General features: G+C 44.3%; 1 protein-coding gene across 2 annotated transcripts; it reads left to right on the plus strand.

The window, feature by feature from the left end:
* The first annotated feature begins 21,369 nt into the window (after positions 1 to 21,369).
* Positions 21,370 to 40,431, plus strand: LOC146801899 (uncharacterized). 2 transcript variants are annotated; one of them, XM_085624061.1, is made up of 4 exons: positions 21,391 to 21,448; positions 22,302 to 22,398; positions 37,389 to 37,658; positions 38,423 to 40,431. In XM_085624061.1, exons 3-4 carry the CDS (start codon positions 37,463 to 37,465, stop codon positions 39,526 to 39,528), a joined length of 1,302 nt encoding a protein of 433 aa, XP_085480187.1. In that variant the 5' UTR covers positions 21,391 to 21,448; positions 22,302 to 22,398; positions 37,389 to 37,462; the 3' UTR covers positions 39,529 to 40,431. The 2 variants fall into 2 exon arrangements, with proteins under 2 accessions (XP_085480188.1, XP_085480187.1); XM_085624062.1 differs by lacking the exon at positions 22,302 to 22,398 and having other exon boundaries at positions 21,370 to 21,448.
* The last annotated feature ends 31,658 nt before the right edge of the window (positions 40,432 to 72,089 follow it).

Here is a 72,089-nt window from a genome sequence, read left to right on the forward strand (position 1 = left end):
CTTACAGGATGTCCGAACAGAAGCTCAAAAGGGCTGTAGCCAACCCCCTTCTGCGGGACCTCTCTGTAGGCGAACAAGAGGCAGGGTATCAGGACATCCCATCTCCGCTGAAGCTTTTCCGGTAGTCCATGAATCATCCCTTTCAGGGTCCTGTTGAATCTCTCAACGAGCCCATTGCATTGTGGGTGATAGGGGGTGGTGAACTTATAGTTGACACCACACTCTTTCCACATGGCAGTCAGATATCCCGACATGAAGTTTGCACCTCTGTCAGAGACAACCTCCTTAGGGAAGCCCACTCTGGAGAACACTCCAACTAGGGCTCGTGCCACAACAGGTGCTGCAGTGGTCCTAAGGGGAATAGCTTCAGGATACCTGGTGGCGTGGTCCACCACCACCAGTATAAACTTGTGCCCTGATGCTGTCTGGGGTTCCATTGGTCCGACAATGTCGATACCCACTCGTTCAAAGGGTACCCCCACCACCGGCAGTGGTATGAGGGGGGCCTTTGTCGTGCCACCTGACTTGCCACTGGCTTGGCAAGTGACACAGGAGCGACAAAACTTCTTCATATCTTCGGACATGTGGGGCCAGTGAAAGTGTGGAACAATTCTGTCCCAAGTCTTAATCTGGCCTAAGTGACCTGCAAGGGGAATCTCGTGGGCCAAGGTAAGAAGGAAACCTCTCAGAGACAAGGGGATGACCAGCCTCCTGGTCGCGCCAGGCTTGGGGTCTCTTGCCTCGGAGTACAGGAGTCCATCGTCCCAGTACACTTTGTGGGTACCTGTGGCGTTCCCTGCAGCCTCAGCAGCAGCCTGCTGTCTGAGGGGTTCAATTGAGGGGCAGTCTAACTGTGCCTTCCCCAGGTCTTCTCTAGAGGGTCCCCCTGAGCCCAGAAACTCAACCTGACCAGGTTCAAGCTCTTTTGGCTCAGTTTCCCTCAGTTCGTTAAGGTCAGCCTCCTCAGAGACTTGATCCACGACCTGGGGCAAGGGGGAAGGCGAGGCCTTACCCTTACTGCTCCTTTTCTTGGATGGTGTCTGGTCCGTGCTTCCAGGATCCAGCACCTGTTCAGTGGGGCATCTTTTGGCCTGTGACCTGGTCACAGCAAGGACATGTGCTGGCAAGCCTAACATTTCCATGTGAGTCCTCTGCTCCACTTCTGACCATTGTGACGTTTCCAAATCATTGCCCAACAGACATTCTACGGGGAGGTCTGAACTAACCACAACTTTCTTTGGGCCACTTACCTCTCCCCAGGAGAAATCAACAACTGCCATACTGTGATTGGTAGTGACATTGCTGGCATTGGTCACTAGGTAATCGGTACCTAGCATGATCTGTCCAGGGTCCACAAAGTTAGGTGTCACCATGGTGACACTGGCACAAGTGTCCCTGTAGGCCTGAGCCACTTTTCCATTGATCAAAGGCGTCTGCCTGTATTTGCCCAAAGTATTGGGACTGGCATCAGGGGACATATCCATATCCCCTGTACAGACAAGGACGGCCTGAGTGAGCGTGCCAACTAAGTCGTCACACCCCTCAGTTCCCAAGGTTAACCCAACTAATGCCTTGGGAGGCGCACTACCACTGCTGACTGTACTAGGGGGTGCAGGTGCCTTAGGGGCTGCAGTGGCAGGAGTTTGCCCTCCTTTCTTGGTGCACTCACTAAACCAGTGAGTCTTACTTTTACAGTATTGGCACCACCTTTTTGACTGGCCTTCTTGAGTCTTCTTCTTCTGTGAAGCCTGACCCCCACCCTCTTTGGTTTGTTGGGGACCTGTCGAAGACTTCTGGTCATTTTGTTCGTTCTTGTTACTACCCTTTTGGTCTGCTTTCTTCTGACCACCCTGGTTCTGAGTCTGGTTCTGCTTGACCCTTGTTCTGACCCATCTGTCTGCCTTCTTTCCCAATTCTTGGGGAGAGGTCAGCTCCGAGTCGACAAGGTGCTGATGCAACAATTGGTTCTGACAGTTGTTTAAAATCTGTTCTCTCATGATAAGATTGTACAATCCTGTGTAATCAGTAACCTTGCTACCCAGCAACCAGCCTTCCAAAGCCTTAGTGGCACAATCGACAAAGTCAGTCCAATCCTGAGACTGAATTTTCTGGGTGTCTCTGAACAACAACCTGTACTGCTCAGTGGTTAAGCCGAACCCATCAATCAGTGTATTTTTCAGGACTTGGTAGTTGTTAGCATCCTCAGCTCTCGTAGTGAGAAGCTTGTCCCGTCCTTTACCTTCAAAGGAGAGCCACAGTATAGCTGCCCACTGACTTGGGGGGACGCACTGGACAGTGCAGGCCCTCTCCAAAGCAGTTATCCACTTGTGGATGTCGTCCCCTTGTTTAAAGGGGGGCACTATTTTACTCAGGTGTCTAGTGTCTATACCCCTGTCTTTCTCTCTAATGAGAATGCTGCCACCAGTGGGGTCTAACCCACTCAATTTCTGCTCTCGGGCCAAGGCAAGTCTTTCTTTGGCGAGGGCAAGTTCTTCCCGCTCGATCCTCAGATTGACTTCCCTCATCTTCGCTTCGTGCTCCCTTCTCTGAGGGGACGTCATTCCTCTCTGAGAAGATGCCTGAGAGACATGTGTTCGAACAGATCTGTTAGAGCCTCTCGAGAGAGACCTGGCTCGTCCGTTCCCAAGGTTAAGCCTGATTGAGCGTGGGCCCGGGGCTCCCCCAGTTCCATTCTCGTGCCTGCTTAAGTTGGTCCTCGTGAGCCTGCCGACTACTACTGGACCTTTGTCTGCCTCGTCTCCTGATAATTCCTCCTCTTCTTCCTCCTCTGTATGGAGGCCGAGGTCTGGGTCACCAAGGGTTCCCTCTAAGGGGGGCATGCTCCCATCTGGGTTAGAGGGGCCTACGTTAAGAGCCCTTCTAGCATCATAAGTCTCTAAGAGACCTATCAGGAATGGGACGGTAGGGCTAGAACCCTGTTTTAACTTCCTGGAGGCACACAGTTGTCTCATCTCCGTGAAGCTAAGAGCTGCATATCGTGACATGACCTGTGGAGGGTCAATGACCACTAAGGGAGTCTCTGCAGACTCTCCGCGGACCGACATGCTTTCTAGTGAGGTGTAAGTGATGCACCTACCTACACTATGTGTTTCCCTACTGATCCCTTGCTAAGAGTTATAGTCAGGGTGTGCTAGTCCCTGTTTCACTATAACAGCTGGTTCAGTAGAACTCTGAGTATTCTAAGTTAAGTTATATGTACCTGGGTACTTATGTGATCTTTCAACTTGATATTCTTAGGATACGTGTGTGGTAAAACAACAGCAAGCTCAAATCCCAACCGCTGCTCACCAATGTGAGAAGTTGGCCTGATATGTAGTGCTCACTATTCTAGTGATCACTGTGTATCATTCCAAACGACCCTTATTGATGATTGGTTGTAAGTCAACCTTGTAGACCAGCTATCCTAGTAGCGTGGACAAGAGCAGTCTTCAGGCTAAACTCTAGAGGGCGTGTTAAGCCAGCTGTCTACCATCACATATACCCCTTGAACACCAAGTGAAAGGACACCACACCAGTTGTTATGAAAATAAAGGATATTTATTTATAACAAGACTACCCTGGCTCTTTATGAGTCAGGGAGCTAAGCACAATACAAAACTCTTGGGAAAATACTCCTAGTTGCACAATTTACACAAATACCCGAAGGGCACGAAACCATTTACACTGCAAGTGGAATGGGAGAGGTTAGAGAGTCTAAAGTTACTGATTCCGGAGGAATCCGATCAGTTGGTCTAAACGGAAAAGGAGCTGGACACTTGTAGAGTGAACCTACGATGGAGCACCGAAATGCTCGAGTTACCTAGCCCAGAGGCTGCGGCTGCGTGGGGTTCAGCAAGATGTCGGGAGTCCTCGTTGTAGTCTCGGGAGCCTGAAAGAAGAAGTTGCTGGCAGGCGACCAGTGTCGATATTCAGCGAGATCCAAGCCTGGATCGGTGATGAAGGAAACCTGAAAGCAGAGGGGACTCAGTTCTCATCCGCTAGCCAGCGATCGTGTGGGCACCAGGAAGGTACCGGATGAAGTCACCTCGACCAGGTGAGTGGGCGACGTCGGACTCGGCTGTTCCTCGGACCAGGAGGCGCGGCGGCGACCAGGATGGAGGGCGAGCTGTCCCACGAAGGTGTCTGCTGTCGATGATGCTGGGCCCAGGAGTGGGGCAGCAGGTCTTAGCAGAGGCAAGCCCACGCGGGGGAGTCAAGATGGCGTCTGGAGTGGACCAGGAGGGTCCGAGGTACTCCTCTGTTGAAGGGGAGCAAGGACCAGTCTGGAGCAACCAGACCAGCGATGAAAAACTGTTGTGGTGCGTCGTGAAGAGGGCCACTAGCCGACGGCGAGTGGCCGGACAACGCGGTGAGCAGCAAGGAGCAGAAGGGCCCCCACGCAGATCTCGTGGATGCTGGGGAGGCAGGCTTCGGTGCTGGAGCTACTCAGGGTTAGGGCTTCTCAAACCCTAGGTGCACTCACTCGAGGGTCCCTCGGTGGTTGTGCTAAATAAGCGTCGTGCAGGTTCTGAAGATGGCCGGTCCCGCAGGTCTCGTCACACCTACGAATCTCAGCTGGGCTGACGATGTAGGTAGAGGTCAGAGATGGCGGAGAATCCGGGTCTCGTCGAGCTGGGCAGTCTTGATCCGTAGGAGAGACGTACAGCAAACCGCAAGCGCTTAGGTGGTGCCTGCTGGTGCAGGGTGGCTACTCCTTAGCCACAAGGGAGAGTCTTCAGAAAAAGTCAAGAGTTCCTTTCGTGGAAAGTAGTTCAAGATTCAGAATTATCCAATTTGGGAAGGGGACTCGCTCCTACCTTTATACTAGGAAAAGGGGCTGGCCCGTGACTAGGTCCTACCTATGGGTGGGACCAGGAGGGGGGTGGTACACCCCTATCCTTTGTCCGGCTTCGCCCCAGCTCAGGGGCTGGGGTGCCCCCGAAACTGGTTTGAGCCGGGCTATGCACAGTGAGCACCGGGGTGCCACTGGCAATCACCTTCCTTTCAGCCCTGCCTACCTGGGATACACAAACCCTGTCTGGGATGGTGCTAACACTGCCCTCGACAGGAAACCCTTTGTCCAAGCTCCCCTCGCTGGAAGGTCTCCCAGCAGCAGGAGGTCAGACTTGTGTCTGGTGGCAGCATCCATTTTGTGATGCTGAGACTTGAGTCAACTTTAACCGGGGTTCAAGGTTACTTCCATGTCGTGTCCCTCTAGAAGGGTGGAATGCTAACCCCGTCGCCAGAATTGGCGAGGGGTTCGTATTCCAATTCGTATGACACCTTACTCGACATGTGTGGGTGATGCGATGCCATAGTTAGCCAATAACCGCGAGGATTATAATGCATTTTAAGGTAGATGGCACGCGTCACCATGGAACAGCTATTAGGACTTGGTTCCGCAAGCCGTCGACGGGCTCAGCTCGCGCCAGAGCACCATCTCACATGATTCCCAGCACTCTGCCTTCAGGATTGAGAAGGCCTGCCATAGGAGTGACTGATAGGAATCCATGCGTCCATTTTAGGGTTAGGTATAGGAATACTACACCTACAGCAACGGGTGATTACACCACCTTGCCCCAGCTGTCGTGCAGCCAGTTGTGTCAGATTTGGGTGGCCATCCAGGGGTGGCATAATACATGCTGCGGCCCCTGGTAGGCCCCGGGTACGCCGATGCCCTGGATACCTGTGGTATGCTGATACAGGGACTGATAAGGCGGCCCAGTTCCAATTAGTGGATGCACCTAATGTACATGTGTGTTAATCTGGAGAGAGAACAGCTAGGCTGTGGGTCTGATTGGCAGGCCCACAGCCAGGGAAAGTCGTAAACCAATGAAGCAAAAGCAAAAAATCTGGGTGATCATAGGATTGCAGACCCTACTCTCCTACAAGCTCTACAAGTCTGGGTGGAAGCATGTCCTAATCCCTTTAGACTTTCTTAAGAAAAAATAGATAGCGGAGTCAAAAGGGTAATTAATTGTAAAGAGGGGGATAACATAATACAATACCATCACAAAGTTTCTTGACATGCAAGATTTCATTACATACAATTCAGTATTTTGTGCCAGGTGTACCTTACCGGCATAAACTTGGCAACATTTACTTAGGGGCCTTCTCCCAATACCAAAGGTGTAGGAAGTTTCTGGCTGATGTTGTACTTACTATGTGGAGCTGTCCTAAACTTGAGGTGTACTGGTCTGGCATTACACACATACTTACAAGAGTTACTGGTTGCATTACCTTGATTAAAATTACAGTAGCTCAACTGAGGGTTTTCAAGAGTACTAACATTATTAAAGCAGCAAAAAAAGTCTGGATTAATCCTGTTGCTGGGAAAAAGAACCATTACCCAAGCCTCAAAGAATATTATGCCTCCTTCTGTTGTTAGATGGCTAAAGGCTCTAATATCACTGGACTGAAGCAGAAAGTACAGCCCTGCATAGAGAGGAATGAATAGGACTAGGGAAAGTTCCTATTGCAGAGCAATGGGATGAATAGGTGTGATCTTCAATAGAATGTGCAAAAACTCTAAACAAACCACCCTGAGGTACAACTAGAACCAGGAAAAAAGTTTGCACAGCTCATAATTTTATTGCTGATAGATTCTGCAAGAGAAAAAAATGGTTATATTACCCAAAATGCATATATACATAAAATTCACTTTGTAAAGCATTGGTCTCTACAGATCCCCGAAAAAACTGCAAAATATATACTTATATATAATGAGAATATTCGCCTTCCTTCCCATCTACTTAATTTCTTTTGCTACTACTAGTTAATAGGTATAAATTCTTAAAACGGAAAAATGCATAAACATAGACAACTACTTTACTTAAATGACATGTAGATTATCTAAATACATATATTGTACTGTATAAGTGTATTTTTATTATTATTGTAATGAATGCATTTGATGTACAGCATACCAATAATAAGATGCTTAAAAAACAAATAACGCTCGAGTATCGCCGCCCCAAGCTAGAGAAGTCGGTCTTAAGACTTTCACAGGTGGGAAAAGAAAACAGTCAGAATTCTTGTATCCAAAAATTTGTAAGGCAGAAAAGACTGCCTTCAGCCACAGATCAGTCTTTCATGGCCTAGCTCACCTTCCTGCACAAAAAGAATTACAAGAGGTGTTTTCCTCTTTCTATGTGTGCTGCAGAATGCAGTACACATAGAAAAAGGAAAACCGAGGAGAAATAAAGGTACTTCTCCTTGTTGCGCCTCACCTTCCCTGGGGAATCTGACACATTCCCAGGTTTACAAACCTTATAAATCTGGCAATGTGTCAGGTTGAATGGATACTGGGTGGGAAAACCCACAGCAGCCCCTTTCATGCAGAGTAATGTGTGAAAGGGGGCCATATTTACAAGGTCACGAATAACCACGCAGGGTGGCTTTACACGGCTTTTTAAATGTGGGCAGGCACATTGCACCACCAGTGCATCAAACAAAGTGAAGCACCGGCGGCACAATAGGCTTGTAAATAAAACCCTCAGCTTTACTTTTACCAATATATTGCTATTTCTAAGGGTTTGACAAACATCTGCTAACAAGGTCCTGCCAGTTATATGATGTTACATCGCATTCTGTTGTAAGGCATGCCTTTTCAATGCATGTGGTACAACACGAATGCCATTGCAACGCAAACCTTTGCCACGCATAATTACTTTATGAAATATGCCTTTACCACACATGCCTTTAACACGAAATGTGTTGTAAAAACATGTTTGATATAAGCATATGCATGGTAAAGGTTGCCCTGACCCCTATCTTAAACCCTAATCCCGATCCCTGGTGCAACCCACTCCTGGCCTTCATCTCTTCTAAAAAAAAATACCCTTCCCCTGTCCTAAACCCTACTCAAACGCAACTCCCACTTGTCCCCAGCTCTTCCCCTAAACCCTAAAACCCTACACCTGCGCGAACTCCCCCTCTCGACCCCCAGTCCTTTCCCCACCCTAAACCCTGAAACACTACCCCTGCGTGCACCCTGGTCCCTACACCTTTCCCTACCATAAATTTCTAAAACACTACCCTTCTGAAACCCCTGTCCCCGAAACGTTTCCCTAACCTAAACCCTAAAACACTACCCCTGCGTGACTCCCCCAGGTCCCAAACCTTTCCCTACCCTAAACTCTAAAACATAACCCCTTCACAACCCCCTCGGCCTACAGCCCTTTCCTTACCCTAAACCCTAAAACACTACCTCTAGGAGACCTCCCTTGCCCCCCAGCCCCTAAAATAGAAGCCTGCCTAATCCAGGCCCTCTTTCCTTGTGGTTCGTGCGGTGCAGTCTGAAGACGGGGCGGTGCAAGTCATTGTGAGGAAGCAGACGAGTCTCTCTGTTTCCTCTAACGACATGGATTGCCTAACAACACTGCTGTTTACACTATTATGCCTATATTTTAAACCTGGGCGTAGTCCTCCGCTCCGCCCAAGTAGTGTACGCAGCGCTGCCTGCTTCGCGGTTTACGAAGTAGGCATAGCAGGCAGTGCTACGCACACACCAGGGCGAAGCAGAGCTGCCCGCCGCCCGCCTCCCGCCCCTCCTCACTTTAAAATAAGTTACACTATGTTAAAATAAGATAAAATACCTTACCTGCGGTGCGGCGTCCCGGGGCTCCCTCTTCCTTGTTGACGGCAACTTCTTTTCACAAATGCGCATGCGCGGACGCCCGCGCATGTGCATTTCTCGCAAGAAGAAGTTGCCGTCAATGAGGAAGAGGGAGCCCCGGGACGCCGCACCACAGGTAAGGCATTTTATCTTATTTTTAACATAGTTTAACTTATTTTAAAATGAGGGCGGGCGGGCGGGAGGCGGGCGGCGCGTAGTGGGGCTACGCGGAGTGCGCAAGTGTGCGTAGATTTGGCCACACTACGCGATGCTCCACGTAGCCCCAATACGCCCAGGGTTACTATATTTATTTACTACGCTTATACTTTTAACATACATACCTTTACCTTTATCTTAGCAACAAAAAAGTAGCAAAACCATGCGTAGTAAAAAAATGCATAGTAAAGTTTGCATGTTGTAACAATGCATGAGTTGTAATGCTTGCTTTGTAATAGCATGTGTGGAAACAACCGCGTTGTAGTGCCTGTTTCCCAGTCCTGCCTGCAGCAACAAATTATCTTAATTGCCGGTCAAAGACGCATTTCACCACACAGAAACTTATAAATGATTTCTTCAAGATGGCAAATGACATTTTCACATATCAAGATTTCATTAGCCTCACAGGAAATGTAGCTCCTGAGTTTAGGCGTCTAAGCATACTCACTCAACAGAGGTGCAAAGACATTACCAAGTGGAGCTAACATTCTGAGTGGATCATCCTCCTTTCCTTCCCCAAAATTAATTCAGCAATTGCGAGTTTAGGGTATTGCACTGACTAGACAAGAGAGCTCAGATAGATAAGTCCTCAAAAAGTATCAGGATGGCGGCACGTCTGGGGGCTGGTGTTTGCCACTTTTGTTACTGGACAGCTGGACTGAGTTCGTGTCCTTCTAACTCACCTTCCCTGCCGCTGTCCCTTGGGGCTGATTCCACAGGCATTATAATGTGTGTAGGTCCACCTGCGCTAAGGTCTACATGCTGAACCTTCCTTCTCAAGTGTGGCTACCAAATCACTTCTCGAGATGGGTGTGAGGATATGTCAGTAAATAAATTTACTGAGTGTGTATCTTTGCCGTGAGAGAGATGCGATTGCACCTATTTTGTAACGCTATTCCCCAAAACGTACCTGACCTGTGATCAAAATCGTAATCAGGATGATGTAAAATAAATGCTTGAAATTTCGTCACTTCCTTTGGACTGATAGCTCTCCGTCCATTTCTGGTAGGAATTTGTTGAGCACATACATATTAGCTAGCTTCAACATGACATGGAAGAAAATGCACAATATGTCCCATTGATGTTAAAGACTGGATATGGCGGTGGGAAGCTGATACTCAACTTTTATAATTAATTATGATGGCAACGCTTAAGATGGGGGTACAAATTGTACAACAAAGAGTCCACGAACTGCTTTAGAGATTTACCTCGGAAGAAGTGTTAACTGTCCACAATTAGACAATAATTTGAGTTTGATTGGCAATTTTCTCCATACTGTGTTGAAGGGAAACGATGGGGAAGGAGCAGGAGATCTGCCCTTGTTTTGGATATGTTTGCGTTTGAAGGGTGTATAACTGCTGGGCGAGGGCATTCTGCTAGAATACTGTTACTGTAATACTCCTTAAAATTACATTACCTGCTTGTTTTTCTTGTTGGATTTTTTTTTTAAGTCTGTATTCCCTGTACGTGCATAAATAAAGTTGTATTACCATATCACCTTTTATTTGTTAACAAACCAATTTTATTCTTTCAAAGTACCAAAGCATTATTGCCATGCATCATGCATCGTATCTCAGAACAATGATGATACGACAGATATACCCACACCAATCACATAACTGGTTTTTACTGTGTGCCCTAAGGGTATGTAAATGTGTATCACTTATAGGTTGTCAAGTGATTGACAATGCATGCAAAGATACACGAGCAGTGCCCAAAAGGCTCCGTAGTATGTATGTGTATTTGTATTTGTCCACTGCAGGAGAGTGCCCGTTATTGACATGTTCACCCCCACTTTTTGCCTGAAAGTGGATGCAATTTTGACTGAAGTGCACTAGGTTCCTTCTAGCCAGGTCCCCAGTGCCTGTGCTCTTTCCCTAAAGCGAGCTAACTGTGCAATTGTTCCCCAATTGTTAGGACCTTTAGCACCCCTCTAAGTCCCTAGTAAATGGTACCCCTGGTATCTAGGGTATGGGTACTAAAGAGGGTCCCTAAGGGCTGCAAAATGTATTGTGCCACCCTAAGAGACTCACCACCAGTCTCATGCAAAATGTCATGTCAGGCTGCGTGAAGTGGTGCACACAAATGTGAAAACACAACATCACACATACCCTGGTGCTATGCCCACAGCCACTGAATACAATATATGAAAGTCACCCCTTGAGTAGGCCCTATAGCACTAAGGCAGGGTGCATCATATGACAGGTGAGGACATATCTGCATGAGCAGATGTGCCCCTGTGCTGCCTGGTTCTATTGCTAGATAGTACAAGTGAATAGAGAAGCAATCTTAAGTATATGTACTGGGCACTGGTCATTACGAGTTCCACAGCTACATGATGGCTTCACTGAAACCTATGGTGTTTAATATCAAACGCCTTGTTTTAATAAATCCATACTGATGCCAGTGGTGGATTTAGTAAGATATTCACACTGATGTCATCTTAGGGATGCCCCCTGAAAACCTACCAGCCTCTTAGTGTGCTGACTGGCTGATATCCCCAGCCTGCCACCACACACATGTCTCTGACCCCCTGGAGGTGAGAACCTGTGCTTGCTGAGGCCAGAAACAATGCTTGCTCCGGAGGAGATGTTCACACCTCCACCAGCAGGATGACTAGTGAATCTGCATACCAAGGACAGGGACTTCTAAACCCCTGCCACCTTCAATGTATGACCCCAGTTCCCCCATACCTGGGAGATGCCACCCCCTGCCCTGCAGGCCATTTGGCACCAGGATAGGTGGGAAATTAGCTATGCAAGGAGGCGTGGTGAACTACCTGGTCAGTGACACCTCCAAGGTGGGGTGCTTGATGTGCTACATTAAACAAGGATTCCGCCTCTTTGATTTTGGTGGAATTTGGAATTCTGGGACAGGGTTATGCCCACTCTCCACAGGAAGTGGTCATATAGGGGGTGTAGGGGCCCCAAGGGTAAGCAGCCCATTGCCTACTACCCTTCACTCCCCTTAATACCCCTGAATCGAGTATTTAGGTGATCCCTGACACCAGGAACTCAGTTTCCCTGGCACAAGAAGTAGAAGGACGAATAAGCGAGAACTGCAGACTCCTGGTGAACTTTGGTGCCATACCCTGCCTGCCAGCCTGCTTCTGTCCTGGCAATAGCTGTGTATCCTCCAAAAGAGAATAGTTCAATGTAGAATACCATGCACGCCTGAATTAGCTCCAATTGTATAAAAAGTTAATATGCTTGGGTGTGCTGAAGAGGAGTCGTCCTCTAAACCAAGACGTGAAATAACAAATATCAGTTGCACCAGTCAAACATGAGTGGTGTCCCTCTTGTAGCACAGCCTATGAAGGCAACTATGTTGCAATGATAAATTCAAGATGAAGGTGGTTTGAAACTGAACAATTTATTGATAATAATCAATCCAAGTTGTAATCTTCACTGTATTCATGAGATTAACAGTATTCAAAGTTCAATTGATTAAAGGCTCCCGAGAACATATATTGTCCTCAATGCATTTCAGGTACGAAATTACCCTTCATCAGGAGGAGTCCTGTGAAAAAATATGATGCATAGGAGTAATTTATAACGACCTATTTGGTAAGTTAAGGGTTAGAAAAAACGTGTCCAAGTGAACCTATGGTAACAGAAAAGTGAAACAGATGGTGTGTTAATAAAATTCCAAAAATAATTAAAACGAACGACGAGAAAAATTGTGTGTTAGCAATGTTGCAAGAAAGTGATTAAACGAACAACGAAACTGTAATAAGCTGTCCGTGTTAAGAAATGGAATAAGTGAAGTTAAAGAACATAATGCAAACAAGTCCAAAAGTGGCGCGGTGTATTCGCGTTAAAAGTATGTTCATTGGTAATAAGGCTTGACACCCTGGGCCCGATTCACAGAACTAACTTAAGACAAAATCCTAAACTTACTACCATTTTGGTATTCACAGAAGGCACTTACTCATTTTGGTATTCACAGAAGGCACTTACTCATTTCGGTATTCACAGAAGTTAGGAGTCCTAACTTTAGGACTCCTAAATGCCTTCTGTGAATACCGAAAGCCTTAATATTAGGATTTTTCTCAGTTTAGTAGTAGTATAGTTAGGACTCCTAACTTTAGGACTCCTAAATGCCTTCTCTGAATACCGAAAGTCTTAAAATTAGGATTTTTCTCAATTTAGTAGTAGTAAACTTAGGACTCCTAACTTTAGGACTCCTAAATGCCGTCTGTGTATACCGAAAGCCTTAAAATTAGGATTTTTCTCAGTTTAGTAGTAGTAAAGTTAGGAGTCCTAACTTTAGGACTCCTAAACCGGAAAAAATCCTAATTTTAAGTCTTTCGGTATTCACAGAAGGCATTTAGGAGTCCTAAAGTTAGGACTCCTAACTTCTGTGAATACCGAAATGAGTAAGTGCCTTCTGTGAATACCAAAATGAGTAAGTGCCTTCTGTGAATACGAAAATGGTAGTAAGTTTAGGATTTTGTCTTAAGTTAGTTCTGTGAATCGGGCCCCCTGTGATTGAATAGACGGTATACATAGACCGATAAGGTTTACTTGAAGACAAACACAAAAACGTACCTCGGTGAAGATTAACAAAACGTTCAGCGTGTGTCCGTGAAGCAGGCACATGAAAAGCGTGATGGGTTGTGATGGTAAAAAGTGAGAAAGGATCTATTTAATAAAAGTGGTCGGCGTGTCGGCCATATTGGATAGGGAAAACCAAGTCGATAAAGTTAACGGCTGAAGTGTTGTGAAAAAACCCCATGGCATGAGTGTTAGTAACAAAATAGTCAGTAATGACATTAAGTGGGCAATAACATTGCCAGTATATATAAGAAAACATTGCCAATGTGTGTGAAAAACATTAACCACGGGTGAGTAGGGTGTATAAAACATTCAATGTCAAATGATCTACTAAAGATAATACAAAAGGTGAAAGGCTGGTGGGCGAACAGCTCAAATTGAAAGATAAAAGATGAATGAAAGATGCAAAAAATGAATAATACAAAAAATGAGACAAGAAGTGGCAGTTTGAAAAACAGGTAATGAATGAAGATAAGGATGAAAGACATGGAAAAATATGAACAAGAAAGCAGAAAACGGTTTAAATGTGATCTAAAAGATAAGAAAAACGTAAATAGGTGTGAATTTGAAAAAAAAGAGATGCGAAGGAAAATGTAAGTAATGAAATGTGCTCAAGCAAATGTTGCTACCAATAAGATGAAAAAAGGTAGACTGTGAGAAAATGAAAACAAGAGGATGAAAACAAGGTGAAGAAAGGTAATAAATGGAGAACGAAAAGTATGCTGAAGTTCACAATGATGTAAGAAAAGTGAGATTGAAGAAAACAGGAACGTAGCACAAAGACCATAGGCTGTTTACAAGAAACAACTAAATTCAACGTGGTCATTAGGTCCGTGCGGCACCAATGAGTTCATTTTGTAAATCCAGGCAGACTCCCCTTGGAGTAAAAATTTTCAGTTGTCTCTGCCAGCTTTAATAGGTACAACTTCACACACCAGGAATCTCAATTGGCTGATGTTGTGATTTTGAGCTTGAAAATGTGCAGCCACTGTGGATTTCATGTTTTTATTTCGAATGTTGCTCTTGTGTTCATTTAGTCGAACTTTAATTTTCCGCTCTGTTTTGCCTATGTAGGCAAGGCCACAGGGACACTTGAGCATGTATATGAGATTCTTTGAATCACAGGTGGCTGTGACATGTAGTTTGACGTTAAACCCACGTGTGGGATGTTGAGTGTGATTCCCCTTGATGATATTGTTGCAATTACCACAGTTGTGGCAAGGTACTGTGCCTTTGTGTGACAAAACAGTATCGGAAACGGGTTTAGAATTCAATAGTTCCAATAAATTCTTGCTTCTTTCATAAGCAAAAAGAGGTCTGTCTACAAAAATGTTCTTAAAGTTAGGTTCCACCTGTAGCATAGGCCAATGTTTTAAAATGGCTTTCTTGATGGTAAAACTTTCGGTAGAAAATTTGGAAACCATTACTAATCTAGATGATGATTTGATGCTGCTTTTGGTGTCCAACAACTGTGATCTGGTTTTAATGGATGCTCGTTCGATGGACTTGGAGAGTATCTCTTTGGGATACCCGCGATCAACAAAGCGGTTTTCCATGATTGAGATGTTTTGTGTGAGTTGGACAGGTTCCAAAATAATTCTCTTGATTCTTAGGAGTTGTGAGTATGGAAATTGGTTCTTGAGAGCTGGTTGATGGAAGCTGGAGAAGTGTAGCAAATTGTTCCTGTCAGTATCCTTCCTATACAGATTTGTTTCGATCCGATCATTCTTGATGTATAATAATACATCCAGATAGTTGATTTCCGTTTTGTGGATGTTGAAAGTGAATTTTAATCGCTCATCAATCAGATTGAGTTGGTCAATTGCCTGAATTAACAGTTGTGGTGAACCGTTCCAAATCAAAAAAATGTCATCAATGTAACGAAGAAATAAAAGTGAATGCGTTTTCCATGGGTCAGTGTTAATAATGTGGTCAAGTTCAAACTTGTGCATAAACAGATTCGCGTAGCTGGGAGCTGCGCAATTTCCCATGGAAGTGCCATTGAGTTGCAAATAGAAGTGATTATTGTAACAAAAATAGCTGTGATATAAGGTGAAAGGAAGCAATTCCAGTAAAAAAAAATTGTGATCTTCGGGTGTTTGTGATTGCAATAGAAAAAATTCAATGGCTTCCATCCCCAGATTATGTGGAATGGAGGTGTACAAAGATGTAACGTCAATGGTGCAAAAATGCATGTCTGTACCCCAATTGATATTGAATGCGTTGATCAATTATGATTATTTTGGGAATTTCATTAACACACCATGTGTTTCACTTTTCTGTTACCATAGGTTCACTTGGACATGTTTTTTCTAACCCTTAACTTACCAAATAGGTCGTTACAAATTACTCCTATGCATCATATTTTTTCACAGGACTCCTCTTGATGAAGGGTAATTTCGTACCCGAAATGCATTGAGGACAATATATTTTTTCGGGAGCCTTTAATCAATTGAACTTTGAATACTGTTAATCTCATGAATACAATGAAGATTACAACTTGGATTGATTATTATCAATAAATTGTTCAGTTTCAAACCACCTTCATCTTGAATTTATCATTGCAACATAGTTGCCTTCATAGGCTGTGCTACAAGAGGGAAACCACTCATGTTTGACTGGTGCAAGTGATATTTATCCTCCAAAAGACTCAAAGGTCCACCAGCACTTCACCAAGCTGTCTGCATATCCCTTGAAGTGGAGGTACAACTTCCCTGCAACCTGCAGGCACCTATCGCAACATCTGGCTCACCGTTCTCCTGACCTCCGGGTCCATCAATGCAGCAGCCACCCAGGAGGATGTCAACAAGTGAGAAGATGCCAGGACCAACAAGAGCCTCCCTGCACCCAGGGAACTGGACCCTTTGCAGAAACCAAAGCTTCTTTGAGTCCAATCCAGACTCTAATATCGCAAAGACCAACCAGCCAACAAGGGACATCAACATTACAGAGGCCGGCAACGAGAGTGACCCAGCTGTCCTGTTTTGTCCCCCTTTGCAGGTCTGACTGAGAACCAAGGGGGCCCGTGCCACACAGCCACCAGCCGACAAAAACCCTCTGCACCCAACCTCCCTGACCAGGGTCCATGACAAATGACTGTGCTCCCCTGCTCCCAGAATCCTCATGAACTGAGCCCTCCCCCCCCGCCCCCCGCAGTTTGGAGCTCCTGAACTTGTCTCCAAGCCCTCTTCTGCAGCCGTGTTCTAGGTGCCCACCCCTCTTTGCCTCCGGTGTAGCATGCACGGCTACCAACTTGTCCAGCACCTCTGCACATGGACACGCCAGGGCAGGTAAATGCTAACTGCTGGTGGCACTTTAGACCTTGACTCCCTAACACCTTAAGCTGTAAAGGAAACCCCCAGAATACGCTGACAAGTATTTGTATGCAGTATATGTTTCTTTTTCCAAAGGATGGCATAGCTACGTAAAAATTAGGGGTGGGCGGAATTTGCGAAATTAACTTTCGCAAATTATCGCGAAAATGTTTAAAATTATCGCAAACAAGCGGAAATATCGCGAAGATGCGGAAGTTGTTTTCCGGCATGTTCGTGAGATTTTGTGCATGGTTGCGGGTCGCCAACTTACCCAAGTGGTTGCTTGCGGGCGCGGCCATCTTGTTTTGAGTTGTCTCACGGTGCATGATCGCGAGAAGAAAGACGTGATCGCGCGACGCATGACGTCACTGCGGGCGCGAACTGTCGCGAGACAGCGCTAATGGCTAAAGACAATACAACATCTCATGGAGAACGCGACAGGATCAAGAAAACTTGTCGGCGAACGCAGGGATTCAGGTAAGGCGATCGCGCGCGCGCGAGAATGTATTATAACAAATTATCGGCAAGCTGCGGAAACCGGAATTTTTGACATTTTCGCGCTCTCCGCGGAACGCGAAAATGTCAAATTATCGCAATTTGCACGAACGGAACGAAATTTTCGCCCAGGCCTAGTAAAAATGCATTTGTATTGTAATTTTAATTACCTGTAAAAGTTGATATCTCAAACAGTATTTCCCCAATTTCAAAATTCTTGGTATTAAAATATATATTAAAAATACCTGTTATTTTTCTAAAATTGCTCACAAGTTTCTTCTTGAGTGTGTGTCTCATTTGTTGACTCTGAATGTTCAACAAATGCTTAACACTACCCTCTGATAGACCTAATCTGCTCGCCCACACTACATCAAAAGCGAACATTTGGCATTATGAATTTAAACCCTGTAAACCAATAAGGGTAGTCTGGACTTTTTTTAAAGTGTAACTCTTTTTGGTACATTACATAAAAGCCAGCTTCCTATATCCACTGCAAATGTTAATAATTTTGAAATAAAATATGGATGAGACAAGTGTAATAAAAACCTATATTTGCACATTGATGTGTGATAGGAAATAATTGGAACACGTTATTTTGCTACCTTCTAGAAATCAGAATATGGATAGTGACACGTTTTTAAAAATAAATCATGCTAATTACTAATCCTATGTTTAAATGCACAGTGATTGACTTTTTAAAATGTCTTTGATAGCATCTTACTTTGCACATCAGCTGTTTTATTCAATTCACTGACTCTGATGGTGACCTCCGATGCAAAGAGCTTACTTCTACTCTGCTCCCATACCTTATGGTTTTTTTGATGCTACCAGGGCTTCCTTCCAGAAATTGAGCTGCGAGATGGATCATGAGGAATGTCTCCTTTACACCATGTGTTTTTTGTCCTGGTTGTTTCTCTCTTTTCATCAATAGTCTGTGATTTTATGGCATTACCATTAATTCCGTCCACGCGGGTAGCCCACAGAACATTTTTTACTGCAGTGCTACAGTGATGACCTTAAGAACATGTGCCCCTGTGTACTACATGGCCCATCAGAGTGTCAATTTCTGTGCCTTTGAAATCGTTTTTCCTTTGAGTTTTTGGGCAGTACAGCTCTCTTTTTGTTTTTTTTTTATTTTCCTGATATGTGGCTATAGGGGAAATTCTAGCTCATTTCCATTCTCCTTCCTACTGACTCAGATCAGAGCGTTGACTGTAATGTCTCTGCCAGAGTAGGACACTGATTTAGATGGATTCCTTCAGTGAGTATTAAAGATGATTTCTATCTTCTCCCCAATTTCTCTATGCTTCTCAATTTAGTGGTTAGCTCGTTGCAGTTTCTTTGATAGAGTGCTGACCATTTGGGTTTAGTATTTATGTTTTATCATCAATGTATGCGGTATGCTTTTTTAAGGAAGTTAATGCAATAGATCTTGTGATGTGAGGTGTTTCTGCAGTTAAAACGTTTGTTTGAATAATTAATTTCTCCTAATTCTCACACGTAATACAGTATTAATTATCTACTAATACACTCTGTAAAGTTATCTTACTATATGTCAATAATGTCAACAATTTTTGCTAGATTGTATTGATCCACTCCATGGGGATTTTTGGACCTACTGCTGTCTTTTAGATGTTGTTGTGCTTGTGCTCTGCATGAACTCATGTAGTCTAAGTGAGTATGACTACCAGAAGATTGGGAGATTCTGTGTATTGCATAAGACATATCTTCATATATCTCTGCTAACCAATTGTATTATGTCCAAATTCCAAGACTTTGAATGGTCAGAGGAGTAGCTCTTTGTGACACTGGATGTAACAAGTTTATACACGTGCATCTAGCACAAATTTGGATTAAAAGCTGCTGAATTCTATTTAGACAAGGATGGGGCAGACGATGTTGAGCAAAATCGGATGGTGCTTGAGATGATGAAACTGGCTCTCACCAGAAACTATTTTCTGCATGATGGCATGTGGTACCATCAGAAAAGGGGCCCGGCCATGGGATCCAGGTTTGCTCCTTCTTATGCTTGCCTCTTTATGGGGTGATATGAGAGGGGGCACACCCGGAACAGATGTGCCTCCCCCTGGACAGAACACATCGTGTTCTGGGGGAGGTACATCGATGATATCATCTGCCTATGGTCTAGTACCGAGTCGCAACTTCTTGACTACTTCCAGTATCTGAATAATAATCCCCACAATGTCAAACTCACAATTGAATATAACAAGGAGAACATTAACTTTTTGGACCTCCACTTTTATGTGAAGGATGGGCGGATACAAAGCACCTTGTATCGCAACGAAACCGCTTGCAATGCGGTACTACATGCTGATAGCGCACATGCCAGTTCAAACATCAGGAACATCCCATATGGAGAAATGGTCCGCATGAGGTGCAATTGTAGCGAAGAGAACAACTTCAACAGCAATATCCGACTTGTCAAAAACAGATTCTTGGCAAGAGAGTAGAATAAAAAGGTCCTCAACTCGGCTGAGATTAGGGCATGAGCATTAACTAGGGAAGCCACTCTGACTAAGAGCAGTAGGGCGGAAGTCAGGAGGGACGAGACTGGCATGAGATTCACCACACAATACACCATAAACAGTGATTCAATATTCAGATTATTAAAGAGAAAAACTAGGATTTGCTGGAGGAAATACCCAGTCTGCAGAAGGCGATTCGGAATAATCCCTCAGTTACATACAGAAGAGGAAAAACACTGAGAAATGATCTCTGTCCCAGCTATGTAGTGACTGACACAAAAAAAGAGTGCTACATGGTGGCCAGCAAAACCAAAGGGTTTTTACACATGCAGTACTTGTAATATCTGTGACTTGGGGTGGACAAAATCAAGAGTTTTGCGTACAATGGCTCAATGAACTATAACATCTTTAAGTTCATTAATTGCAACACCACTTTCGTCGTTTACATGATTGGTTGTCCATGTGGGTTGATCCATGTGGGCAGCACCAAATGGAGCCTAAAAATATGAATCCAGGAACATAGAATTGCAATCCTGAAAAGGGATTTCAGATACCCGCTCAAGGAACACTTTTGAAAAACCATAATGGCCAGGTTATCTTCTGGTTTCATGCTATTGAGCATGTTGATATGGCATCTAGAGGTGGTGATCGGGAGTTACATTTAAGACAATGTGAATCTAAATGGATTTGTAAACTCCGGAGTATCACCCATGGGTTTCACCACTGATCATGAAATGCACTGTTTTCTGGAAAATGGTTGATGTGCAAATTGGGATCAGGTACTGTTCTGTTGTTGGGGCGACTTGGTTTTTTCACATATGCACAGATGATATCGGCCTCATATGAACATGGGCCTAAATAATACCAGGCTGTGGAGATTTCATTATATGCACCTAAGTATTTTAGGTATTGTTCAACCACCTTTGTATACGGTTTTTTGGAGATCTGATAATTGTTTACGTTTATCGGGATGGTTGAGATAATGTGGGATGTACATTAGACCTTTTGGGAATGTTATCTATCTCATCTTTCCAGCACTACATATGATGACATGCACACAATTGTAAAACAGGAACTAGTGCCTGTGCTTCATTGGGACTTCGACCTTTTGAATTATTGTCCCTTTCTACCATTTTTAACTAATACTATCGACAATTGGATTACACACATTCTGTTGTCGGAGGGGTTTGCACCGCTTTGCCCCCATCACAACAAAAAACTACTTGGTTGGTTTATTCCTTTCAAAGTGTATACCGGTTTGAATAAGAGTAGTTTTCCTCCTTTCTTGATAACATCCTCTATCCGGTTTCTGATGTAATCAAATGGTAACTTTGAAATTTAACTCATGTCTCAGGTTTACATATTACGTACATCACCTAGCGGTTGCGGTTATCCTCCCCTTTTTTCAATAAAAATGTCAATTTGCTGAAATTTCCATCTTAGCAATAGTCCATTGCCCTTATGGAATAATTTGACACCTTATAAAATGCATGATATATCCTGATTTACTCAGTAGAGAAAGATCGGAAAGCCCCTGTATATTATGATTTAGGCTCAGGGCATTGGGTCACTTACAAATGGCGTCTTGTTTCGGATGAGATTAACCGATATTGCTTCTTCCGCCATTTTATGACTGTGTTATGTACGCATCTACGATTGGCTGCCTTGATGGGGTTGGGGGTGGAGCCCCGTGTATTTGTAGCGACGGCGGGAGGACCCTGTTTATACATGGAAGAGAGAGGAAGTTTTGGTTGCGGCAATGAGGTAAGGAGATTTTGGTTGGGCAGAAGTGCGGGGTTCTCCTTAAATGCGGCATGGGTAGTGTAGACCTCAGTTTGGTTTGAGGGACAGCTTGAGACATCGTAATGAATCCTATCATTTGGCTTGCCAGCTTATTTGTCTGTGGTCATTGTGCAAAGGTTGGGTATTTTTTAAATGGGATTTTAGTGGCGACTTCCAATAAACTGTCCTATATGCGATATGGAAGGCGAAGAACTCAGTACCAGACTGGGGGTAGTGGAAAAGCATATTGGAACCTATTTTCTTGATTACAATAGTTGAATCGGTTTTTCCATTTGAGGAGAGGGTGTTAGTGTAATTGAATGGATTATGATGTGTGGTATGCTGTTTTTTGGTGGTTGCTGGGAATTGGAGTTTATTTTGGTGACGAGGCGTAGAGTTAACACTCGGCTTCGGGGGGTTATGTGAAATGAAATTAAAGGTGAATCCTAGGTAAATTAACGTAGGATGGTGTGAAATTTTAGTGAAGACCCGTGCGTTACCGACGGAGAAATTTAAATGTACCCAATACCTAAAAGTATTTTTAACTTCTAATCTCCTTGATTTGACAGGAGTTTTCACATCTGCTTTGAGTGTATACGGGCTCCAGTGCAATACACTGGACCTTATGAATTATTGGAAATTTCTACGGATACTTAGTGGACATAGAGGTTTGATGCCCTATAACACTGCTTTGTTTTTGGAGATCAATTACTGTGGTCTGTGTGACTAGACCTCTATGTTCAGGATGGAATTGGAGGGTACCTTCTTTTATAGATGATCTGGAAGTGTCCATTCTTTTGTATTCAAACTTCTCTCTTATTCTTTTGCACTACAGATTACACTCGCCCCTTGGTTTTTCTTTGTGGAACTTCTATTGTGCTAGACGGAATCGTCTATGAGACAAACATTGGTATTTTGGATGGTTATAACAGGTGCGTTTGAGCCGAAATGTTATTTTCAACCGTGCGATTGATGAAGATAAACACATGCTACCCTGTTTTCTTTTTTTTTCTCTAAATTGTCTCTGGCTCTATTAACTTGTCCATGCACATTGCCAACACAGACACCGAATAGCTAGGAACTCTTGGATTGGGTGGTTAAATGCTCATAAAGGATATGGGTTAAATGACCACCCGAGTTTGTAAAGGACATGGGTAGATTCATATACTTTGTTGCCTTGCAGCCCCCTTATATGCAACTAGCTCTCACACATATCATGATTGGATATGTTGTATACCTGCCCTCTGTCATGACTTCGCAAATTTTATGATGTGACTCATTACACATTTGCACGCTTTCATGTGCATTAATGTTGTATCTCTCTCGCAGGCTTACATAGGAACACACCGTCTTTTTGGGAAGGTTCTGCTAACTGTTTAGAATCAAGTACTACTACTGAAGTTTTTGGTACTTTGGAGATTTCACTTTTTAAATGTTTTTTAGTAAGATATGTTAGGTGCTTTTCATTTTCTTTTTCTGCTTTTTCAAATTCAGAACTGTTTTTATGCTATACACTCTATATGCAATTCTCCCTTCTCTCTTTTGTTCTTCTCAATCCAACTTTGTCTGTTTGAACTATGGACTGGTTGTGTCTAATTTTCATGACTGTACATTTAAACTATGAGTATTTATTTTATCTTTTAACTTGGAAAACAAATAGGAAGGACACTGGTCTAATATTGTCATCATGGTGAAATAAGTTCTGTATTCATTGTTCATTGTTGTTATTTTTTATATATTTAGTTCTATGTCATTGTTTGGATTGTTTAGTGTTTGTAAATATGATGTTATTTTTGTTCTCATTGTTTACTTAGGTGTATGATCTGAATTGTGTTTTCTCTCTTTTACTTTCTGTATAGTATTTTTTGGTACATGTTGCTTGTTTTTAGTCCTGTGTCTCACGATTTGAATGTAATATGCATGTGGTTTTGTCACATTTTTTCAGCCCTGATGAAGTTCCCAATATGGGAATGAAACGCGTTGGCTGAAGTGTTTATATCTGATGGCCTTAAAACATTTTGGAATAAAGAAGTTACTTTTCTATTAATATCTGCCTATTGGACTTCTTGAGCTGCGCACCCTCATTTGGCAAAATAGTTTCTGATCTGGATCACTGTGACGCCACACAATGGCTGGCACTGGAGTGGTTTGCACGGCGAACTTATTTATTGGAACTGGCGTGAGGTGCGGCATAGGAGGTCCGCCGTTGTTTCATTTGGACAATTGTCTTTTAGATGTTGTGCTTGTGCTCTGCATGAACTCATTTAGTATAAGTGAGTATTAATAGGAGAAGATTGGGAGATTATGTGTATTGCATAAGACATATATTCATATATCTCTGCTAACCAATTGTATTTGTCTAACATCTGCATTGACATCTGTGTGCTGTATTTGATATTTTCTAATAACAGTACTGTGAGGTTTGTGCGATGTGCTTATGTAATGGTTGCAGCAATACTGATCGGAATAACTTATTGATGCCTTTTGTGTTAAACGATTTAGTGCCGCTATATTTTATGTGAATTAGAGACTTTTTGTTTTGTTTCAAATATCATATACTCATGTGTGCATTACACATCAAGTGTAATATGTGCCATAAATGTGTGATATTGTAGCTTACGTACCAGAGGATTTTTTGCATGGGTGAACATGCATGCCCAATTTTTAAATGTTTGCACATTTTATCCCATTAAAGTTATTGAGAAATAGAAGCTGAATGGAAATTAGGGCATAACAGTGGGTGTTACGTCAAATGGTTCAGCCGTACCTATGGACAGACCAACAGTTTATGTGTACTAATGAGTGGGATGATGACAAGGAGACATAAGAGGTTATTTGGTGGCATCAGATTTTTAGGTAATGCCCTTACTCTCGCAAAGTCAATAACACACAAGTTTGAATGCATTTTTCATCTATTGTAGCTGCCAGTTAAGTGTGGAATTTGATGGAATAACTCTAGGTGATTATGTGTGAACCAATTCCAAGCAAACCCCCATTTTTATTGGGTGTTTGAGGATCGATAAGCTATGGAATGAAAAAAATATTTAGAGGTGAGAAAAAATGTTCGCTTGGTGATACTGATCAAGTTTTCAAAATAAGAATTACACTGCTGTGTACATTATACAAGTCAAGAATAACTTTAGTTCGGTCCAGAGAACCATAAAAGTTTTGCAATAAAAATATTTACAATTCATAAAAAAAATCAACAATGAATGATTTAAATAAATAAAATTCATAAAAGTTCAGCAAAGATGATTAAAATAATGAAGTCAAGCCCTAGCAATCCTATCCCATTACCATTCATAATGATTTCTAATCACAATAGAACCCCTTATAAAATGTACTATGGCAATGCAGATCTCAGAGGTATCCAATGTATGCAAGTAAATGAAACAATCATTATATGAACAAGGATGAATGTTTCTTAATAATGAAAGCAGAGATCTGGTTCTCACCAACGTGTATAATGTGCAAAATATTCAAAAGTGCAACGTGTTTTTCCTATAGCAATTATCACACGGGCAAGGCATAAGCTTGCCTGCCCATCCTCCGTGAATGATTAAACATCAACAAATAGTGCACAGAACATAGTCGAAACCTAGTTAAGTAAAATCTGATCTGAGAATTACTAAAAAATGATATATAAAATTGTGAGTGGGCAGAAGGCAAACAAAACACCCATCTCTAGTTGACAACTACGCTGATTTCCCCGAGTAAAAAATACCTCTTTAATAATGGCCTTAGCTTTTGGAGGGATTCTTTCAGAGCTTTTAAAGAAGAGTCCTAGACCTATCTCTTGAAACTTTTCCCTCCCAAACCAGAGCCAGGGTATCTTTAGAGCATTGTGAGTCTTAAGGGAATCCTTAATAACATCCCTTGAAAACTCTAGGCCTTCTGAGCCTTGGCCCATACATACAAAGGGGCACAGCGAATACGATTTTCTATGAAATCTTGACCCAGTTCAGTATGGCAAAATAAAGTAGAGACGCTTTTTGGTACCATCAGTAGTTTTTATTAAATAAATGTGTTCTCTACTATTTGGATGAGTTGGCCTCTATTGTACCTCCATACCCCAGCCTCATAAGTGGCAATAGAGAGGCATTTAGGTCTGTAAATGGTTAGCAATTCCTTCACCGGTTTGTCAGCTGTGCTCTGGTAGTTAAGGGTGCTTCCCACTTCATTTGATTATTGAATAAATTACCCAGATACGCAAAGTTAACTACTTTTGCTATCTTCTTTCCCTGGACAGTAAACGTTTTGGTTTTTGTGGTCTTTGGGCCACACACCATTATGTACGATTTGTTGAAATTAACTTTTAGATCAAGCTATGTCATAAAATCAGTGAAAGCATCAAGAGACTTCTGCAAACTCATAGCTGTCCTTGCCATAAATACTGTATTGTCTGCGTATGAAAGCAGGGGAATGGGTTTATTACCAATTTTGGGCAAATCAAGCCTTCTTATTATTAAAAAACAGGAACAGGAATAGGATTTTTTGCGTAGGTGAACATGCATGCCCAATTATTAAATCTTTGCAACTTTTGCACCATTAAGTTATTGAGAACTAGAAGCTGAATGGAAATGAGGCATAACAGTGGGTGTTATCTAAAATGGTTCAGCTGTACATATGAACACACCAACAGTTTATGAGTACTAATGGGTGGGATGATGACAAGGAGACATAAGAGCATATTTTGTGACATCAGGGGCCGTATTACATAAGGTGCCCCGGGGGGCAAAATGGGCGTATTATAGAAGGGGGTGCAGATGCTTGTGCGTCCTTCTGTAATACTGATAGCACTGGTGCACTTAAATCGCTATCAACAGATGGTGTTTCCTCATTTGCATAGGGCACGCCCTATGCAAATGAGGGAATTATTTTGACTCTGCACCCACTCCATTTAACAGACGTGGGGGCAGAGTCATAGAAGCCCTCAGAAGGCGCACTGACAGTGCGCCATTTCAAAGGTGGTGCACAGTCAGCGTGCTCCCTGAGAGCTGCCCTCTGCAGGGGATACATGGGGTCACTGACTGCACCCCCTGCAGGGGCATCTCTAATCCCCTTTGAAAGTTCAGGCGGGTGCCGCCTGCACTGTGAAAACACGCAGCAGCTGCTCAGTGTTTTCACATGAATGCACTGTCCCCAGGGCAGCTCAAGTTCGCGGTTGCCCCCAGGGCAGTGCATTCACCATAATGGGGCGCATTAGCATTATTTGTGCCCGACGCACCTTTTCAAAGGTGCGCTGGGCGCAAACAAAGCCAGTATGTAATACGGCCCCGGATTTTTAGGTAATGCCCTCACTCTTGCAAAGTCAATAACACAAGATTTGAATGCATTTTTCATGGGTTGGAGCTGCCGGTTAAGTGTGGGTTCGCTGGAATAACTTTGGGTTATTATGTCTGAACCAGTTTCAAACAAACCTCCATTTTCGCTCGGTGTGTGAGGATAGAGAAGCTATGTTATGAAAAAAATATTTTGGGGCAAGGAAAAATGTTCACTTGGTGATACTGATCACGTTTTCAAAATAAGAATTACACTGCTATGTGCTTTATACATGGCGTAAGTCACGCCAATTGTCAACTCCTTTAATTAATGTAAGGGCTTCCTTCCTTGTAAATGCCACTTATCTGTGTTCTAAATTTAAGGCATTATTGTGTTATATCTCATTACTGCGCCTGGCACAATGACTGTCAATATGACGCACAATTTAGGAAAATTATTGCAAGTTCTGCAACTTTTATAAATAGTCACCAAAGTTTTTAAATTGGGAGAGGACATTTGCTAAATCATCTACGTGGAAGTAAATTCTATTTCCATAACAAAAGGAGGATACAAAAGGAAAACAATCTCAGCAGCTTACTCTGAATAAACCCTAAAGCCATCCCTTGTGACTGTTTCATGATGAGCAGCGTGAATACAGAAGCCAGACAAAATGCTTAAACACACACAACAGAGGTTATTTATTCAAAAGGCGCACAAAATATTAGGGTTATTACTTTGAAGAAATCAGAGTAAATGTGTTGGTTTTCAGGGCAGGGTTTTGAGTGATAGTATTCATTCACATTCTTCGTGGAAACGCAAACGCATCTATCACAAAGTAGCTGCTTGGCACCATCCATGCATATGGAGGACAGTAGCGGTAACTGGGCATAAGTATGATGCATCCATTAGAAGGAGCTGGCCTGGTGCATGATTACCAAAGGACGCATCCTGAAAGCATTAATCTTGTGTAGGTAGGTGATGCGATTCCAATGTAAATAATGAAAAATTGCCTGGGCGAAAAGATGAAAATGAAAAAATGATTGAAAATGAAGCTTCTTACATAAAAGTATGAATTGCAAAACTGTTTTATATTCCAAAAATATGAGAGGGAAATGATATGCTGCTATTGAAAGGCCTCTCAGTTAAAAAGGTTAGGCTATCTGGAAGGCAATATTTATGGTTATGTTGAGGACAGCTCATGTTTATGGGTTTATATGTCCTTGTTTTCGCTACTAGCACTTCAGCTACCTTGACTTAAATAGTATTTCCATGCATTATCATTTTAAATATAATGTCTCTGAAAGCATTGCCTTGATTTGAGCATTAAAACTATCTAAAGGGTAGAAGTTTTGGCTAACTGACAGGGAACTAATACATGTCCATGGATAATACAAGCCAGACAAAATTATATGTATGATGTTACAAATATTAGCATGATTAAAACAAATTCTTGCTACGAGTCTGCGAAACTGAATTTTACTCGTTTATTAAAATTCACTCTTACAGATTTGCCATTTAAACAAGCCAGCGCTTGGAGGCTCTGTTTGGACTTGAGTAAAATACAAATGTTTAGATGTTAATTGCAACATTTGTTGATGGCAGCTTGTAACGTGTTATCCCAGTATGGCTCAATATATATTTATTGCGTTATGATGTCAAAGCCCCAATAATTTCTAACATAATTGTTTCTAACCACTATTGAGATTAAACCTATATTCCGACCAAGACTGCTGCGACCAATCATGTATCATATCTGCTACATCTGTAACACCATGTATACTATCACTCATGATTTCAGATGGTATGCCATTTTACCAACTATCCTGTCATATGCGAATTTGTTTTTAATACATTGGTATCAAAGTCAATCCGTCTTGTATGACACAGGCAGGCATTGAAGTGTGTGGATTGTGGAGTTCCAACGGGACAGGATATCTCACATGAGACAGTGTATGCTCCTGGGAGGGAGGTCCTTAACATACAGAACAATACAATTGTTGTTTGTTGATAAATACCTTTCATCACCGTACAGCTGCTGTTTGCCCTTGATTCAAGTGCAATGAAAGTGAGCCAGTGGCCATTGATGCACACAGTTTGGACTCCTGCAGGTGAGTGCGGTGGGGCGGGTTCAGGGGTGGAGCGGGCATGGGGGGAAGTCGACAGATGACGGAATAGGCACATTAAAATAAATAAATAAATCCTATTCCGTCGTCTGGCAACTTCCCGCCCTGCCCACCACCCCACTGCTCATACCTTCTGAAGCCGTGACTGGATGCACATACTGGTAGCCTCACCAGTATGTGCATCCTGGTTGCTGGTAGCCTCACCATTGCTTCACATGTCTGCTCTCATTTGGATGGCATGCACAAACGTTTCCATTAGTGCACCAACAAATACTAGTATTGTCCTCTATAGCTCTGGCACAATGACAGTAAAGACATGTCCAGATCAGAGCCTTCAATGGTTGACAAAAGCAATTTAACCCCTTAACTCAAACAAGGAGGATGCACAGTGCCAGCATTCTATCAAGCTTCCCATTGTATAAAATGTTCATTGGATGGCTTTGGCTGTACTTTCTTTCATGGTTCAACTGAACCTTGATCAACTGGTATCCTTTTTGTCAGAATCATAATGTAAAAAATTAGGATATTAATTGATGGGAGTATGTGGACACATCAAAGTAATACCCACAGTCCTTGTGAGAGTGAATCCATCAATAAAGTCATTAAATTAACCTGAGCTCATTCTTCTGTTAGCAATGGCACAGAGCAGATAGGCTTAATTTAGAGGAAATGTGTAAAATATTTATGCAGTACCAAAACAGTAACACAGTCAAAACACAACACAAGAAAAATCCAAAATCCCAAACAGATTTAGAAAACTATATTATATGTTAATAAACAAAATGACACAAAAATGAATAAAATCCAATAGGGGTAACCGGAGTTATGAGTTTTTAAAGTGCAGATATAAAAATGTCACAAAGAGTATTAAGCACTGACCCCTGGCCATCTTGTTACACTTGACAGATACTTAGGTGCAAGTTAAAGCCCACCACGATGGGGCGCAGGTCTGACACAGAAACCAGGTTCGACCTGGTTGGAAATTTCACCTTTGGAAATAGGGTCTTATTACGAGTTTGGCAGTCTTACTGTCGATCTGCCACCACCGTGCTGATGGGAGGACCGCCAAGCCCGTCGAGCACCCACCTGCTGGATTACAACTGTAATCCATGGTGGGTGGGTGGTGCTGTGGCGGTCACTCGTTGGCGGTTGTAAAAGACTCATAGGTGAGCCTTAACTGCAGATGCTGCAGTGACGGCACCTGCAACACATTCCTGAACAATGTGGCCTGCATGCCACATCATGCAGGAACTGAGGTGCAATTATAGGGGGGCACAAAGAGTGCCCAAGCCGCATTCAGCCCCAGGCCCAGGAGCAGCAGGGGTCCCTGTTAGAGACCCCTTCATTTCTTCTCTGCCACCCTTTTCATGGCAGGCTCACCACTATGAAAGGGTAGGTGGGCAGGCAACTCGTAATATGCATGGTGGTGCTGTAGCAGCACCAGCAGCATACAGCTGCCCCCTTCTGCTGCGCAACAGGTGTGGAATCCTAGAACCATGATGGATGTAGCGGTCCTGTGGTGGTCTGACCAATACTGCAGGCAGACCAACAGTGGTGCCAGTGGTCAGACAGCCACTGCGAGTATGGTGGCCGTGTGGACCACTCTACTCATAATAAGGCCCTTAGTCTCTAAAATGGAAGTAAAAAATCCTCAGCAGGGCAGCAGGCTGTGGCCATAGAGGGCTCCATTACATCAGATAGTCCTGTCTTTTGGCAGGGAAGCTCCAAGCAGAAGAAATTTGAGATTTGTTCCCAAGGAAGTTCCCTCGCTGACCAAAAAACGTTGGCACCTTTGTCTGGTGAAGATTTCTACTTTCAGACTTGGGGTCTGATTTAGAAGTCAGCAGATGGCTCAGTTTTTCGCCTGAGGGATGGATAAGACCACTCTATCCCTTTTGTGGAGCGTCTGCCTGTTTAAATTTATAAATGACCACAAAGTTGGCAGTCATTTATAAAGCATTGGCAGGAACTGTCATGATCGCGGTTCCTGGCAATGTTTTCAACTGTTTGGTACAAGGCTCCATCACCAGGATGGAGCCCTGTACCTAACAGGTTTCTTTTTTTATTTTCAAAAAGAAAATCCTGTAACTGGATATCCTTTTTGAAAATAAAAAATGTAATGCTCCCCTCACCATGGGAGTTGACTCTTAGGTGTGGGGAGCATTGCTATCATTTTACTGTCTCTCAGTGCCAGGGTTTTCCTGACACTAATGGGCAGTACAAAAATGGTTGTATGTTAATTTATACTGGTGGGTGGACATATAGCCATTTGTTTGATGGCCCTTACTCCGTTGGAGAGGTTTGGCTATGGTGGTGATGGAGTAGTCACTGCGGCAGCCACACTTAAGGTCCACCAGCATCAAAATCAAGTGGGTAGATGTTTAGCTTAGCAGTATGTATACTCCATTACACTATTTGGAACTCAGATTCTTCCTTTGGGTTGGAGTATACATACCACCAAGATACAAATTAACCCCTTAGTCACTTTTTGGAACACAGTTCTTCCAGCAGGGCAAGGGCACAGACTGTAGCTTTACCTTCTCCGCCAGGTCCCTTTGATTCAGATTTGCTGATTTGGAAAAGATGAGAGTGGGAGCAACCTGAGTCTTTGGTCCATACGCAAATGCGCCTTCATCAGAGCAGCTTGGAAGGATAGTTCTGGTCCTCTAGAAGTTCTTGAAGCCAAAAAAAAGTTTCTATGTCCAAGGTTTCAAGAGGTTATAGCAGGAGTATATTTTGGCACCAGTCAAGGGTCCAGGAACTTGGGAGAGCACTTGAGTGAGGGGGGTCAAGACTCCCTCCAGCAAAGGCCAGAAGAAGAGTCCAGGGCACATCCACTTGGAACTGGTAAGCAGAGTAGTTTCAGAAAACGGTCTCTTGTAGCTTGCTGTGTCCCTGTAGCTTGAACACGAGGTCAGCTTTATTCATATTGGAGTCACATGTATGCCTGGCACAAGCCTGTAGGTGGGGTAACTCCTGGTTCCTCCCTAACCAATGGGGTGAGCCTTTTAAGGGGTAACTCTATCCACTGTTTCAGCATTTCCTGTGTGTCCTACTCCAAACAATCTCACAGTGCCCCTCTACCTAAAATCAAATGCGTATAACCCTTCTTCAGCTGTGCAACTTTGTGTGCCCACCCCTAAGGGTGTTTCCAGGTAAACGAGCAATCCCTCATCTCTGGTCACTTTTAAACAGCTCTGGGGCAGTACCTCTCCCATGTGGATTGATGCCTGTCTAACTGGGGGAACAAAGAATCGTCCTGTCCAGGTACTAGCTGACATTTTCCTGTGACAGGGTAGGCCTGTTTGAAGTTAATCAATTTCCTGGGCATAGCCAAGATGGTTATCCTGCTAGAGGAACAGACACACCGTTCCTGCACTAAAGACCGCTGTCCTGATCTAGGAACAGTTTTCATATCTCAGGGGGCTGTTCAGCTGCCAGGTGACAGTTGGAGCTCTGCAAATGGGCCTTCTGAGGCTTTAGACGGGGGAAATGTAACTTTCTAATACTACCTTTCCCAAAATAGTTATTTAAAATCTGACTTCACCAGTGAATTGGGCTTTTACTAAATATTCCCAAAAGCCCAAGAATTAAATTTGCAGGTGTTTCTTACCTAACACTTTTAAATTTAATATTGTATCCCAATGTTTTCCTTTGAAACAGGTAATTCTGCTTCTGCGAAAATGGCTATGGGGCCCTTTCACTGTAAGAACATGTTTAACATCTAAACTTGCACATTGCCTACTTTTAGATACAATTCACCTTTCCTTGTGAGCAGTAAGGCCTATTTGATGGTGCATTTTTATTATTTAAAAGAAAGGTTTAGGCTTGTCAAAAGAGGTTACATTGACAGGTTGCATTTTTAAATTAAAACTGTACCGTAAGGCTAGACATGGTATGTCTGTAGTCATGATTATACTGCCACTCTAGTGGATGGCACAATGTGTGCTTCAGTCCACCAGTGGCATTTAGCATACATGTCCTGGTCAACCTTTTTGCTATATTCTAGTGACTTATAGGTATAAATAACATGCACACTGCCTTATTGGGAAATAAGGCCAGCCTAACTTACACATGACTTATAGCTATCAAATAGCAAAGTTTAGGCCTGTCCAAAGGGTGATTTAAAATATTATGCTGCCTTTGATGCTGAAGATTTGTATTTAGACACTGCTAATTATGGGGAACTGTTTTGCTATCAACATTATGGCAATCATTTCCTACATAAAACCAATACATTTCAGAATTTTGAAAATTATACACAATGGGAACATTGTCCGACGCCAATGCAAGGCAGCGCCAACACATTGGTGAACAAATTTGCATATTTTACTGATTTTAGTGTCTCAAAACCTGCCGCCTTTTATTTTAAATTGCCAGCTGAGTCTGCCTCGAAGGTTAGGCTGACACACACTAAATTATTGTATTCCAAATCCTTTATGGCTGAATTGGCTATCGGGGGTTATGACCTGTGGAACGCTACTATTGATCTTAAATCTGTTTGGGGTTCTAAGATGTGGCAGGTACGGGGAACAGAAGCTCTGCATCGTGCCTGCCTCATCCCAAACCACATGTTTTTGAATTCTACTATTTTTCAAACCACCTGCTTTGGATTGGCTACTTCTAAAAAGCTGAATTCCTCCTCTATTCCTGATCTGGGTGCTTATTCTAATTGGGATAATCATACAGATCTGTCCCTTGAGGCGTTGCAGTCATACATTACTAATACATCCTTCAATATTTCCAAATTAAATCCGGAAGGATGGTTAAATTGGCAGATGAGCTCCGATTCCTGTCAACATCGTTTTCTGGTTCTGCAACCTGGGTATACGCAGGTTCGCGTAGACCCCCGCTTTGAATCTTCTCACTCTGTTACTACCTACTCTGTGGGGAAGTTATGCCAATCTTGGATGCAACATTCCACCATGGCGTCTGTTAAACTTCATTTATCTAAATTACATGACAAAATAGATTTGAATGAATTTGTTAAGGGTCCTGTAGGTGGCAGGTCCAAAAGATGGGTGTATGCTGTTTATAACGAAGTTTGGAAGTTATCGCAAATTGAAGCGGCTTCCAGGTTGAGAGCCATTGATCAAGCCAATTTGGAAAAAGTACTATCTGTTATCGATAATAGCATTAACACCCTTTCTTCTAGAATTTACACATTAGATAATATTGTTTCATCTGTTGTTGATATTGTGCAGGATGATATGTCTGTTTTATTTCATGGTTAAAATCAATTGCGTTCTAGGCGGAGTTTTAGATGCATACATTGCTATGTTAGCATAAGTGCCACTTTTGCTGCTTTTGCACAAAACACTGCAGATAGATGTTATTATTTGAAAGCTGCTTGCTTGCCTTTTCTTCACATGAGAACTGTCTGTTGTTCACATCCCTAGACGTGCACTGTGACCTTGGCCTGAACATTGTGTGCAGAAACAGTCTGAGCCACCAAACAATGTATGTTTTTGAGTTCAGGTTGATCGGCCCACGCTCTAGCCATAACACGCACACAGCTGCAAATATCTGAAAGTCGAGAGCTGTTAATATTGCAGTTTGCATGCATTAGACACACATTCTGGAGAAGAACTTTTGCAGGCGCAGGGCAAAGCTGATCCTGTGATGTGATTCACCTAAGCTGATCTTTACAGTATGGGGTTCCCCATTCAAACCTAGAGACCTTCTATTAGTCTAATAATACTAGCTTACTAGCGAAGGGAGGGTGGTTGTATTCCACTATCATTTGTAATATGATTTCTCCATTCATTTTCTATGGTATTGTAACAATGCTGATGGTTTTAATTTTAATCATTTGTCTGCTTATGTTAGCCAAAGTACTGCATCTTCGGACACGGAGTTTATAAAATAAACATTTTAAACTTTAGTGTGTCTCTGAATACTCTTGTTGTGGACTGATATGAGAATAATAACGAGCAGGTATTTCTGATTCCCACCATTCCTGAGAGTACTCTAAGTCGCATATTCTGGGTTGTCTGATCATTGGTAGCTTCTATATGGTATGAAGAGCGAATGAGACACTGATGCTGGTCGGATAGGGGTTCTGGGTACTGAGGTGAGTTTTTGGTACACCACAATTCACTGAGGTCCTGGTTTCCTGCGCATAGTTCTGTGCATGAGCAGAATCCCTGCAGCACCCATTCACACAAGTGCAGTAGTGATGGGCAAGAAGACATGGGGAAATGGCGGTTGGCATGTTTCGCCACCTGAATCACGGTAGCTACCACCTGGCCCTGGTGGTGTGTCACCAGCACCCCCATTCACACAAGTGCGGTAGTGATAGGCATGGAGACATGAGGAAATGGTGGTTGGCATGCTCCTCCATCCATATCGCGTTAGCTACCGCCTGGCCCCAGCGGTGTGTCACCTGCACCCCCATTCACACAAGTGCTGTAGTGATAGGCATGGAGACATGGGTAAATGGCGGTTGGCATGCTCCGTTGCCTGAATCGCGGTGCCTCGTGTCAATGTATGGCACCCATATCACGGTAGCTACCATCTAGCACGGCGGTGTGTTACCAGCACCCCCATTCACACAAGTGCGGTAGTCATAGACATGGAGACATGGGGAAATGGCGGTTGGCATGTTCTGCTGCCTGAATTGCGGTAGCTACCGCCTGGCCTCGGCGGTGTGTCACCAACACCCCCATTCACACAAGTGCGGTAGTGATAGGCATGGAGACATGGGGAAATGGCCACTGCAGTGTGTCACCGCCATGGAGCTTGCCCTGGAGCCAATGGGAACCTTGATAGCGGTGGCATGATGCAATTTTGAAGATCGCGGTAGGCGTGCTCTGCCACCGCGGAGGCGATCATTGGATGCATTTGAAAGATGCACCATTGCGCTAGCACACACCGGGCCCCTGCGGTGTGTCACCACTATGGAGCTTGCCCTAGAGCCAATGGGAACCTTGATTACGGTGGCATGATGCAATTTTGAAGATTGCGGTAGGCGCACTTCGCCACTGCGGACGAGGTAATTGGATGCATTTGAAAAAGGCAGACCTGGACCACCAATTGTTGCAGCTTGGCACCTTTGAAACGACCCCAGGGGGCTATATATGTGTGGGGGTGAGCCTCACATTTCCACTGCTCCCAGAGCCTTCTTCCAGAGACCCACCACCTGCTGCTGCCTCCAGGGACAGCTGCCTGAGACCCCTCACCTGCTGCTGCCTCCAGGGACTGCTGCCTGAGAACCCTCACCTGCTGCTGCTGCCAGAGACCCCTCACCTCCTGCTGCCTCCAGGGACTGCTGCCTTAGATCCCTCACCTGCTGCTGCCTCCAGGGACTGCTGGCTGAGACCCCTCACCTGCTGCTGCCTCCAGGGACTGCTGCCTGAGACCCATCACCTGCTGCTGCCTCCAGGGACAGCTGCCAGAGACCCCTCACCTGCTGCTGCCTCCAGGGACTACTGCCTGAGACCCCTCACCTGCTGCTGCCTCCAGGGACTGCTGCCAGAGACCCCTCACCTGCTGCTGCCTCCAGGGACTGCTGTCTGAGACCCCTAACCACCCAATTACGCCACTGTTGTCTCATGTCCACAGTGATGGCAAGGACAGAGAAGATCCTTGCTAGTCCCTTCATGAGCGAGGAGCTGGAGGTCCTGGTGGACGAGGTGCTCACACAGTACCTAAGGCTATATGGTGCCCCAAATGTCATGGTAAGTCCTCAACAGTGGGGGGTAAGGCGGGGGGGCACACATGTAGTTGGTCTGATGCAATATGTGCCTGTGAGTGTGGGGTTGTGTCATGCACTGCCTGACATGCTGTCTCCAGGGGGAAGGTGTGTGTACCCAATGCCACAGGTTTGCCTGCCTGCACATGTATGTATGAGTGACCTGTGTTGATTTGTCACCCATACAGTGATGCAGAAGGTTGTTCATGCGGGAGTCAGGACAGTGATTGCTTGGCTGAATGGCTGTGTGTGCCCCTGTAGTCCATCTCAGTGTGAGCCCAGCTAGCCAGCACAGTCCCCGTCCACAAAGACAAGGACGCATCACTTCACTTACAGAGTATTATATCAGTCTTTTCACATTGCACTACAGCTATGGGCCATCTCAGCACTGTAGATTGCACACGACCCGCCCTGTGAAGAGGATTTTAGTTTTGTGAGATCATGTCCCTCAATGTGACATCCATGACACAGTCATCTATTCACAGGGCAGGGACATTGAGGGCTGCGCAGTTTTGGACACAGTGAGTCTACCCCCAAACACAGGTTGATATGTGATGTATATGTTGCTCAAGCCAAAAATGGACTGGCAATGTGGGCAGGCTACATAGGTGTTTCAGTGCTGGCATCTTGCATGTGTGTGAGATGTACAGGGACTGTGTAACCCCCACTCCTGCATGCTTTTACATCAGCTTATCGCAGATGTACCATGTGAGATGTACTCTAGTCTCTGATAGACATATCGCTGGATATGTGATGAGTTTGTATCTTGCTGCTATTCTGATAGATGTCGGTTCATGACACTGTGTCACTGATCATTTTCCCCTCTTGTCTCCTATGCCTGCAGCTCAAGGTACATCAGCGTAAGGCCGTCTGGAGGGCCATTGCAGCGAAGGTGCAAGCTCTGGGGGTCTCAAACCGATGGCGCACCCACTGCACAAGAGATGGGACGACATCAGCCAGCTGGCAAAGAACGTGGCGGAGATGACCATGGGGCTGCTTACTCGCACTGGGCATTTGGCATGGCGCAGCATGACACCACTAATGGGGCGCATCTTGGCGGTGACACAGCCTGAGCTGAATGCACATTCGAAGGAGCATCAGCAGCAAGCCAGGGGTGAGCATTTGGGGAGGGTGAATTTGGCTGGGAGTGGCTGCTTGTGTACAGAGCCCCTGCCAGTGCTGGCCTATTTGATGTTGGTAGTGTAATGCAGTGGCATGTAAGTGGCTGCTGAGCTGGGTGCCGGTGTCATGCATTTGCCCTACCTGTACTTACGAAGGTGATTTGGATGCTGTGCATTCACATTGCATTCTGAGTTGTGCTCTTCAGGTTTCTTCTGCATTGGGGTAGTCTTGGGAATCCCATGGGAGGGAACGCCAGTGTGCCCGATCTGACTGTGCCTTCATCAATGCGTCCTTTGCATGCACCCAGATTGGGGAGGCCTAGACATCTGACAACAATGTGCACCAGTCTTTTGTCCCCAAAGTACAACATGGTGGGTGACATGGGCTAATGGCCATTGTGGACTGTCATGTTGTAGTCTGTGTCTGTGTTGTCCCCTCCTGTTCCATCCACATCTGTCATTGGCAACACGTAGTGTGCCCCATCATGTCCCTAGGTGTGCTCAGAGCTAGTTGTGTGTCTGGTTGAACAGAGCCACAAGCAGGGTGTTGTGCTGTGTGGTCATCACATGGCTCACTCATGCCTGAGTTTCCAGTTTCCACACATTGCTTGAGTCAATATAGAGTGTTGGCACAATGTGATTGCACAGGGTGGTGAGCAACATGTAGATCTGGTCATCTTTTGTTATGCATTGCTTGCATATGTTTGTTCTATTGTTGCCACTGACCTGACCCTACATCTCTCTCTCTCTCATGCAGCATCTCCTGGGGTCACGGAGGGACAGGAGACAGACACCAGTCAGGGTGAAACTAGCACAACAGCTTCACAGGAGCCCAGTGACACAGATGTCACCAACGCCTCAGAGGGGGACAGGAGTCTGCTGGAGGAATCCCAGCCTGAGACGCAAAGCACCACATCATCTGATGCATCCATGTTGGCGGGCACAGGGAACGGGGACTCTGCATCATCTTCCACCACACAGCAGCCAGTGCCCACCCTCCCAGCCACTTCCTCTGGTGCTGCCCGTGTCCGCCTCAGTAAGAGGGGAAGAGTGTCCTTCGCCCCTGGCACCACTGCCCCTGCCCCTGTCCCCCCTACTGCCATCAGTGATGAGTCTGTGGAGTTTTTGCGCCAGCTGTGTGTAGGCCAAACAGTTCTCCTCAATGCCTTCATTGACCATGAAAACAAATTGGCCCAGGTGGTTGCTTTCATGGAGGGCATACATTCAGACGTGGGTGGGCTGCACCGGACTGTCCAGGCTTTGCCCTCAACAGTGACGTTTGACCTTCAACAGGCACATACTAATAGTCCAGCTCCGGTCCCTTTCTCCACTCCCCTGGAAGTAGCCACGTCTGATGATAGTGACCATGGTCCACATACATCAAAGTCACAATACGCCACACGAAGCACACAGCAGCAGCAACCCAAGCGGTCCCTGGCACAGACACCATCCCCACAGAAGACCAAAGCCACCTCAGAGCGCAGAGAGAAAAGCCCATCAGGCTACACCAGGGGACAAAAATCAAAGCAGCAGACCTCAGGCACACATGCCTCAGAGGCATCCCTATCCAAGGACTCTCCTGCCCCTAAAGCATCTCGCAAAGAGAAGCATACAGTGTCTGTGCCCACCAAGGTGGTGGTGCATGTCAAGGGTACACCTAGGAAGGGCTCCAAGGCAAATTCACCCACCACCTCGATTCCCATTCCAAGCCTAGTGAAGCAGGGAAAGGAGGGCACTGTAGGGGTGACACCTAGTAAACAGGGGAAGGGGGGCAGATGCGAAGCCAGGCAAAGCTTTCTGCTGGGTCCAGCACATCACCAGAGGGGGTGCCAGCGTTTGCACCTGATGCAGCTTTGGTGGTGAGTGTTCCTGTTGTGTCCACACCACTTCCCATTGATCCAGAGTCAGTCAAACCATTTAGGAACCCCAAGAAGTAGAAAGGCACCCCTCCACAATCTCCCAGCCACACCGTGTCTCCCGTCTGCATGACTCCACCTCCACGTGCCACTACACCACCTGGTACAAGGAGCCCTCCGGCTTGCCAAGCCACTGATAGCTCTACCTTAGCTGTTCCGCTCTCTCCCTGGTCAAGTGCCCCGACAGTCTCCGAGACATAGCCAGCACCCAGTCTGCCTGACAGCCAAGTCTGAGTGTTAGTCACCCTCACACACCTGTCTCTCACACACATAGGCCTGTACTGCACATTGTTACCCACTGATTGTGTTGCTGACCATGGAAAGGTACAATTGCACACATTTGCTGTGCAGCTTCTCATGGACATAGTCTGCACTCTGCCCTGGCCACTGGCCTTGTTTTTCACTGCTCTTTTGCCATTGCCTGTGCAGCTTCTCATGGACATACTCTGCAATCTGCCCTGGCCACTGGACTTGCTGTTTTGCCCTTGCCTGTGCAGTTTCTCATGGACATACTCTGCACTCTGCCCTGGTCACTGGCCTTGTTGTTCACTGCTGTTTTGCCCTTGCATGTGCAGCTTCTCATGGACATAGTCTACTCTTAGCCCTGGTCACCTGCCTTGTTGTTCACTGCTGTTCTGCCCTTGCCTGTGCAGCTTCTCATGGACACACTCTGCACTTAGCCCTAGCCACAGGCCTTGTTGTTCACTGCTGTTTTGCCTTGCCTGTGAAGTTTCTCGTGGACATGCTCTGCATTTTGTGCCTTGCTCTTCTCTTCTCATGGTGCCTATCTGTGCAATATGAGTTGCTCCAGTTGTCTATTTTGTCAGTGTCCTTACTGAATAAAGTTATTTTGCTGTGTGTATATGGTTTACTGTGCCACATGGTCTGTGTGCCACTTCAACATAGTCAATGTTTGGGCTCACCTACTCTCTCTTTTTTTCAGGGGTGACAGGGTCTTCAGTTCTTCCTGACCCAGATACTTGTGGGGGCAATGGTGTCAATTTACAATGGATAGCAGTTGTCATTTACTTAAATTGTACAAATGTTGGCTATATTGTACACATGTCAGGTTGGGGGGCACTGCCAGCACAGTATTGCAGGAAGGCTGGCCAGGGTCATCATGTATGTGTGTTCTTCCTTTATGTGTGCCCAGTGGTGTATGTGTGTGGTCATCTTGTGATGGCCAGTCATCCTAGTCCAATGGCTTAATTTCCATTTGTGCTCTTGGATGGTCAGGTAGTGTGCAGTGTGAAGGGGGTGAGTTTGTGGGGAGTGTTGATGTGTGCATGCTCCTGCATTGTCAAGTACACACATGTGTCACCCAGGAGTTGTATGCCTGTTGTTCTGATTGTTCAGCCCTGTGGGTGTGGTTGTATGCACATGTGTGAGTTGTATGTTGTGCACTGTGCAGTGTGTTTGTGTGTCCTTGCAGTTCTGGCTGACTACTACTTGTTGTTTTTGTCACTTGTGAGTATGCAGAGTGTGTGACTGGCAAGTCAGTGTTGTGTTTTGTTGCACATCCATGTGTCTTGTTGCTGTTTGTGGAGACTGTGCAGACCTGCTGTTCCACACTGCCATTGTGGTTGTGTTTTCTCATGCATTACTGTCCCATGGTGCCTTCTTACCTCCAGTGTGGCATGTTGTGTGTGTTGTCATACCATCCCCTATCTGTGCTTCAGATGCCTATCCATTGTGGGTCTGCGCTCCCTCTCTTTGTGTATGGTACACTCCTGCCATGTCCCCTACTGACATGCTGTACACTTCACGTTGGTGTTAGCTGTCCCCTTGGTTTACTTGTGTGTGTGCCTCCCCATCACTTCATTTGTGACACTGTGCTTTGTGGTGCAGTTCTTTTGCCAGGGTCAATTTGTCACTCAGGGCATTTCACCAATGGGTTGTATGTGATGTTCTGGTGCTGTTTGTCAGTCATGGTTGCTCTTATGCAGTTCAACTGTGTGTGCTGCCCAGTCCTTTGGTCAAGTTGTTTCCACCTTTGTGTCCCAGACTTGTGCATCTGTTGGTGTTGTGTTGGATGTATGTGTGTTGGCTGTGTTATTGCTTCACTTCCTGGTTGTGCTGTTGTCTTTGTGCAGTGCTGTATGGTGTTGTGTGGGTTGCTGTTCTGTCACTGATGTATGTTTGTGGCTGGTATGCTTGGTGTGCACACACTGCTTGTTGTGCATGCAGTGCTATGTGTGTATGTTGTCTTGTCATTGCCTGGTGTGCATCCCCTGAAGTCCTGCTGTGTTTGCTATGTGATTTTTCTGCCTGTGCGTCTGTTGTTTGTTTGATGTGGCTGTGTTGTTCTGTGATGGTGCACTTCTTGTGTGTGTTGTGGTATGTTGTCTGTGCATTGTTCCTGAGTGATGAGGTTGTGCACTCCTGTTGTGTCTGTGCTCCCATTGCCTTTCCACTGTTTAGCTGCACAGGGCATGTCTGTTCTTGTCGTGGTTGTTTGTGTGTTACTGTTGGGTTATGTGTTTGTCTGTTGTTTTTGTGCAGACATTTGTTCTGGCATCCCTGTGTGTGTGTGATGTTTGTGGCTACCCCCAGGGTGTGTAATTGTTTGTGTGTGTATTGACTGGCAAGTATTGCCAGCCTTCAGTGTCTTTGGCACTGGTGTTGTGTGCTGCTGGTGTGAGGGGGGTATGTGTGTAGATTCCTACTTGTCTTTGTCAGTCATGGAGTGTGTCAATGGGCCCTGTGTGTAGTGCTGCTGGTGTACTCCTGTGAACTAGCTGTATAGATGTGTGGCTGTTCACAGTTTGACCTTAAGGCCTTCCTTTCATCCTTGTGCCTATACATGGTTTGCCTTGCTGTCTCCCTGTGTTGTTGCACTATGATGTCTGTAGTTTGACCTCACTGACTGTACCAGCCATGTGTGCTTTGATGGTCTGAGGGTATTGTTCTCTGTTCCTTGTCTTGCATGTGATGTGCACATGCTTGTTGTGTGTCTCCATGGCCTTCCATTTGTGTGCAGCCCACTTTTGTTTCCCTATTTGTTGTTCTCCATTGCTGTTGGCATGTGGGGTGTGTATGTGTCTGTGTGTCAGTCTGTGGTATGTATGTGTGACTATGCAGGCAGTGTGTCCATTTGGATGTTAATTCCTTGTATGTGTTCATTTGGTGCTTGTCCTCATTTTTGTTTTCCCCAAGTGTGGTGTTGTGGTGGTGTGTGTGTTTCACTGGCCCTGTTCTACTGTGCTCTGTGTTGTGTGTTACTGTGCAGCCACTCCTGCAGTGTCTGTCTCCATGATTGTTTGTTGTGTGGTGCATGGTGTGTATTCACCTGGCTTTTTGTTGTGCATGGGGTGCACAGGAGGGGCACATGGCATGTCCCTTCATGGGGTGTACTAGTGTGTGGTGGGAGGGGGTGTGGCCCTGTGGTCTTTGTGCCCTGCCCATGCCTGGCACCTGTCCTGCCTTCTGCATTGTGCACATGTATTCCCTTGTGTTCACCGCTGCGGTGATGTGACCGGGACATTGCTACATGGTGGCGGTAGCTGTGTATCCAGGATGCAGAGGGGTGACTTGGTGGCAGGTGGGGGATGTGTGGGTGCCCTTGTAAGTGTGTCCCTGTCCCCACCAGGGTGTCTGATGTGGATTTGGACCCTGTGTCTGCCCATGTGTAGTATGTTGTGTTTGTGTTATTGCATACCTGCGGCAGTGTCCGCGGCGGTCCATTAGTTCCTGGTGATGTAGCAGGCACAGCACCGGAAAGACGTGTAGAGCTGGATCCATGGCAGTCGTGACCGGGTGGTGTGGACCGGGACTCTGGTTTCGCGCTCCGCTGTCGAGCTTCTGTCGGCTCTGGTTGGGCGGTATCTCTGCTGCGGTGTGTCTACTTGTTTGGGGTATCCTAATTTGTGGAACGGGGTGGACGTCATTCCGCACGGCGGAGAGTCTCCATTGGCTCCCACCACCGCGGTGGTGGGCACATTTTGATGGCGGTGTGCGTCGCACCGCGGCGGTCGGGAAATGGGCTATGTTTGGCCTCACTAATATGGCAGACATGAGGACCGCTGCTCGTGGCCGGAAAAAAGCATTTTTCCGCACCGCCCGACATCCTGATGGACCCCTAACTTCGGAGTTCAAGGCACTCCTGACTTGTACATCAGAGGTAACATAATTGAATATAGGTAGGTAATCTCTTTATAGGGATATGACATTTTTCTATCTCATATGAATTTACTGCATCTCACTGAATAAAAGCCATGCTCTTTATAGTAAGATATCAAAAAAGATTCACATTTAAAATGAACTTTCTAATTCTGTTAACATAAGTGACTATACAATCAAGCCTTGTGTAAATAAAACAGCATAAATAGATGATTTAAGCATTGAATTAATACTTTTGTTTTCAAGCTTTGCCTTTATCAAACAATAATACTATTTAACGATACATAAATCAAAAAAACGAATGAAGTGATGCATTGTGACAATTAACCACACCAGACATGAAATTATAATGAGCCAAATTTAAAAAAGCAGCTAGGTGCAAAATCAAAGAGAAATAAAAGAAAGATAGTTTGATGAATGCTTTCTGTCATTGGGATTCAGGATACCAACAACAGGCTCTTTCATTTAGCATTGTATTAGTCCAATTTCACAGTTGAATTGTAGGACAGCCAACTCTAGTTGTCAATTGAATTGTTTCAACAGCAGAAAGATCACGGGCAGCATTGAATGATCGATGAGATGGATCCGTGCCATAGGCATAGCACCAGCTGCTTCAGAAAAGGTGAAAGTACTTCAGTCAGTTCAAGCCAATCATCTGAAGGTGTTTCAAAGAGTAAAACCGGTCCATCATGGTGAGAATTTTGCAGCATAGACAGGTTCATTGCTTTGCAATTCCTCTACTGTGACAACAGTGGTTTCAGGAGCCATTTCACATTTTTGAAAGCCATCAGGGATTGATCCCTTTGAACCTCTAGTAGGATTCTAAAAGAGCAGTTTGAGCACAAAAAGATTAGTCTTACTTGCAGAACATCCACTTTGCACAGGGAAACAACCTTAACAACGTGGATTTTACACCACGATGCAATGTCAAAGTGGTCATTACAACAACCGCGTTTTTACAACGCAGCGCCATTACAATGCAAGTTGTTACAACGACTTGCGCTAGATGGCACTCTAGACTAAGGAATGGTATGATTTACTATTTCAACACCTTCCCTACTGTTGCACACACTGAAGTTGGAATAGCAAATCAGACTATTCCTAAGTCCAGAGCGCCATCTAGCACAAGTCGTTGTAACAACTTGCCTTGTAATAGCACTGCTTTGTAACAATGCGGTCGTTGTAATGGCCGCATTGTGATTGTATCATGGTGTAAAATCCGCATTGTTATGTACTATATTCATTTGCACAAGCACCAGATCCAGCTCTCACTAATTTCAGAAAGCCATTTATGTCCCAGATAGTACACTAAGGTTTGTCAGACCTTTTACTAAGCTGCATATGTATACTTCATGTTGTCTTGGGTATTGATATCCTTGTTTGATTAAAAGGCAGATCATAACACCACAGCAGATGATTAAAAGGATGTACTAAATCCTCCTTCAGAAGGTAAAAAGACAACACTTGGGCACAAGTAAAGTAAAAATGCATATCCATTCAAGGCCAAAGGCCACGTTTGATGAGGTTCAAGAAATTGTTGAGAACATTGTTTTAGAAACTGTACTCACATATGGTTGGCAGGGATCCAACTCACACAGCTGGGATTATTCAACATTTAGTGGCAGATTCCGATCTCGCTCGGAGGGGCTCCTGACGGAATCCGTCAGGTGCGACTCCGTCTTGAATGCGCGATTCCCGGATGACTCCTGCTTTACGAGCGAGCAAGTACGATGCGAGGATAGCCTTGTGCTCCGACCAACTCGTTCCCGTCAACGACGCCGTCTGGACGACTCCGACATCATAGCTGCGCACCACGCAATGGGTCTAATTCCCGAGCGACCAAGTACGATGCTCGCTTTGAGCAGACGGATCGACTTGGACCCTCCGACTCCAAATACTTCTGGGAAGCGGGATTTGGGGGTCTGTGGTGGGCCCACCTTCACCCAGGGCCCTACAACTCGATCATTGTGGGGTCCCAAGGGTCTCCCCTACACATGTATGCACGGTGGGGGCACGATTGAGGCGTCCCCGTGACAGGGGGCAACCTTGTCCGAGACGTGCTTTTTTTGTCAGTTGGAGCCTATGTACTGTAGTGTAGTTCCTATTTCCCTAATAGGCTCTTCGCATTGGAATAATATACCCTATAGATTTGGCATAGGACTGAGGTCAGTATGCCCTTATCGAGTATATGAGTATGTTAAACTTAATTAATTTGTACCAGCTAACTTAGAGGCCACTAGAAACTCCTTGAAAACAAGAAGGGATTAGTGTCTGGCAAACGCATAAACATGACAACTTTGTTTCCTTTTAGAATCGGAACACTCTCAGAATCGTGGAAACAACAGATAATAGTTTCACTCAGCTAATCGTGCATGCTTAGTTTCTTCAGTTTTACACAGAAAGAATAGACGGGTGTTTCAATAAAAGGATTTATTGAACAGTCTTGTTTCTCATGTAAGAGATGTGAGCTGTTACAATCACAAGACAGTATGCGAGATATATTATGTACAGCGTAAGCAGTAGAAAGAAATAATACCGCGCTAGCATTATCTTTTAGCTATGACACATATATTCATATACATAAATAACATAAGCTAAAAATGCGAGTACTCATAAGATGCTTCTCTAACTAGTTCTACCCCACTGTACCTAACCTAAGTGTAGTACAAGGTAAGAAGTAGGTGATGTATTCTATAGTATGGTAGGCTATAGTATGGTATGCTAAGTTTAGTATGCCAAGAGTCCCTCTAGGTTCTAGTTAGCTCCATACCTTGAGAATGAGAGAGGTGGGAATCTCTTTCCGGGTCTCGAACTCTAACACCCCACGAAGGGAGTCAGAACACTGGAAGCTGGATTCTCTGCGAGCAGGGATGTCAGCGTCTCTTGTCAGTGCGTCAGGCCAGGACAAAGGCTCCTCTAAAGTCGAGGTCTCCTTCTACTTACTTGGGCAAGGGAAGGTATATTTATACCCTGTAGGTGACTTAGAATGTTAGCATTGACGTAAAATCGGGCAGAGGAAGACGTCAGGAATGGAACCTTAAGGAATAGCGGTTCATGCATAATAAATGAGTTCTTGGAGAAATCAATAATCCTGTGCTAAGGGAACTCCCAAGAGCTTAAGGGTCTGGTTTCTAAGAACTCGTTGTGACTTTGGGGTGGACGGATGTAGGTGACCATGTCTGTATTTGGATAGCATGGCTTATGCCTAAATAAGGACAGGGATCTTATGCCTATATAAGGGCAATGTGAATTGTGCCTATATAAGGATATGTTTCAGGAAAACCTATATACTGTTGTGTCCAAATAATTATTCCAAGGGCCACACTTACCACTGGCCCGCAATATTATGCAAAATAAGGAGCAGTTGGCAACGTGGAAGGTTCAAACGTTTATTAGCCACCACAGAACTCTATATAGAGGAGCCTCGTCGATCCTCACCCATCAGGTGCGCCGAGGAAGACTGCTGGCTCCTTGACAGTAACACACTTTTATACATTATCAGTACAGCATACAAAATCTTATATGTGGAAAAGTACCAGTTAGTCCTGGCGCCCCTAATGAGCTCATGCCTATTTCTAGTTTCGGTTACACATACAAAGGGTTACTATCTTTACAGAGAAGGTCGAAAAGGGTGACTCCCTTCTCGTCCCAGGTCTAGAGGAATTTGCTTGATACTCCCTTTTAGCAGATGTGACCTTGCTTCTCAGCAACTCAGCCTGTCTCCTAATTAAATGCAAGGAAAGGGGGAAGCAGAGGGTGTGCGGAAAAGACCACGTGATTCCCAAGTGAAAGAGCCGCAATCCAAGATGGAGGCGGTTCGGTTCTCGGCCCTTTTTGTCGTGCTAAACATAATTGGGGATTTCGAACCGTTTAATACACCATAACTAGTCAAACTATCATTAGATATACTGCGCTAATCATATCGTAGTGCCTTGAATACCTCAGAACGGCCCTTTTAGCGCAGCATAGCTAATAACGGGGTCAGACTTCGAAAATACCCTCATCGATCTGCATTAAGTCATGCTTCTCCTTCTGAGCCAGCTGGGTATCTATTCTGGTTTGGACAGGCTTGGGCCTAGGGATGGATCGGCGAACTTGAGTAGCACAATATGCACAGCAAGCAGGCCCGCACTGTAGACAAAGGCAGCAGGTGAAAATGAACCCCACTATTCCCAAAAGAATCATAAATAACTTCCATCCCCAGGTGGTCACCAAATCCCAAAACCACCCGGACGAAGACCAAGTACCAGTCTCGGTGTGAATTTCAGAGGCTAGCCGATGCAGTTTCTGAATGGCTAAATGGACAGAAGGGGCGGAGTCAGGTATATATACACAACAGGCACTGCCGATGACTCTACAAGCTCCTCCGCGATCAGCTAGGATAACATCTAAAACAAGACGATTTTGAAGGGTCACAAGCCGGGTCGCCTGGAGCTCCACTGTGATATTAGTTAATATTCCTGCAGTAGTATTAACCACCCCTTCCACCACTCTAGATAGCCTCCTAACTTCTTTACTATTGAGGATGGGTCCCCATATGGGCAACGCCCCTTTTATGATATCAACGAAGTGTTGGGCTGGAGTGTCAGTCTGGTCAGTGGCATCATTACTGGCGGCTTCAGCTTTTAGGCTCCGCCGATTTAAGGAATGAGATTTGTGATAATCAGAAGGAGCTATGTAGACCGGTGGGTAAAGAAAAGATAAGTAACATCGACCTGCCCATCCTCTGGGTAGCCAAGTGTATGCGTTTTCACCGCACACAAAATAAACATTGGGAGGGGTGAGTGTTGGGGGACTACTGAAAGTCTGCAGTTTATAAGTGTAATTACATCTACTATAACCTACGGATAAATGTCCAGTACCCTGCACGCAGAAGGAGGAGGACGTATTCAATACCGGGACCGGAATGATTTTCTCATCTGAGACATTTCGCTCCTGGAAATACTTGAAATACTCAGTAAAGTTAAAAGTCATGAAATCCAATACTTCATCCCTTAACCAGGTATCATTTTCATGATCAGTGTATACGTTCATGCAGGCGGTAGGATCAAGGGTACCATCCGTCCCCTCAGCATTAGGAGTAAAACCTTGGTGTTTCTCTATATAGGCTAGAATCAAGGCATAATCCTTCTCTGAGAATCGACGTTCATCTATAGTGTAGTGTTCATATAGCATGGATAACATTTTGAACCAGGCTTCAACGAGCAAAAGGGTACATTTTCTCACTAAAAGTCCAAAATAATCTCGGGAAAAAGGGCTACTAGCAGTCCGACCTGCCGGAGGGTGCTTCTTTCCTGTGTCCGTATAGAGCCTCACAGGCAGACTCCTATTGTTCAGAGAAACCAAAAAGGGTAAAAGATAAAAACTTCTCGCGTTGGGGTCGCACTTGACGCAACCCTTGTTGAAAAGAAACTCCACCTGGGCCCCCACCAACCGACCAATGTCTCTATCTTCGTTCTGAACAGAGCTTTACTGAAAGTTCCATGCTCTCAACGAGTTCAGTCCAGTGTTCTACCAATCCTCAGGTCTTTTGCCGAGGCCTCCGACTTCACTTCGCCAAGGCTAGACCTGGGATTCCCTATTTCCGGGGCCGCAGGTGATATCGATCCTGACCAGGGGTTTCAGGATTCACAAACAAAACGGGCACAGTGGGGTCAGACAAGGAGCTGGGCTCCCGACCAGATGCCTCGCTTTTAGCAGTTGGATAGCCACAAAAAGGTGTTTCCAGGCTCACAGCACTCTCCCCTCGCCCGTCAACCTCTCTGCGGGTGTCCTGGGAAAGTGGTTCTCTAGTGCTGGGTTCGCCCTGAGCGGCCTTCCTCCTGGTCAAGCTGCTCCCTGGGCAACGGGAGGGGAACTCGCTTAAGATGGGAGATATGGATCCAGTGCTGCTTCCCCTCGACTTTCACCGCCGTTCGCGTAGCCAGGAGCACCTGGTACGGCCGGGACCAGCGCGGATCCAAACTCGATTTTCGCTGGTAGTTTCGAACCAAGACCCACTGTCCAGGTTCCACGCTGTGTCCAGGACCCTCCGGCAGGGGCTGCAGTACGGCAGATATCTGTTGATGAATGGAATGGAGATCTTTAGTCAAAGCATACAAATAATCAGTCAACATAGGATGGTCGATGTCCCTGAAGGATTTGGGCCGGAGTACTCCCCACACGTTGGCAGGTCTGCCAAAAATTACTTCATAAGGGGAGATACCGCTCCGGGAATGGGGAGTAGTTCTTACGGACAACAGGGCCAGGGGCAGGAGATCAGGCCATTTTAATCCCGTTGTGTCCTGAAGTTTAGCCAGTTTCAATTTCAGAATCCCATTATATTTCTCAACCAGACCCGCTGACTGAGGATGTCGGGCTGCGTGAAACTTCTGCTGGATGGACAGACCCTTGCATACATACTTAACTAAGTTAGCATTAAAATGTGTCCCGTTGTCACTCCAAATCACCCGTGGCAACCCATATCGAGGGAAAAACTCTTTTACCAGAGCTTTTGCGGTTGCCAGGGCAGTATTTTCCTTTGTGGGATACGCCTCCACCCATTTACTAAAAGTACAAATCACCACCAGCACGTATTTCAGATTGTTAACTCGCTCTAGCTGTATGTAATCCATTTGGAGTACTTCAAAGGGCAGGGTGGGTGGCGCAAAATTACCCGCCAAGACGGGAATGCTAACCCCAGGATTATGCTGGAGACAAATCATGCAATGCTGAACCAAGTTCCTAGCTGTCTTATGGATATTAACATTATACCAGACAGGATCCAATGTGGCACAGATGCCCTGAACCCCTACATGTGAAGGTCCGTGTGCCATAGTTACTACCGCATTTACAAATGCGTTTGGCAGTAACCATCTACACCTCTCTGACAAGTCAGTCCAACATCCATTCTCATCAAGCCTCCCCACCTGTTCTTGCCAGTATGTCAGCTCTTCCGGGGTCACCTCCTTTTGTAGTTCTTTCACACTGTCTATGGTGTTGTTAAAAACCCCTGTTTCTATCATTCTTGTCACTACAAACATGGAAGTGGTGTCAGACTGGGCTGTTTCTTTGGCGATTCTATCCGCAAAGAAATTTCCCCTCCCTACATCATCAACTATAACCTTGTGTGCACTGCATTTGACTATGGCCAAGGTTTTAGGCAATGTTAATGCAGCCAGTAATCGGTCAACTAATGGTCCATTCCTTATCTTTTCGCCATGAGATGTCAAGAATCCTCTTTCCGCCCATAACCTCCCGAAGCTATGTGCTACACCGAACGCATACTGGCTATCGGTGTAGACATTTAGCCTTAAGCCTTTCCCCAACTCGCAGGCCCTGAATAATGCAACCACTCGACCGCCTGGGCCGACCGATATGGTATCTTTGCTGCCTCGACTACCGTTTGCAGGGTAGTGATCGCATAAGCCGCAGCTGTCGTGCCATCCGGTAATCTAAAACAAGACCCATCATCATACAATTCTCCTTGGGCATCAGATAGTGGGGTGTCAGTTAGATCTATTCGGCCCTTGGTTTCTTCTTCAGTTCGAAAGATACAATCATGTATGTCTTGTCCACCATCTCCCGAAGGGAGGGGTTACAACGTGGCAGGGTTCAAATTAACACATCTTTTGATCGTTATATGAGGTGCAAACAGGGTCAATTCGTACCCTGTAAGACGCGCACTAGTTAAGTGCTGCGTCTGTGTCCTGTTTAATAATACGTCCACAGCATGAGGCACCATCACTGTCAGATCCGTATTCAGGACTAGCCCTTCCGATTGTCTGATTGCTACAGCCACTGCCGCTGCAGCCCTCAGACAACTGGGAAGTGCTCTGGCGACATTGTCCAAAACCGCCGAGAAATATGCAGAAGGCCTTTGCTTACCACCAAAGTCTTGTGTCAATACTGAAAGAGAACAACCGTCCACCTCATGCACGTAGAGCACAAAAGGTTTCCGGTAGTCAGGGGTGCCAAGCACAGGAGCAGAGCAAAGAGCAGTTTTCAGAGCGGAAAAGGCAGTCTGGCATTCATCGGTCCAAGGTAAAGGCTCATGCACATCCTTCGTAGTTAGGTACAGGAAAGGTTTAGTCAAGAGAGAATAGTTAGCAATCCATTGGCGACAGTAGGAGGTTATACCAAGCAAAGCGCGGACATCACGTTGCGTGCGAGGAACAGGCATGTTAGTTATGGTTGCGATGCGCTCAGAAGTCAACCGTCTTCCCTCCTTCGACAGGAGATGACCGAGATAGGTCACCTCCGGTCGACAATATTGAAATTTAGAGAGCGACACCTTGTTACCATGAGTGGCCAAATGCCGTAGCAGGGTAACCGTGGCATCGCGGCAACCATGTTCTGTATCAGAGGCCACAAGGAGGTCGTCAACATATTGCAATAGGACATTACCTGGCGGCAATTGTAAAGAATCCAATACTCTTTTTAGGGCTTGGCTGTAGATACTAGGGCTTTCGGTATACCCCTGGGGGGCGCGACAGAATCTAAAGCTGCGGCCCCCCCAATGAGAAACTGAACAAATGTCTGCTATCTGGATGTATGGGAATACTAAAGAAAGCATTCTTCAAATCAATCACCGAGAAAAATGTTGCAGTGGGAGGAATCATGGTCAAAATGGAATTAATGTCTGGTACCACCGGATATTGGGGTACCACAATCTTGTTAATCTCTCGCAAATCAATCACAAATCGGTAGGTATCAGCATAATCAGGGGACTGGGGTACGGGGGCTCGTTTAAGAATCGGAAGAATTGGACTGTTGCAGATATTGGAAGTCGTTTCCTCCACCACCCCTGTTCTAATCAAATCAGAAATAATGGCCAGTAAAGCGCGTTCTCCCGCGGGGGCTATTTTGTACTGTGGGATCCTCGGCAATTTGGCATTCTGTTTCAGGGTGATGGACACCGGGGGAATTTGTAGGAACCCTACGTCAGTGTCCCCCAGGGCCCAAAGATCCCTCGGGAGTTTTGCAAGCTCAGGGGGTAGGGAGTCCGTTTTTGAAAAACATTGGATGGAGGGGATAGAGGTATTCCGAATGGTCAGGTAAACTCCATCGGGGGAGCAATAGATGCGGGCATGCAATCTTTTTAATATATCCATACCCAGGAGATTTTCCCCACACTGGGAGGTGAGGAGGAAAGGCGATTCTATCGTAACCGGTCCCAGAGTAAGGGAAAGTGGCTTAGAAATGGGGCTCACCACCGGAGTTCCAGAGAACCCCACGGACACATTAGTCTGGCCAGACAGAGCGGCCCCCGGGACCAGGGCACGTGAAACAGAACTGTTCGTAGCCCCTGTGTCAACCAAAAACTTACCTGATGCATCCAACAATCCTGCATGGACATAAGGTCCAGCTTGATCTATCGGGATTGACACATGCCCCTTACTCTGCCCTTGGCTGTCCTATGCTTGAGTATACCCGGTGTCTTGGTCCGTTACACGTCCGTCATTGTAGTACTGTTTACCTTGGCTTTGGTCGAAATAATTCTGACTGTTCTCACCTCGGGCTGCCTGTTGTTGTCTCGTGTATCCACCTCGATGCCCACTCATCCTTCCCCGTCCACGACCCCTTGAAGCAGTATTCTGCTCATACAACAACGGGCACTGTGCTCTCCAATGCCCCTCCTCTTTACAAAAAGCACATTGATTTATGCCTAGATCTGTTCGCCCAGCCGTTTGCGTCGGTCCCGCCCCTCTTGGAGCGAAATTCTGCAACCCTCTTCCTCTTCCTCTACCCCTCTCCACTTGCTGCAGTAACACTCGTGTTTTCAACTCTTTCGACTTTCTTTCTGTCTTATCCTTGCTCTCATTCTCCCGATGCTCATAATACTGAGCCATGCTTAGTATCGTGGAGGGCGTGGTGGTCGTCCAGGTACTCTCAGCTGCCTGTAACCGGGCCGATACCTCAGGTAGCAAATTGGTTACGAATCTATTAACAAATAAACGTACACCCCCCTCCGTTGCCAAGTCCTGTCCGCTGAAGTCAATGAATACTCCCTCAAACCTCGTGACAAAATCAGATACACTCTCGTCCTTCTTTTGCTTACAGGCCGTCAGCTTGTCCCAATCTACTTTCCTGGGTGGGATCAACGAATGCATAAAAGGTATTATTTTCTCAGGCAAGGTCAGTATCTCAGGTCGGGGCTTGTTCCCTGGTTTATGATCTCTATCCCAGTTTCTCAGTTGGTCCCATGTCCCACCAAATTCCGTAACATGGTCCTGGTCATGTACCTGGCGCCAAATGTCCACCGGTACTAATAAGGCAAAGAATAATTCAATATCTGCCAACGTCATTACTGCTGACGAGGCGGCCTCGGTCAGTTCCTTGTAATATGCGGTGGGGTTTTTTCTAGGATCTGGCAACTGGCTTTTTAGGGATAGTACCTCACTCCGCTTCCAGGGGGTATAGACCCATTGTTCCTGGAACCGGGCGTCTATTCCCGGGCGGGTAACGACACCGTGGGCATCCACCACTGCAGCAACTTCCGGATGGAAGATAGGGTGCACTTCTCGCATAGGGAACTGGGAGAATCCGGCGGGAGTGGCAGACTGCAAACGAGTTCTATAAGAAACCAAAGTCTGCACCTTCCCATACACCTCTTCCGGTGTCAACTGAGATTTGTGGACCTGATCAAGAATATCATATAATATAGCCGGAGCTTTCCCTTCCTGGTGTACCTGTTCCCACACAGAAATAAGACGGTTGGCCATATGCTCCAGGGCATGCTGTTGCATCACCGGTTCATAGTCTCTCATGGTACTCCAAATATCAGCAAGAGTATAAATGGGATGTCGCATCCACTGGGATGCTTGTGTGGCAATAGTTTCCCTTTCTTCCGTTCCCAAGGCAGAACGAGTGAACAACTTCCTACGCTCCGTTAGACTGGCCGGATGTATTGGAGTAGTCACAGCTGTTACCGGCGTGGTACTGGCGGAGGAGGAGGGCAGAACAGAAGGGGAAGACATTGACCCCGGCAACAGCTGAGGGGTCCCGGCTGCAGCTGCCGTCAATAAATTAGGCAGCATGGCCATAACTTCAGACACAGATGTCGGTAACCGGGAGAGGTTCGGCAGGGAGGGAGGGGTAGTAGTGGCCGGGGGAGCCGAAGCCGAGGCCCCCAGGGACATATTTGGGGCCGGGGCCGAGGCCCCTGACACCTCCGGATATATCCTCTGCGGTACATAAGGGGGTGGTGGCCTGGTGTCCAATAAATCCTCTATTTCATCTTCCGCATTCGGGCGGGTCACATAGCTCTTATCAACCTTTAATCTAAATTCGCGATTCATGCAATCCAATCCCTTTTCTACTCTTTCTCGGTCATAGGCCATAGCTTTCTGAGTAACATTCTGTCCTGCCTTGGCTCTAGCTACTTTCTCTTCCCTTATTCGCCGTTGTTTGGCCTCCTTCTGCCATGCAATTAGAGCATCGAACATGGCCTGCCTACTTCGCCTAGAAAACAGCTGTTCCTGTAGGAACGCAATTTTCTTCTCATCATACGAACCCGTCTTGGGCCATCGTAACTCCTCATTTCCCTTGGTATACTTATGCCACAGAGTGCAGAACAACAACGGAGAGATCCCATGTTTGACATACATAAAATGGCTAGGACTGCCCTCCGGCGGGGCGGGTTGGCTCTCAGCTAGTCTGGAGTCACTTGTTCGACAGCAGCAGCCAAAACAATTCAATTTACTAAAACAGGACATTTTGGTTAGTTTTCAGACATGTATACACAAAACAACAATCAACACGAATCATACACAACATACAATCGGTATCAGAGAACCAAGCCCGTTGACTCTGGTTCACAGTCCAAACACCAAACTGCACGCGGGATTCCGGCCACCCTCCTGGCTCACCACTACGACCAGCCCCCAATGAGGACTTGCCCCGTCAGGAGTATGCCCTGTGGCTACCCAGTCTAGGTCGCGGGTCCTTCCACGTGCAATCCGTTTATAATCCTCCGGCGCGCCGTTTTTACTCAATCAAATACAACCTGTATGTACTTCGAGTCAAACCACGGTAATGCTAACCCGATCAAGCAAGACACCACTCTCCGGTGCGTGTCTTCAAATCAATGCACCGCTGTCCAGCGCGAGCTTCAAACAAATGCAATCCGTGTTCAAAATCAAAAATACATCGTTCTCAACGAATGCTCTTAAATCAATCAAATAACACACCGTCTTCAACGCGTGTTTTAACCAATAATGCACCGTTTATAACGCGTGCGTCAAATCAAATCAATACTCACCGGGTGCACCCAGATACGAATGTTCATTCTCCGCTGCCAACTCCTCCCGACCAAATCAGTCCATTTTCTGGGTTAAGCCCGTAGGACCCCGGTGAAGGGTAACTAGCAGCAGGGGACGTACCGAAAAGTCGCGCAGGGTGGGAGAAATCCTCAGGCTCCTCTCCCGCCAACCGGTCAGGACGCCCCCAATCCCACCACCCGAATACGGGGGGGGGGTGAAAGACCCTTTCACGGGGTCCCTTCGTGGTCGCCAACTGTTGTGTCCAAATAATTATTCCAAGGGCCACACTTACCACTGGCCCACAATATTATGCAAAATAAGGAGCAGTTGGCAACGTGGAAGGTTCAAACGTTTATTAGCCACCACAGAACTCTATATAGAGGAGCCTCGTCGATCCTCACCCATCAGGTGCGCCGAGGAAGACTGCTGGCTCCTTGACAGTAACACACTTTTATACATTATCAGTACAGCATACAAAACCTTATATGTGGAAAAGTACCAGTTAGTCCTGGCGCCCCTAATGAGCTCATGCCTATTTCTAGTTTCGGTTACACATACAAAGGGTTACTATCTTTACAGAGAAGGTCGAAAAGGGTGACTCCCTTCTCGTCCCAGGTCTAGAGGAATTTGCTTGATACTCCCTTTTAGCAGATGTGACCTTGCTTCTCAGCAACTCAGCCTGTCTCCTAATTAAATGCAAGGAAAGGGGGAAGCAGAGGGTGTGCGGAAAAGACCACGTGATTCCCAAGTGAAAGAGCCGTAATCCAAGATGGAGGCGGTTCGGTTCTCGGCCCTTTTTGTCGTGCTAAACATAATTGGGGATTTCGCACCGTTTAATACACCATAACTAGTCAAACTATCATTAGATATACTGCGCTAATCATATCGTAGTGCCTTGAATACCTCAATACGAACACCTAAAGCGGAATACAAAAGTACGCAATGTACACCAGACACCCATAGACTTAAATTGGACTCCGAGCGACTCTGAGCCCAGGAGCATGAGTCGGTCGGAAAGCTCTACGGGCGCGAGCCGGCCGTAGGTCTTTCCCAGTGAGATCGGAATCGGGCCCTAAGTGTGTACTATTATTTAAGAATGTGTGGTGTGTTGTGATAGATACTTGAGCAAATGATAGAATGCACACCTAACTTCATTCAAAGTTCAACATTTTTGAAATTGCTCAAAGGCCAGGTTTTGGTGAGCAGGCTGAAATTGTGCTCTTTCCCAGTAGCACGGATATAGAATTCCAAAGTTAAACTGTTGTGACGTTTTACCCAGCATCAAGCTGCACAGCCACAAGGTTGATTGAATCCAGCGACATGAATTCAAGTAATCAATTGTAATCTATATATATTTTGGAAGTTTCGAAAGTTCACAACAGAGGCGGCGTGATACCAACTGTGAATGCTGAAGAAATGCCTAACCAGGCTTTTTTCAGTGGCATGTCAGAATACACGTATAATCCTAGGTAACTGCAAATGTTCACCCTATGCATTTCGGGCATAAAGCCCTTCTTCAGGGGTAGATGCAGTATAAAATAAGCATTTGCAATGCAATAGGTCTCCCATTTGTAAGAGTTTGAGCTATTGGCCATTGTAAATGACAATGTATTTTATTCATGTGTTTTGAAAACCTGCAAGTAGTGCATAAACACGCACATTGTACTTATAGTCATTGCTTACGAGAAGCAAGGCTGGCAGTAAGTGCACATCTTTCACTGTCGTAAGCAAAGACTATAAGTACAAAGTGCATTATACGCACTGCTTGCAGGTTTTCATAACACATAAATAAAAAGCATTGTTATTTACAATGGCCAATAGCTCAAATTCTCGCAAATGCGAGACCTATTGCTTTGCAAATGCTTGTTTTGCTTTTCTTCTGCTTCTAAAGTTCCTAAAAGGGTATTAGTGCTATCTTTGCCCTTGTGAATGGGGCTGTACTAGTATACAGCACACTTGTTCTCAGTGCAGTATCAGTCCCAGTGCTCACTAGCTGCAACTGTAAGCCACCAGGACCATACCAGGATCATGTCGGTATCATGTCGTGCAGCACTTAGGACCCCCACCCCCTCCCTCCATCCCCACACACTCACCTTCCCTCGAGCTTAGCTGAGCCAAGTGTCTGGCTGGAATCTTAGAGCCCGTAGGTGAGCCGAGCCATGAAAATCTTTGCAATGTATATCATTAAACAAACATCACTTAAAATATGGTCCAGCATCTTCAGAACTGAAAAACAGGAAGCTTTGACATTAATACGTCACATAATTACACTGCACTGAGAAGCACTTATAAAACATGATATTATTTAAACGTGAACCATTGGTGAATGAAGGGACAAGACAATTGTCATCTAAGCCCTGCACCTGGCCTAGATTATTATAGAGCAGCACTACAGTTCTATTAAATCAAACACCTCTGCTGCCTGCGCTGTGACTGGTTTACTGTGTGAGCATAGCGTGTGCAGCTGCTACAGTGCACAGGCTGTACCGGTGTTTGTAAGGGAATCTTGCACTGCTGTTGTTTGCGATATGACTGGTTATTGTGTGAGCAAAGCTAGTGCGGTTGCTCCACTGCATAGGTCGTACCAGTTCTGTGTAATGGAGGCTTGCACTGCTGATGCTGTGTTGTGACTGGTTACTTACTGTATGAACAAAGCTAGTGCGGTTTCTCCACTGCATAGGTCGTACTAGTTCTGTGTAATGGAGGCTTGCACTGCTGATGCTGTGCTGTTACTGGTTACTTACTGTATGGACAAAGCTAGTGCGGTTGCTTCACTGCATAGGTCGTACCAGTTCTGTGTAATGGAGGCTTGCACTGCTGATGCTGTGCTGTGACTGGTTACTTACAGTATGAACAAAGCTAGTGCGGCTGCTCCACTGAATGGGCCGTACCAGTTCTGTGTAATGGAGGCTTGCACTGCTGATGCTGTGCTGTAACTGGTTACTTATTGTATGAACAAAGCTAGTGTGGCTGCTCCACTGCATGGGCTGTACCAGTTCTGTGTAATGGAGACTCGCACTGCTGATACTGTGCTGTGACTGGTTACTTACTGTATGAACAAAGCTAGTGTGGCTGCTCCACTGCATGGGCTGTACCAGTTCTGTGTAATGGAGATTCGCACTGCTGATGCTGTGCTGTGACTGGTTACTTATTGTATGAACAAAGCTAGTGCGGCTGCTCCACTGCATGGGCTGTACCAGTTCTGTGTATTGGAAGCTTGCACTGCTGATGCTGTGCTGTGACTGGTTACTTACTGTATGAACAAAGCTAGTGCGGCTGCTCCACTGCATGGGCTGTACCAGTTCTGTGTATTGGAGGCTTGCACTGCTGATGCTGTGCTGTGACTGGTTACTTACTGTATGAACAAAGCTAGTGCGGCTGCTCCACTGCATGGGCTGTACCAGTTCTGTGTAATGGAGGCTTGCACTGCTGATGCTGTGCTGTGACTGGTTACTTACTGTATGAACAAAGCTTGTGCAGCTGCTGCAGTGCATAGGCTGTTACAGTTTGTGTAAGGGAGGCTTGCAGTGCTGCCGCCTATGCTAGGAGTGGTAATTATTTGTGAGCAAAGCATGCACGGCTGCTACAGTGCACCAACTGTACCAGTTTTGTATAAAGGAGATTTACACTGCTGCGCCCTGTGTTGTGACTGGTTGCTGTATGCGAGCGAAGCTTGCTCGGTTTTGCAGTGTACAAGCCATACTAGTTTTATGTTAGGGAAGCATGCAGTGCTGCTGCCTGTGCTGTGACTGGTTACTGTGTATCAGCTAAGCATGAACAGCTGCTGCATACAAAGGCTATTCCAGTTCTTTTTTAACTTCTGCTGCTCGTAGAGGGAAGCTTGCATGGTGATGCCCATGTGCTGCCTTCTCTGATTCTCCTGTTGACATTTTATAAAATGTTTTTACAAAGTAAAAGTCAGAATGCATTACGTTGTCAACTCTTGCTTAAAGTGTGAGTGTTAGACAGTTTGTTTGTGGCCTCTTGAACTGCCCTGTTCTTGCCTTAGGGTGGTGCTATGAATACAAATCGTTGTCCTCATTCAACAGTTGTGTGAAGCTCAGTGTATGGATAAATATGGTTAATTATTGAACATTAACTAACCATCTGAATGTTTCTTCGCAGCCGGTTAAATGCGGTTATCATTAGCCAGGTCTCTGGTGCCCACAAGAAAGATGAAATGCTGAGTTGGCCCTGCAGCAGTCCGAGCCAGCAGACAGAGTGGGCGCTTGGTCCAGACCTTACCAACTCACGGAGCTTTGTTTACCACTGGCTGCTTCTGAGCAGCTTGAGATCCCTCTTTAGGCAAAAAGCCTGGGAAGGCACCACAGGGCCACCCTTTTTCTGTTCCCAGAGTGCATTGTTGCTCTTCCCTGCTGTGTGTTTTTAACAAATGTGGTGTGCCCGCTCTGCCTGTGCACAGGGTGGGTGCCCTTTGGGTGCTCTGCCAGGTGAGGGTGATGGCCAGGCCAAGTCAAAGGCATGACAGCGCTTTGGGATAATGTGTGGAAATTTAGCGGACTTCTACAAAGCCTGGGGTCAAGTCAGGGTAAAATAGCTCAGTGGATTGAGGCCCCCGCTGCATTGATCTAGTTGCAGCCGCAGGTCACCGATACTTTCAAATCTTATTAAAGTAGCTTGATAAATTACAGCACTAGACCTTTAACTCGCCGATCAGGGGCTTTAATCCCAGTAGTATAGTTAAGTGGGGTAATGCACCTGCTGCGTTTCATCCAAACGTTCACTGTCTTGATATTGGCTTGGCTTACTATCATTCAAAGGGTTATAAAATGAGAACCATTGACTCTGGTAACATTGTCCACTGTTATTTTCATTGATATTAGCAAAATGGATGTGGTAATAAGTGCTACAGTAAACAAGTGTGTTTATATTTTTTAAGCCGCAGGTTGGCAAGAGTGGCATTTATTGGGCCAGCTTGCCTGAGACGCCTCTACATTTGGTGACACAGAGGTTGAGGAGCCTGCTTTAAATAATCTCAATTTACGCTTTCTGCATGGTAGCACTAGTGACAGATGTTATGAATGAAAGCTTTAAATAATCTTAATTTACGCTTTGCGCGTGGTAGCACTAATGACAGATTTTATGAATGAAAGCACTGTGCTATGGCGGGAGCACTGCCCTTGTTGGGGGCATCCCTTCCTCATACGTCCAAGTTAAATAATTCTTGGTGCCTTGAGTAGGGGTATCACACAAAACAAGTAGACATCTTGGAAGGGATGCAGATTAAGAACAAACAGTGATGATCTGCGGCGGCGAAAAGTAAACATTTAAAAAAAAGAGTTCTCCCACCCAACAGCTGAAGAACCAAAGCGTAAGGAAACTGTACTTTACCAGTGCCTTGAACGGAAGTTAGGAGGTTGCAAAGAAGATGGACAGTGGAGTGAACCAATGGGGTAATTAGGAGGCGTGAAAAAAGTTCTATTATTGATTGCAGCAGGTCTTGCATACAACGCATACACGCTGTAGCTCGACCTAAACTCCCATCAGTGACCATAAATAATTTCATAACAGTGAACAACAATAAAACTTTTAAACTGTGTAGTCTTTGGTGTGAATACACACCACCCATCACTAAAACGAAACCAATTATACTGCTGAATCTGTGCCTAGAATTAACCAAAGCATTGTCATAAAATTGAATGCATATTATCAATGTTATTATGCCTTAAGTGCATCGTGCCCCGTGCAAAATATATGCAAAGCTGTGTGCACGGAAACAATTATCATAAACCAAGCTAATACCGAACTTAACTTACAGCGCAACAAGTGTAAGATTTGGAAACCCAATCTTGTGATTGTTGAACCTTTGGCGTACACCATAGATGAAACCCATCCATTCTAAGACATCATGATGAAATTCAAACCAAACACGTTACCACAAAACCAATCCGAAAATAAACATAAAAACTCAGTGCACCGCTGAGTTAAAAGATATCACGCCTTTCATGCTCACATCCAAGTTTAAACCACACTAAAACATAATCAAATTGAAATATTCTCTGAACATCAAATTATATTATTTATTGAATACACTCTTTTAGAGAGTATGTACATGCTATTGTCTTTAAAATGCTTCATCACACTCAATCCAGAAAATGAGCCTAGTCTAGGAGAATTGGCACTGCTGTGGCACGTGTTTCCTTTCGCAGGGAACACTGCCTTTTCTCCTCCTCATAACCACTGATTTTGCTGTCAGCAAGCTATGCAGGCTGTTGCTTCTAGATTGCAAGTTCTACTTTCCATGTTTTTCTTGTGTAGTGTGCAGAAGTATGTTTTAGGGTGGTAGGTTGAATGCCATTTCAACAATGTTAGAAATGTTCATTTTATTCTCTTCGTTCAGCATGTGCATTTTCACAGTTTTTATGATAGTCTCTGTGGTTGTTTTACATGTACCGAAATTAACATTTATAGAAGCAAAATGTGATTCTTCAGTAAAATACAGGTGTGACTTGTAAGCCACGGGAATTATCTTTCCTTCATTGTAAAAAACACATGTATAACCTTAGGTGCTTGGTGGAATTCTTAGTACTAGGTTTGTAGTGTTATTCCTAGTCTATGAATATTTTGGCCCTCATTTACAGGGATGCGTTCCATGGGCATTGCTGTGGGTGTTCCCACTCAACATCCATGGATTTTGACACTGTCCTAGATTCCCAACCTCGCATAAATAAACCCAAGGTTATGTCAAAAGTGTATGTCTACCCAAAGCAGGCATGAGAAGGAGAAATGTTTACTTTCTCCTCGTTTTTCCTCTTTCCATTCTGCAGCACACATAGAATGAGGGAAATGCCTCTTGTGGTTGTTTGTGTGCAGGAATAGGCCCCTTCCTGCACAAAAACAATCATGCCAACCACCCAGACACCACATCCTGCAAGGGTGCCTGCGTTGGCAGTCAGCTGCAAATTGTGCGCTGGTTCTGGCTGCAGGGGCAGGAATGCACTGTATCTTGTAAATATAGAGCATTCCTGTCCTTCGACTTAGGGCAATTCAGCAAAATGATTTGCGGCGCTGCCCTATGCCAATTCTTTGTAAATTAGGCCCTTTGTCTTTAACAGGTCTGCTTATAGCACATGCAAGATTTCTGTGTGTTTGTCAATTTGTGAGAGAAAAAATGGGAGCAATCTATCATAAAAGGGCTTCATTCACTCGTCACAATATGAAAAGTAAGTCCACCTAAAGTTAGGGAATCCCAATAGTCTTATTAATTATTAAAATTAAAACTTATAAATTCATACCCAAGAAAAACCAGTCAAGTGAGCAATTTTTGGTTTTTTAAAATTAAATATCTAACTGTGTAATGTCAGTATTGTCACTATTCGGTCCATCCTAGTCTGGTGTATGTTGAAATAATCTCCTGTGAGGTAAATATCATTGATGCAAGATAGCGTCATAGGATGTGGTTAAAAAATCTCCATAATACTTGCTGAAAATAAACCAGGGCTATTTGTATACACTACTGGCAATCTTTTTTATTTTTTTTATTTCAAAAGAATTTTATTATTTTAAAGAAGCAAATACGGACATGAGATACAAGCAAAAGTGATACAATTGATATCAGACAAAGGCAATAAATATGTTAGAATAGAATTAAATAATAGGAAATCAAATCATTGTCATTCATTAATCCGCAGATATCAGATACATAGATTAATTAAGGAGGGACGAAACAAATTGATATCCGGCAAAGATAATTATCAAAAGTATCACCATCAGATAGCAAAATAGGGATAAGAGGAAAGAAAAGAGAGGAAGAAAGAAAAGACGGAAAGAGTAGGAAAGAGATGAAGAAAGAAAAAGAGAGACAGGGAGGAGAAAAGGAAGAGGAGAGGATTTCCAAAGGATTCACCCGACACACAAGACAACATTAACCAGACAAATCAAAGGGATATTGCTCCACCAACCCCTCGGAGGCCAACTCCATGTACAAATCTAAGGCTTTCCAAACACCAGTAGATATAGAAGGAGAGAGATGAGCATGGTCAACTGACGTATGAGCACTTCGTAGAAAGGAAACCCAAGCCCACCAAATATGGTAAGAAACGGATGAAAAGGATTTCCACTCCATGAGAATTACTTTGACTGCAATAGTCAATAAGAGATCCAGCAACTGTAACTCCATGGGATCTAAAGGCAGAGGGACTGGGGCCGCCAACGGACCTAAGAGGATTAATGGAAAAGAAAGTTGGAATTTAATATTAAAGTTGAGCATGAGGTGTTTGTGAATTAAATCCCAAAAGGGTTGGAGAAGGGAGCAATCAAGGAACATATGTTGAAAATCGCCTGGTAAAAGCCCACAACTCCAGCACAGATTGTCTTCTTTGAGATTTAGCGAATACAAACGAATGGGAGTCCAGTGAAGAAGATTAATCGAGAAAAACTTAGACTGCATTAAAGAGGGGGCGATTTTGTTACGAAGAGAAAATTTACCAATATCTTGCCAGGTAACAGAAGAGATATGATCGGTAACACTATGATCAAAATGATGTAGCCATTTTTGCTGTGCGACAGTTTGGGAAGGAAGTGTAGAGGACGATAAGAATTTGTAAATCCGAGACGCTACATGACCAGTCCTGATCCATAACTGAAAAAGCGTAATCATAGGGGAAGAAGGATGAAGGTGCATTTTAGCAAGTGCTACCTTTATCTTAAGAAAGGTATAAAAGTCTAAGTTAGATAAAGAAAATTGTTGAGCTAGGGATGAGAAAGGGGAAGCGTCATTGTTGGAATCATAGAGATGTTTAACAAGTGAGACACCTTTCCCAGCCCAATAAGACATCAACTCTGGATCAGTATTAATTTTGATTTTAGAATTCCGCCAAATAGACGACCATCTAGTTTTATGCAGTGGAATTGCTACTCTCTTATCAACCTTGCGAACCGCAGCAATAGTATCTAAAATAATAGAACGAGAGAATGGAATAGAAAGGGTATTCGTGGTTAAAAAAGAGGCAGTCGGCAGTGGGGAGGCCAGTTCCTGTTCTATTGTCAACCATGCTGGAACATGAAGAGATGGAGAAGAAAACCAAAGGGCACCCTGGGACGCCAGAAAAGCAGTTTGATACTTCCCCCAATCAGGAAGATTACAGCCTCCCATATCATAAGGTTTCCGTAAAAATTTATAAGCAATCCTAGCCCTTCTGTCATTCCATAGAAATTTGGAAGTAAGTAAATCAAGTTCATGAAAGAAGGAATCAGAAAGCCTTACTGGAAGCATAGAGGAAACAAAATTAATAATAGGTGTGATCATCATTTTAAGAGTCTGCAGTCGGCCCCACCAAGAAATATGCTTCGGAGACCAAGTTTCTAAAAGACGTCTCACCTTAAGAATAGTTTGGGATTCATTATAAGTAGCCGTAGCATATGGGGTGGAACAAAAATAGATTCCCAGATATTTTAGCTGTTTAGATTGCCACTTAAATCCCGCCGAACCCATATGAGAAGAGAAACAGTAATCATTTAAGGGGAACATCTCTGTCTTATCTTTGTTCAGAGTGTATCCTGAAACTTTTGAAAAAAGAGAAATCCTATCCGAAATAGCAGGGATGGCCAGTGCAATATCATCAGAAAAAATGAGAACATCATCTGCATACGCAGCTGTTTTTATCTGATGAGACCCAAAAGAGAACCCCTTAATATCTGTATGTGAATCAATCATTCTAAGAAGAGGATCAATAGATAACAAAAATAAAAGAGGAGACAAGGGACATCCCTGCCTAGTACCTTGGCGAAGGTTAAAAAAGGACGACGTAGCTCCATTCACTCTCATGTTCGCTCTAGGTTGGGAGTAAAGAGACATAACCATACGGATAAAGGGGTCACCAAGATTGTGTGCACATAAAACAGCTCGTAGAAAAGGCCAAGAGACCTTATCAAAGGCCTTTTCCGCATCAAGGGCCAAGGCCGCTGCCGGAAGCTTGGAGCGCTTGGCAGAACCGAGAATGTGACAAAAAGTGCGGATATTATCACGTGCAAGACGACCCTTCACAAAACCTGTTTGAGAAGGATGAACTAATAGAGGAATAAAGGATTCTAGACGTTTAGCTAATATTTTAGCAAAAATCTTAGCTTCCATGTTAAGAAGAGAAATAGGACGGAAATTTTTGGGATCCGAATGATCTTTTCCTTCTTTGGGGATTACTACAATAGTAGCATCAGCAGAAGAGCCAGACACAGAACTATCTTTAATAAAAGCATCAAAGACGGATTGAAGCTGCGGCACAATCACAGGTATAAAGGTTTTATAAAACAAAATAGGATATCCATCAGGACCAGGAGCTTTACCGGAGCGAGTTGCTTTAATTGCAGAAATAATTTCGTCAGAGGTAATCGGGCCATTTAAAGAGATATTATCTACCTCCGATATAGTTTTCACCGGAACTGTCTTTAAAAACTCTTGGCATTGTTCAAAAGAAGATTGAGTAGAAGGGGTATACAATTTATTATAAAAATCTCGAAAGACCTCAAGAATTTCTGCAGTCTGAAACTTTTTCTTACCAAGATGATCATTAATAGCAGAGATTTGGGAAGATTTATAAGAAGAATCTTGGAACTTTAATGTAGCCGCAAGCATCTTGCCAGCCCGGTTTTTTAGCAGCAACTTCTTAGATTTCTGAGCCTGAAGGCCTATATGAGCTCTCTTAGTGACTATAGTATTGTATGTATATTTTAAATTCTTAATAGATTGAAGGCAAGATTTATCTTTAGATTGCCGAAAAAGAGATTCCTGAGTTTTAATTTCCTCTGCTAAGTCCGTAAGTTCCTTTCTGATGGCAGCGTTCCTCCTTGACATACATTTGATGACCTGACCACGGAAAGTGCATTTAAAAGAGTCCCAAAGAACAACAGGGGAATCAACTGAACCCACATTCTCACGGAAAAACATCTCGATATCATTGGAAAACTCTCGAACCTTGGAATCATCATGTAATATTTCTGTGTTTAGTCTCCAAGATCGAGGACTCGCTCTAGGGGTGAAAGACAAAAGTGTGAACGTCACCGCGGCATGGTCCGAAACCAAAATAGGATGAATAAGCGGAGATGAGGAAGATTGAACAAGAGAGGAGTGAACCAAAAGATAGTCAATACGTGAAAAGGACGAATGAGGGGACGAAAAAAAGGAGAAATCACTGCCAGTGGGATTATGAAGACGCCAGACATCCTGAAGATGGATAAGAGAGCACATATTGATCATTTGTTTATGTGACTTAGGGGGACGAAAATTAAATGCAGAATTCCTATCTAGGATAGGATCCATTGGTAAATTAAAGTCACCACCTACAATAAGATTACCAGAATGAGGTGTGTCATTTAGCTTTTTGGTGATTACTTTCCAAAAAGACGGATCATCCTTGTTAGGGGCATAAATATTCATGACAAAGAAATCAGCATTACCATCAGACAACTTAGATAATAACCAACGTCCCTCTGTATCCTGTTCAGAGGAAACAATAGACAAACCAGAATGTTTAGAAACTAAAGTAATTACCCCATTTCTTTTGCCACAAGCATCTGAACAAGCAACATCAGAAACCCATTCTTTCTTCAAAAATGACGCCTCTCTAGCAGAGACCTTTGTCTCTTGAAAAAGGACTAGATCCGAAGAAAGAGATTTGCAGTAATCTAATATCTTTGACCTTTTTACTGGATGATTTAATCCTTTCACATTAAGAGAAAGTATATTCAATCCAGACATAAAACCAATAATAGGGAAAAATGATACTCTATAGTTGATAGAGGATGTACAACAACCAAAAAAACTCGAAAACAGACCCTAGACAACAACACAAAACAGGAAGAATCCAAGGAGGAAATCCGAAGAAAGAAAGGGAAAGAAGAGGAAAAAGAAAGCAGGAAAGTAGGCAGAAGAAGAAAGAGAAGAACCAACAAGGAAGGTCTGAAAAAGACCAAATTCATACCAGGGGGGACATGGGAAGATGAGCAAGGGGACCATCGCGAGGAATAAATACAATCAGCATAACCAGCCCCAAAATAGTACATAACTGATTATACTTAACTTAGAAGAAAAAATATCTGAAACATGAACTAGAACTAGAATTCATTAGAGTATTCTAAAAACTATTCATCATGTGAGTCTAGATCGGAATATGTATATACCAAATTAATAAATAGGTAACCAATACATTGTAACATAAAAGAATGGAGAAAGCAGAAGAGAGAAAGATGTCCAATGTTACAAATGAGGAAATGGTGAAAAACAAGCTAATAACTATCTCAAATATGAGGAAGCATCAAAACCGATACATATCTTATGAAGAGCAGGAAAGAATAAAGAAAAAGAAACGATTTCCACAGAAGACCATAAGGTGTAGTATGAAGAGAAAAAATGAAGCATAAGAAAATAAAGGATGAAATAACTGACCAATATAACAGTCAATGAAGCTCTATGAAAGATAAATAAAAAAGCAAGTACATAGTAAAAAATGTAACATCTAAAGAAAGTTATCTAGTAAACTGTCCACGAATACATAAACACTTGTTATACTTAATTTAATTTAAAGAAGCAAGAGTATCTTAAATATATAACTATATAAGTAAAATAGCAGTGAAATAAAATAGAAAAACTAACTATACAGACATTAAAGTTATCTCTATATATAGCAATTAATAAGTATCTACGAAGCAATTTATGCAGCTAAACCATAAAACAATACAGATAATAATCAATAACGTACTCCATAGAGACGAAACACCAAAACAAAAGAAAAAATACGACACCACAAAAGTCAGAAATTGAAACCAAGAAGAAAGGAAGAACAAGAATGAACCGGAACCTGACACATATAGAAAAACAAGCAAAAAGGAAAAAGATTAATATGCACGAAAAAAGCGAGCAGGAGTGAGACCAACCTATCAAGAAACAATATCACGAAACAATAGAAAGTACATAAAGAAGATATATCGAAGATATCGGTCCACTTCATCGTAAAGATATGAGGTAGACCTGACAAAGAAACGAAGAAAAAACACAGGCCACACTGAGCTTACACCGTCACGCACGAGAAGAACAGCAACCGCACACCAACAACAGTGGACAGTAAGACCACCATGCAGATCTAAAAAAGACAAACTTAATAGATCTGGATAAAAGAAAACTCATTGCAGTTATATGTAACCACGTCAGGTGCCAGAGGAACCAGGATCCCGCGAGGCTTCCATTTGAAGATCCATCTGCAGCTCCATCTGATTATCCAAAAATGAGGCTAAATCAGCAGGTTCATCAAAAATTCTGGAACGACCTTTGAAGGTAATGCGGAATTTTGAAGGGCCAGAAAAAGAGAAGGGAATATTCATCTCAGAGAGATGCTTCCGGAGATTAAGAAAGCCCTTCCTCCTTATTACTGTGTCCCTAGCGAAGTCCTGAGAAATTGAAATGCGATGGCCATTCCATGAGACAGTTTTAACCTTCCGCATATGAGCCAGAATTTGTTCCGTATGTTGATGGCGCAGTGGCTTTAAAATTATCGCTCTTGGTTGCGTGGCAGATTTAGAGCGAAAGGTGGGAACACGGTGTGCCCGTTCCAGCTCAAAGTCTTTTTGAAAAGAAATTTGTAGCGTAGAAGGAATCCACTGACATAAGAACTCAATCATAGTAGGAGCATCCTTCTCAACACCCTCCGGAAGACCAAAAATGCGCAGATTGGATCTGCGGTTACGATCTTCTTGTTCAGTGAGGTCTCTCCGCAATGCCGCCATTGAGCGCTCTAACTGGCAAAGAGTCCTAGATTGCTTTTGCATAGTATCCTCTGCACCACTAATACGAGTTTCTGTGGCTGACACACGAAGAGAAAGAGCCTTGAAATAATTCCTAATGGCTGCCACCTCCACTTGCAGCAAATCTGTGTTAGTCTTGGTAGACTGCGCAATATCGTGAACATCATTAAGGCGCGTCAGAATAGTCTCAAGCGTGGAAGTGGTGTCTTTGTGAAGATTTGAGGAAAGCACTAGCGCTGATCAGTGCTAGTGTCACAAAGGGCACTGATTTTTGGTGTGCTGGATTCACCAGCAAATTTTAATCAATAAAGTTTTCCAAACTTGAAATTGCTCTTCATTGCAGTATTTTATTCATACTTATGAAAATATATTCATGGAAGTATTCAATAGTTTATACTTGGTATTCAATTCCTTTTACAAAAATCCATATGTTCCCAACAATCCTTATATTCCTGTTCCAATGCATTTCGGCCTACTGGCCTTCATCTGGGAAATCTATGAAACAAAGAGTGGTATCTATCACTAATAATTCTTCAAAAACAAACAATGTTTAACTCACTAAATCTTTGTCATATAATATCTGGTACCATCAAGTGATATACATACTATGCTACGTTCGACAATTGAAGTAGCCATTTGCATTTACGCGTACGGATTATTTTCCGATGTTAAAACCAAATGTATGCGTGTTTTTACTGCTGTTAACTGGAGCCTAGTAACGTTACAAATTAATCTCGCAGTCAGATTGGCTAGCGCTGCGCGTTAACTAACAAGCATTCGTTGACGCTTTAAACCAATGTTAGCAGTTCTAATGTTAAACAGGTTCAAGTTGCCTCGAGTGGGCTGCAAGCATTAAACGTAACGTGGTAACGTTACTATTTCAACTTACAGACAGGTTAAGTGGCGTGGCACATTAGCCGACAAATGTTTGTAAGCGCTTAAAGCAAATGATTATGTCACAAATGCTCGCGGTTCCGTTATTAAATGAGTGCAAGCTGCTTCGGGTGGGTTACAAGCTTTTAAACGTAATTCCTTCTTACCGAATATGCAGGAGACTGAGTTCTATCAGCGCTGTAAGCAGGACGTTCTCAGCGCGATGCAAGTTGGCGTGTGACGCGTGTGGGCTGTACTACGATGTTTTAAAGTCGTGCATGTATCAGTTAAAGGGCCAGTGTCTATATGTGTGTTTCATACTAAGCAATACTAACACTTAATGGCAATGATGATAGTTACAATATATTATACCACGGAAACAGTGTATCATAATGTACAATTAACATAATCATGACAGAATATTAATAGATTTATAAATAACAACTAAATTCAGTTCTTTCATTTATCCCCTGAGGACGCAGGGTTTGCAAGTGGAATATCCAGTGATTTTCACGTGTCAATAAAGTCTTTCTATTATCTCTCTCTTCATTTTTTTCCACAATTTCCAATATGCATGCTCTGATCTGGTTAATCTGATGATTTTGTTCAATAAAATGGTTGGCAACCGCTGATTTAAACACTTTTGTTCTTATATTGCTTTTGTGTTCAGTTAATCTTGTTTTTAGTTTACGTTCAGTTTGTCCCACATAGGCTTTTCCGCATGGGCATTTTAGCATATAAATAATGTTTTTTGTGTCGCAGGTACCATTAACCTGTAGCTTGATTTTGTTGCCCCGCATGGGGTGAGTGATGGTGTTACCCTCCATGATATTGTTGCAATTACTACAGTTTCTGCATGGGATAGTGCCTTTAAAGGTTATTAAAGGTTTTGTGAGAATAGGTTTCTTTATGATTTCACCGAGATTTTTAGCTCTGGTAAATGCAAATGTGGGTTCATCCTGGAAGATGTTATTGAAGTCCAGTTCTGTTTTGAGCATACACCAATGTCTTTTGATGATTTTCTTGAATTGTGGAGTGATAGTAGAATATTTACTCACGCATGTAATTTTAGTTGTTTTTACACTTCTTTGAGAAGAGAGTAACATCTGCCTGTTCTTGGCTGTGGCTCTTTTGTGGGCATCCTGTAACACCTCATTTGGGTATCCTCTTTTCTTAAATTTGTCAATCATGATTAGTGCTTGTGTCTTGGATTCCTTCGGGTCTGAGACAATCCTTTGTACGCGGAGTAATTGTGAATATGGTAAGTGTTGTTTGAGAGGGGTAGGGTGGAAACTTTGGTAGGCAAGCAAATTGTTTCGATCAGTTGTCTTGGTGTATAAAGTAGTTTCAAACTTATCACCTATTTTAAGGATGGTTACATCCAGGTAATTAATTTGTTTCTCATGTACTACATGAGTAAATTGAATCCTTGGATCAATCAGGTTTAGTAGTTGGATGTTGTTGATCAATTGGTCTTCTGTATCTTTCCACAAGATAAAGATATCGTCTATATATCGCAGAT

The sequence above is a fragment of the Triturus cristatus genome, chromosome 8, assembly GCF_964204655.1.
Source record: "Triturus cristatus chromosome 8, aTriCri1.1, whole genome shotgun sequence".
Classification (NCBI taxonomy): domain Eukaryota; kingdom Metazoa; phylum Chordata; class Amphibia; order Caudata; family Salamandridae; genus Triturus; species Triturus cristatus.

What these genes read in the sequence shown, in the direction of transcription:
- LOC146801899 (XM_085624062.1), top strand. Translation starts at nt 37,463, where the DNA reads ATGGCGCACCCACTGCACAAGAGATGGGACGACATCAGCCAGCTGGCA. An exon ending in GCATCAGCAGCAAGCCAGGG is followed by an intron (nt 37,659 to 38,422) that starts GTGAGCATTTGG and finishes TCTCTCATGCAG; the next exon opens with CATCTCCTGGGGTCACGGAG.